This window comes from Lycium ferocissimum, chromosome 2 (genome assembly GCF_029784015.1).
Source record: "Lycium ferocissimum isolate CSIRO_LF1 chromosome 2, AGI_CSIRO_Lferr_CH_V1, whole genome shotgun sequence".
Classification (NCBI taxonomy): Eukaryota; Viridiplantae; Streptophyta; class Magnoliopsida; order Solanales; family Solanaceae; genus Lycium; species Lycium ferocissimum.
In genome coordinates, this window is record NC_081343.1 from 39,310,696 (window position 1) to 39,382,392 (window position 71,697).

General features: G+C 35.6%; 5 protein-coding genes across 7 annotated transcripts; 3 read left to right on the top strand and 2 right to left on the bottom strand.

Moving 5' to 3' along the window:
* Window positions 1–2,510: 2,510 nt before the first annotated feature.
* On the top strand, window positions 2,511–3,499 carry LOC132047575 (uncharacterized). The gene is made up of 4 exons (XM_059438603.1): window positions 2,511–2,673; window positions 2,800–2,879; window positions 3,106–3,349; window positions 3,438–3,499. Exons 1-4 carry the CDS (start codon window positions 2,511–2,513, stop codon window positions 3,497–3,499), a joined length of 549 nt encoding a protein of 182 aa, XP_059294586.1.
* A 15,206-nt stretch (window positions 3,500–18,705) lies between these two features.
* On the top strand, window positions 18,706–24,666 carry LOC132047576 (uncharacterized). The gene is made up of 12 exons (XM_059438604.1): window positions 18,706–18,963; window positions 20,167–20,731; window positions 21,067–21,245; window positions 21,350–21,761; window positions 21,869–22,063; window positions 22,148–22,326; window positions 22,437–22,848; window positions 22,955–23,149; window positions 23,242–23,414; window positions 23,445–23,928; window positions 24,038–24,222; window positions 24,325–24,666. Exons 1-12 carry the CDS (start codon window positions 18,871–18,873, stop codon window positions 24,574–24,576), a joined length of 3,324 nt encoding a protein of 1,107 aa, XP_059294587.1. The 5' UTR covers window positions 18,706–18,870; the 3' UTR covers window positions 24,577–24,666.
* A 7,022-nt stretch (window positions 24,667–31,688) lies between these two features.
* LOC132036767 (protein root UVB sensitive 4) lies at window positions 31,689–36,792 on the top strand. Of its 2 annotated transcripts, none has more exons than XM_059427149.1 (10): window positions 31,689–32,338; window positions 33,459–33,605; window positions 33,762–33,908; window positions 34,685–34,747; window positions 34,840–34,916; window positions 35,237–35,342; window positions 35,587–35,689; window positions 35,774–35,925; window positions 36,031–36,096; window positions 36,203–36,792. In XM_059427149.1, exons 1-10 carry the CDS (start codon window positions 31,814–31,816, stop codon window positions 36,410–36,412), a joined length of 1,596 nt encoding a protein of 531 aa, XP_059283132.1. In that variant the 5' UTR covers window positions 31,689–31,813; the 3' UTR covers window positions 36,413–36,792. The 2 variants fall into 2 exon arrangements, with proteins under 2 accessions (XP_059283132.1, XP_059283137.1); XM_059427154.1 differs by having other exon boundaries at window positions 35,828–35,925.
* Window positions 36,793–37,212: 420 nt separating this feature from the next.
* On the bottom strand, window positions 37,213–39,159 carry LOC132036782 (uncharacterized). 2 transcript variants are annotated; one of them, XM_059427165.1, is made up of 6 exons: window positions 39,109–39,159; window positions 38,898–38,986; window positions 38,766–38,818; window positions 37,824–38,000; window positions 37,655–37,732; window positions 37,213–37,569 (listed from the first exon to the last, which is right to left on the bottom strand). In XM_059427165.1, the coding sequence occupies exons 1-6, from the start codon at window positions 39,113–39,115 to the stop codon at window positions 37,401–37,403; spliced, it is 573 nt and encodes a 190-aa protein (XP_059283148.1). In that variant the 5' UTR covers window positions 39,116–39,159; the 3' UTR covers window positions 37,213–37,400. The 2 variants fall into 2 exon arrangements, with proteins under 2 accessions (XP_059283148.1, XP_059283158.1); XM_059427175.1 differs by lacking the exon at window positions 39,109–39,159 and adding an exon at window positions 39,061–39,079.
* Window positions 39,160–51,046: 11,887 nt separating this feature from the next.
* On the bottom strand, window positions 51,047–55,087 carry LOC132036794 (cold-regulated 413 plasma membrane protein 2-like). Its single transcript, XM_059427182.1, has 4 exons — window positions 54,839–55,087; window positions 52,983–53,090; window positions 52,779–52,849; window positions 51,047–51,520 (listed from the first exon to the last, which is right to left on the bottom strand). Exons 1-4 carry the CDS (start codon window positions 55,012–55,014, stop codon window positions 51,267–51,269), a joined length of 609 nt encoding a protein of 202 aa, XP_059283165.1. The 5' UTR covers window positions 55,015–55,087; the 3' UTR covers window positions 51,047–51,266.
* Window positions 55,088–71,697: the final 16,610 nt, after the last annotated feature.

A 71,697-nucleotide genomic window follows, 5' to 3' on the forward strand; every position in this document is an offset into this window, starting at 1 on the left:
AAACAATATTACCAAAGCGATAACCTCTTCCGTGTTCTCGACCATTGAAAGCCTTCACTAAAAATCAAAGCAGTAGAGAGGAGGTTCATATGGTCTCGGGTCAAAGATTAAAGGTGATAAGTTGGATTCACTTAAGAACTGTCGAAGGTGTCCTAAATTAAATAAACGAGCTACCTCCTCTCTTAATCAAGTCGGCAATCTTCGGTTCGATGACCGTGGGTGTGATGATACTTACAGATCAGGCTCTTATCCCCTTTTTCAGGGTCAGATTGGATTGGCCTTGGGTGCCTTGTTTTCCGGTTGCGGCTAACGGCCACTGCTATGGTCGCTACATCGACGCAAAAATTATATTCGGACAATCTCGGGACCTCTTTGTTCCCCGAGGATCGCTCGGCAGCATTTCTGTTCATCAGTCCATGATTATTTTGGCCTCGATCGCTCCTCCTATCATTCTTGCTTGGTTCGCTGTTGCGTCTGTTACTCCTTCGATCAGGTGGACAAGGCTGACACCTGTCATATGATAGTCTCGAATCTCGATATGTTGTTCTCCTCGATCGATCATTCCCTTTACTAGGGCGCCATAACACAGAGGGGGCTCTCAAAATCTTATCATCTTCGACCCTGATCTTCGATTGAACCTGTTATGTACATTAGCCCAAGCGATTGCCGGGTATTCTACCAGATTTTGCTTTAGCTTCATAGATGTAATCGAGCTTCTTAAGTTCAGCCCCTGAGTAAAAGCCTGAACGGCCCAATCATCAGTGACCGGAGGTAAATCTATACGCACCATTTGAAATCGAGCCACAAACTCGCGGAGGGTTTCATCATCTCGCTGCTTAACGTTGAACAAATCTGATTTTCGAGTTTCGACCTTAATGGCTCCGGCATGAGCTTTGACAAAAGCATCCGCAAGCATGGCAAATGAGTCAATCAAATGTTCAGGCAAGTTGTGATACCATATCATTGCTCCCTTGGATAGGGTTTCCCAGAACTTCTTAAGCAAAGACGCGGAATTCCTCTCAGTCCTCGGCGAGATCATTGCCTTTAATAGCGCATGTGTATGCAATCACGTGCTCGTTTGGGTCGGTAGTCCCGTTATACTTTGGGATTCGGGCATACGAAACCTTTTTGGGATCGGCTTCGGCGCAACGCTAGGCGGAAAAGGAATTTGGACGAATTTTTTTGAATCCGGTCCCTTCAACACTAGGGGTGCCCTAGGAATTTGGTCGACCCTTGCGTTATAGTTCTCCACCTTCTTGTCGTTCGCCTCTATCTTCTTTTCCCCAGATTCTACTCGTTTTGTCAGCTCTTTGAGCATCCTTATCAGCTCAACATTTTGTCCGAGATGGCTCCCATTATTTCCAGCAATGTGCCTTTCTTGGGTTTCCTCGGTCTGCTCGGATGGAGCAGCGTCGGGTGCTTGATTTTGATTTTGCAGTTGTGCTATAACCTCTGCCGGGCTTGCAAGCGTGCCATAGCCATGTCCACTCGGTTTTCGGACATTGCAGCGTGGCTCCATTATCCCCACAGACGGGCACATTGCCTATTGATGATCCAATCTGGTTAGGATCGACTAGGGGTACGTTGTTATTAGGTACCCCATTGTAGTTTCCCTCGTGGTGGTTTGATTCAGTGTGAAAGTTGACAGAATGAGAGTCTGACATGTCGGGTAAACCTGAAATCAAACTTCAAAGAACAAGTATAAAGTATCGAGTGTTATCAAAATTCGTACTAAATCACCACTATTATCCTAGGCCCCAAGGTGGGCGCCAAACTGTTTACCCTTAAAATGGATAACAATTGAATTTGTACGCAGTGGTAAGGATATGTGGTTTAATTCAACACGACATTAGATTACACGACAAACAAAAAAGTAAAAAGAAACATATAGATCTGACCGCGATGAATGCTGACCGGCCTCGAGCACTGGGAACCGAGGTCGGTCCCCTATGACCGGATAATGAACAGTGAGTAACAATGAGGAACTTAGAAAAGATGAATGAACTTTTATGATTATATTGCTTAGTACACGGTATATCTCTCTCTCTGATGGGAAAAAACTGCCTCAAAATAAATGGGGCCCTCCTCTTTATATAGTAGAGGAGTCCTAACCCTAGTACAATTCTAACAAAGGAACAGAATCTGGTGACAGTTGTTTGACGTGATCGGTGCTGAAATATCCAGCTGGTGGCGGATATTTCGGTCTTCTGGTCATGGTGTCTAACCGCCTTTTGATTTCGCTTTAACGCCTCGTTCCAAGTCGAGCCTCGATATCGGGTCTGGTAAGGTCGGTCTAATCTTGACCGACCATAACTTGAATACAGGGAAACCGAGGATATCCGTATCCTCGGTTTTATCCGTATACAAAATCAGAAGCGATTCGCTTCTCTTGGAAGGCATTTGTGCTGGACAATAAGTTAAGAATTGGTGATGTTTGTGTATTTGAACTCGCTAAGGGCAGTCAGCCCTTTTTAGATGTCACCATATTTCGTGCAGCTGAGAGCAAACAAATGCTTAAAATAGATGGATGGGTTTCTGATTGTAAAAACAAGATGATCAAAACTAAGAAGTCAGTTCCATGTTCTCAATCCAAAATAGTTCACAGCAGGAAACTGAATCTTGAAAAGAAGCAGAAAGGAGATTCCGATGGTTTCATCACTTCAAAAATTAAAGGTGATCAAACGGCTCATTATAATGTATACTGGTGTATTCTGAAAATCATAGCTTTGACTTTTAAAATCCGTTAAAGGTAGTTTCTTGATCATTTTAATGTAGTCATGTTGGCTTGAATGTTTGCAGAAGAACTTGGTGAAGGCACAGGGAAGCATGTGCAACAATTTAAGTCTTCTTGTATGGACCGAGTGGTGGCCAAAGAAATGGTTTTGGCATATCAAAAAGCAAAAGCATTTACATCTGAAAATCCATTCTTCATAAGTTTTATGCAACCATCATATATATGTGTCTCCGGTTAGTGGCCCGATGCAATTGGTAAGATAGCTATTCTTGAATATTTTTAGTCATCTAAAGCTAATCCTTGACTATAAGAATAACTATTAAATGATGAATCTTTTGTTCTGTATCATAATGCATCCTTCAAATTGACAGTCCGTAACGCTACCAGCAGCTAGGAATTTTTTTACCACTAAACATAGTGATGTCGTACTTCAAGTTTCAAGCAAGAGACCACGGGCTGTAAGATGCATTCTTGGAATAGCAAACGCAAAGTTCACTGCCGGTTGGAAGGAGTTTGTGCTGGAAAACAATCTAAAAGTAGGTGATGTTTGTGTCTTTGAACGGGTTAGTAGATCCAAACTTCTGTTCAATTTCATTATATTTCCTTCTCCTGAAGGTGTGTAACATTGTTTCACTGTTTAGTACTTAAAACTCCGGTGTATATTTTGTTTAACAACTCTATTTTAGTTGCTTCTTTTTGAAAGGTGAAGGAAACAATGTAATTATTCTCCCTAAGCAGAAACTTTTAGGATCTCTGATTTTGTAACCTTAACTACTCGTAAAGAGTCGAGCATGCTCGACTTTGTTTGTTTCCTCTCTTCATGTATTTCATTTTTTGGATATTAATATATATGATATACACGTGATTCTCATGTATCACGAAATGGATCTATGATTTCAAGTTCACTTGATGATTTCTTGAAAACCGAATCAATTGCCTCTTTTGTCAGCCTTTCTAGTATAAGAACATCGAGGTATCAAGATGGCTGATCTCTATGAAGTTCAATATAAATTAGCAGGTATCTATGAAGTTCAATATAAATTAGCAAGTGTCGAATGAGACCTCTGGTTAAGGGAGAAGCAACTCCATCCGCTGCACCACATCCTTTGGTATGGAGCGCTTCCCCAACATGAGCCCTACGCGGCGTGAATCCGAATTTAGAAGCCGGGCTCCTCTAAAAAAAATTCACACTAAAAAAAGTTTACAGTTTTGTAGGGATCTAGTAGCTTAGTTGGTTGGCTACCTGAACTTTCATCTTGTTGGTGAGAGATTGAATCCCACGTTGTAATCCCCTTCCCCATTTCCCCTTTTCTTACCCACTATGTATAAAAAATAAAAAAAGACATAAATTCGGACTAAGGTGAGATAATTAAAAGGTGAATTGAGAATTATAAAAGCACAAACCTTAATAATATTTGTAGTCTATGATTTATATTTATATACTTTTATGGTGTGATAAAATAATTTTGAGACTAAATAATACCCATTACCAAACGCATGATAAATTAATATCATGGGTTATTTCGAGAATATAATACGAAAATTATCTAGCATCATTTTTGTCTTTTATCTCGGGATTTATTCAGCAAAATATGGGATAAAAATAAAATTATAAGTATGATATAAATTATAATTCCGAGTAAAGGTAATAGTAACATATGTGTACACCCCATCCCTCCCCCACCCTCGCCATCCCATTTATGGAAATATATCCCTCGATATTGTTATAATAGCTAAAAACATCATCCGTTACAAATTTGGGCGAACAATAATCCTCCCGTCATTAAAGTTTTCAAATATACCCCTGTCTTGACGGAAATCCTAAATCACTAAAATAACCCAATTTCAATTTTTAAACCCGCTCCATCATTTAAACCCGATCCAATTTGGGTGAACAATAACCCTCCCGTCATTTGATTTGAATACTTTTATTATAGGGAAAAGGGTCAAAAATACCCCTCTACTTTGGAAAAAGGGCTAAAAATATCCTCTGAAGTTATTTTGGGTCAAAAATACCCCTCTCGTCCTTAAGGTTTTCAAATATACCCCTGTCTTGATGGAAATTATCCCCCAAAAATAACCCAAAATCATTTGTAAATCTGCTCTATCATTTAAACCCGATCCAACTAAATAATAACTCATAAGATCCGCTTATTCTCCAAATACGTAGGTTTGAAGTTTGAGAAAATTGGGAGAATAAGGGCATCTTATGAGTTAGTATATTTGAACACTTTAAGGATGGGAGGGGTATTTTTTATTCAAAATAAGTTCAGAAAATATTTTTAGCCCTTTTTTCAAAGTAGAGAGATATTTTTGACCCTTTTCCCTTTATTATAACTAAGACAAGACTGCCATCATGATCAGTGTAAGTAATTATTAATTATTCATCCATATAGATAAGGTATGAACGGTTGAAGATAAATGCAACCTTGGTTACTCAATAATAATGCGGTGATGACTATGATTGTTTTGAAGTTTAGATGAAATTTTGTTTTGCTTTATTTGTGTAACCAGATTTATCCCTTAGTAGAATGCACAATTGATAAAAGGCTTAATGCATATGCAACCCCGAACTTGTCCCTTTTTTCATTTTGGCATCTCAACTAAGTGTTATTTCTATTGAACTCCTGAACTCGTCCTCAAGTGTGTCTATCAAACACAATCTGACTTACATAGTATTCCATTTCAATGTAGCAACATGCTAATATATATTCTAATTTAATTATGTCATTTTTTAGCTAAAGTTAGCAGCGATTGAGAGGGGAAAAAAAAAGTAAGCTTTTAATTAAGCTGGCAGTGAAAGAGCAGAACCAGCAGAAACCGACACATCCATGACCTAAAGAATAGCTTACCACACATCTAAAATATTACTTTATCTTCATTACCACAATTTGTTTTTTGCTTCTAATAAAAATCAGATTTAGAGGGTTTGATAGACACACTTGAGGTCAAGTTCAGGAGTTCAATAGGAACAACACTTAGTTGAGGTGCCAAAATAGAAAAAAGGGATAAATTTAGGGGGCTGCATATGCATTAAGCCTTGATAAAACATACCATAAGGCTTTGACTTCAGTCAAGGTCACAGACATTTTGGCATCTTCATCATCTTTCAACTTGAGCAAAACATGCAAAAAGTCCTTGCTGTCTTGGCCAACTCCATTTCCATCCCAGTTAGATCGTTTTTGGGGAAATAAGGGGTTGTAGGTTTTTAATTAAGTTGGGTCGGGTTTAAATGATGAAATGGATTTAAAATTGAAATTGGGTTATTTTGGAAATTTAGGAATTTCCGTCAAGACAGGAATATATTTTGAAAACTTTTAATAACGGGAGGGGTATTTTTCACTCAAATTTATAACAGAATATATTTTTTGCTATTATAACAAAGTAGAGGGTATTTTTGGCCCTTTTCCCTATAATTAATTCTGAGATTGTAAACTCCGAATTAAAGGGTCAAATATAACCCTGTACTATCGAAAAGAGCCAAATATACTCCTCGTTATACTTTGAGTTCAAATATACCCCTTTCATTATACTTTCGATTCAGATATACCCCTCTTCCGTTAAGTTATCCAAAGTGGACATCCATTTACATGTGGCACGAACATTTTAGTGAGGTGGACACCACGTGACATGCCACCTCACACCCCAACCCATTTTACTAATGGCAATTGAGACGTGTACCGAAAGGGATTACTGAGACACAACGGGTAACAACGATCCAAACAAGGGGTCAAAAAAAATTACTTACCAAGATCCTTCAATTGATTAACTCTTGTAACGGATTTAAGCAGTTTAGCATCCAGGGGCGGATCTACGTATATCCCAGGGTGTTCATACGAACCCCCTCAGTCGAAAAATTACACTGTTTATATAAAGCCAAATTTTTATTTTATGTGTATATATTTAATATTGAACCCCTTCAACACAAACGAAAGGCGCAACTCAGTGGCGCTGGGGGTTCAGAGTTGCACGATCCACGCGGGTTCGAACCCCTGCAGCCCCGCTTACAACATTTTCTGAACATTTTATTTCAGCTGTTTCATTAAACAAAACGACGTAGTTTAGTAACGTTATATTTACTTAAAATAAATGGACAAAACGGTGTAGTTGGGACAAGTCTAATTGGATTCAAATCCCTAAATAAGTCAAATACAAAACAAACCAAAGGTTTTCTTTCTCTTCTCATCCGTCACTGTGCAGTGTCCACACCTTTCTTTCTTTTTTTTTTTTTTTTTTTTTTTGCTCGGTTCATTACTGGATTTAGCCATTGGGCCGTCGACGTCGTCTCTCCTTAACGTCGGTCGCCTCTCTCCGATCTCTGGTTCATGGCTTCTTCGCAAGTCTTCTTAGTTCCCTCCTTTCTCCATTTTTTTTATCTTTCTAAAATTCTATATATTTGCTTTATTGCATACCCTCTTCATAGTTCATACCCCACTTGTAAGAATAAAATGCGGGTATGTTGTTGTTGTTGTAATTTTGTATATTTGCTATAAAGTTTAGCTCGATTGCTAAAATTGCCGGTGTGACCGAGAATTGATCATTTGCAAAATTTTCTCTCTTGCTTTGTAGATTATACCCATGAAGTATTTTTTGTATTTGGAGATATGATAGTTGAAAATGTCATTCTACTAATCGGTTAATCATCCGGGAAATATTATAATGACTCGGTTTAGTTTCATGTATAATTAATTAGTGTTTCGGTGGTGTAGAGATTAGATTTCTTGTCGTGTTTAAATTACTTATTTTAGAAAGAACAATTTATTCTAGGAAGAAGGAACTAAATGAGTAAAATTGTCTACGAATCGTTTATTTCTTTTAAGTTCTAACAAAATTCTTACTTTTTACGATTCGGTCTCAACGTTCGGTGAAGTTATATTTTACCAAAGTACCGAAATCAAGTGTAGCTTCTTCTAGTCAACCTAACTGTGAAGCAAATGCCAACCATTAAGTACCGTTACCTTCTTCTCAAGAATTTGATTTGAGTACTTTAAATTATGATCCGGTGAAAGAACCCCAATCTTGGACTATCATCCAAACCATCGTGATGTTATTAGAAGAGCATACCTTATTAATGGTCCTTGTCAACCTCGGTTTTCTAAAGATGAGTATCCTCGAAACGAATATTTACGATCAATGCGTCGTTTTAATTACGAATGGTTTGATGATGTATATCATGATTGGTTGGATATAGTGTTAGTAAAGATGCGATCTATTGTTTGTATTGTTATCTATTTAAAGGCTACAACACCAATCAAGGTGGGGGTGAAATATTTTCAACTGTTGGGCTTAAGAGTTGGCAGAAAAAGAAGAATCTTGGAAAATATATTGGTCTACCGAACAGCCCACATAACCAGTCAAAAAAGAAATGTCAAGATTTATTGCGGGTACAACAGTCTATGCAATTTAGTCAATTTAAGCATGCGTATTTGGTCCTCTTAAGTGTTTCAGTTGATGTAGTAAGACTTCTTATAACTCAAGGATTGGCATTTCGAGGTCATGATGAATCTAAATCATCACTTAGTAGGGGTAATTTTCTTCAAATTCTCTCATGGTTTGCGAAAAAGTGTGATAATATTCGTGATTATGTCTTGGAACATGCTCACTCAAAATGATCAAATGACTTCTCCAATGATTCAAAAAGATATTGTGAGTGCTTGTAAGATAGAAACAATTAAAGCTATTCTTGAGGAATTAAATGGTGACTACGTTTCTTTACTAGTTGATGAGTCTTTTGATATGTCACGCAAGGAGCAAATGGCTATTGTCTTACGATATATTGATAGAAATGGATTTGTGATGGAGCGGCTTTTTGACATTGCTCATGTTCAAGATACTAGTGCTTTATCTCTAAAGAGGGCAATTGTTAATTTACTTGCTCAACATTCCTTAAGTCTATCATATGTGCGTGGACAATGTTACGATGGGGCAAGCAATATGCAAGGTGAGATCAATGGCCTTAAAATGTTGATTAGGCAAGAAAGTAGATCGGCCTTATTCCATTTCATTGTTTTGCTCATCAATCCCTCAACTAACTCTTGTTGCGGTCTCAAAAAATGTATTGAAGTGGGAAAACTTGTAGTGTTGGTTTCAAATATTTTGAATGTATTGGGATCTTCTTTTAAGCGTATGGATGAATTTCGAGATTCTCAAAAAGAAAGAATTCAAGAGGCAATAGATTTGGGTGAGCTTACAACGGGTAGGGGCTTGAATCAAGAACTTGGTCTTTCAAGAGCTTGTGATACGCGTTGGAGATCTCATTTTAAATCTTTCAACAATTTTATTCTTATGTTTGGCTCTATTCTTAATGTTCTTGAATCACTTGTTCTTGATGCACGATTATTGGATGAAAGAGTCAAGGCAATGGGATATCTCAAAGCTTGTCGAAGAGGTTGCGTTCATGTTGCATTTGATGAGTGATGTTTTAGCAATCACAGATGAGCTTAATAAATGCTTACAAAAAAAGAAGCAAGATTTGGCAAATGCCATGTTACTTGTTGAAGTAGCAAAAATAAGGTTGCAATCAGTATAGGATGAAGAACGGGATTCTCTTATTGCTAGGTGTTTTTGTTTTGTATCAAGCATGAAATTTTGGTACCTAACTTTGAGGAGACATATGTTAGCTCTTTAAGATCACGAAGGAGACTTGGTGACAATAAAGTCTCTCATCATTATCGTGTTGACGTATTTTGCAATATTATTGATTGGCAACTTCAAGAACTTAAAGATCGTTTTGGCTAAGCGACGACTGATTTGCTTCATGGAATTTCTTGTTTGAATCCAATTGACTCGTTTTCAATTTTTGATATCAGGAAAATAATGAAAATGGCTAAATTATATCCCGATGAATTTAATGAATTCAATATGGGTTCTCTTGAGAATCAACTTGCAAGTTACATTATTGATGTTCGTGATGTTGATGAAAGGTTCTCCAATCTAAAGGGCTTTGTGGTCTTTCGAAAAAATTAGTTCAGACAAAGAAGCATTCAAATTATCCTCTTGTATTCCGCTTAGTGAAACTTGCTTTGCTTCTACCGGTTGCCACTGCATCCGTTGAAAGAGCTTTTTCAAAGAATGAAGTTTATCAAGAATGACTTGGAGTCAAATGAGTGATGATTTTTTTAGCTATTGTTTGGTGCCTTATCTAGAAAAAGATGTATTTGATAATATTTCTAATGATGCTATTATTAAGACATTTCAAGATATGAAACCTCGTAGAGTACAATTGTAAAACTCCATGGTTCTTGCTTGTGTAGTCTAACTTAGTTTCTTTGTTTTTGCTTCAAAAGCTCCAAGCTTTTACTTTTGTAATATGGCATCTTCAAGTTGCCTTTGTTAATGAAAACTTCTTACTTTATTAGCTTTTGCTTAGTTTATTACCTTTATTGTGGCATTTTATTGTGATATTTTTCTTCATCATGAGCGGAGGTGCCTTCACCCAGCGTCGAGGTTTATGTACGCCTAAAGGTGCCTTTGACAACACTATTCTAGCTTCGAGCATGATTTTTAGTATTGTCTGTGCAAGAGTGATGCTTGATTTATTATATAGGAATTAGTTCCTATGTGTAGTTCTGCTTTGATTTCTAACAATTTGCTACATTGATGACATTGTCTCAAATATAAAAGCTCTTCCGAACCATTTACGGAGGAAGTATGCCTTACTGCGTGATTTAGATAAAAGTCTGCAAGGTATTACTTATATTTCAAATTTTATATATTATTGGACTATTAAGGTTCTCTCATGCAAGTTAGTTGCTTTTTGACTTTTCATTGCTAAGTGCTTCATTAAGTATACTTTATGTATTTAAGTTATTCCTGATTCGACCCGCTCATTTGCCAACACAAGCATGCTTATTTTATTTTTTAAACCCCCTGAATGGAAATCCTGCCTCCGCCACTGTTAGCATCTCTGCATGAGGACACATTATGTGTCGCACATACAAACCCATTTTGAATTCATCGATATGTAAGCAACTAAGTAATGAAATTTGAGAACCACAAAACAGAAAAACAACAAAAGAAGCAATTTAAAAAAAAAAAAAAAAAAGGAAAAGGATCAAAAATGCTCTTAAACTATGCGAAATTGAATAATAATGTCCTATGTTCAAAGTTTGGTCCAAATATACCCTTAAACTATATGAGATTGAACAAAACTGCCCCTGTTAATTAATTGGTTCAAAAATGCCCTTTTCCTAATAAACATTGTTTCATTTCTTTTAAAACACATTTTTCAAGAAGTATTATTTTTAAATAAACCTTTTCTTGTTTATTTTATTTTAAAATTCCTTTAACTAATAAAAAGTGGGAAGCAAATTTTTTCATAATCTCATTTTTTCAATTAAAATGAAATTACCTCATATACTTTTTTAACTAATAAATAGGTAAAATGTATAAGTCATAGTAACCCCATCATTAATTTTCATTTAGATAAAGATAAAAGTCTTTTTCCTAATAAAATAGGGAATAGTTTTAGTTCTTAATCTTTTCCAAATTGAAGTAGGATAAGCATTTGCTGATATAACGGAGGCGTGCAAAGGTTTCCTCAGGCCAGATGAAGATTGGCCCTCGAGTGCAAAGGCAGAAGGGAGATTGACTGCAAGACTCACCCATCGAGCAGGGAAGAAAGTCAGCCTTAGTGATCCGACGGCGCCAAGTGGAAGGGATGTCGCTCAAAGGATAAAAGTTACTCTAGGATAACAGGATGATCTTCCGCAATAGCTCACATTGACTGGAAGCTTTGGCACCTCAATGTCGGCTCTTCGCCACCTGGTGTTGTAGTATGTTTCAAGGGTTGGGCAGGTCGTCCATTAAAGTGGTAAGTGAGCTCGGTTCAGAACGTTGTGAGATAATTCCATCCCCTGTTTAAAGTAAAAATGAAAATGTTACGACCCAAATTACGGATCGTGCGGGCACCTACCATATTACTATCCGATAGGCGAACCCTTACCAACCCAACCCCTTCATAACTTTGTTTTGAAAACAAATGTAGCTAACAATAGCGAATAGAATAAACATTCAAGGGCATTCTTTAATTATATAAAAACACATTCACTTTCCCAAGGATCTAGTCTAAACCGGTACAAGAGCTTCTAAATAACAGAGAGATAACCAATAAAAGACACAGCTTCCACCTTCGGAATCAGATATACAGAAGCTGTAGGAAGACATCCGCCGCTGCACTAATGAAACCTTTAAGCAAAAACCTGAAACACACCTACACCTAAAAGGATGTAGCAAGAGTAGTATCAGTACACCACACATATTGGTAAGCATCATCGGTCGACTAAGATTAGTTCACGCAACACGATATAAAATCAAATAGAATAAACAGATGAGTATAGTCGCAACACCCTTTTTAACTCCTACCCATACTTAAACAGTTCTGACATAAACATACTCGTGTCTCATTACCATGCCAATGCAACACTAGAAAGTAAGGACCAACAGACAACAACAATTACATTTAACACAGACTCTTGGACCAATTAGACCCCAACAATTATAAAGGACAGACTTCAGCCTCTCTATCAACCGACACTCAGTGGGACCACCAATCCTTACCCCTTTTTCCCCTTGCTTTAACATGCTCAGAAATTAGCGATTAGACTCAATCAAACACACAACCCACAATGGACACCGGACTCAACCACTTATCAAGTATCAAGTAAGAACAAGCAATTGATGCGATCAATGATAGCAAATCAATATACTCCCTAACACTTGGCCACACTAACAGGGTAAGTCAACTTATCTTCCTCTATTTATCAACAGCTATGAAGTTAATTGTAAACACCTCATTTTCAAAATCATGAGTCAATCAATTGTAACTTACCAGAATGAACCACAACTATATGTCATTTAATCGGACCAGCTCTGCCTTCGCCACAAATATAAGAACATACAAGTATAATGCAATCAATGTTAGTATCATATCCGTACACACATGATAAATGGTAATGTTTGACCCATTACCCATGACCTGCAGGGGACCCTTGGTGTCCATGTACCACTCGCTCCGGAACTAACCTCGGATCACGAGCCCATAGTTATGTCACATCCTCACCCTCTGTCAAATGTGCCTTTTCATATTTATATTATCTTTCTCATCACAATGTATTTTCATTCCACAATCGATAAGGAATGTGAACAATCAATATTAGGGAACCCAAGTCACTACGTCACAAGTCATATCAAGACTCACGAATCTATTTAACCATATCAAGAATACAAGTCACCTTATCACTAGTCACGCAAGACTCAAGAAATCATCCTCCTAACAATAGGGATACACTGCGAAGATGCATATAGTAAGAACACACGTCATCATACAACAGTCATACCCAGACTCAGACTCGACTCGTCAATAACACGAATAAGGAATCACTCTGAATCAAACAAGAAGTAAAGACTGACGATTCTCGCATGCTCAGTACATAGAATAATGACAACATGAATACTTAATGATGACACCCCTAATTTAGGAATAGGTCTCCCCCATCCATGGTGCAGCACATACCCACCCTCTATAACCACTACTTGCTTCCCCTTTTGGCATAGCAACTACACATCTTATTTCACTTATTTACTTAATGGCTGACACCCATAGAAATCAGCATGAATCTTAACTTAAAGAGAAAAGACATCATTTAACCCCTGAACTTGGCACGAAAACTCACTTTAGCAACTAAACTTAAGTTGTATTTATATACCCCCTTAACAACTTTCATCTTAATTAAATACAACCCCAAATGCTGACGTGACAAAAAAAAAAAAAAAAAAATAAGAGAGTAAACAACACAAAAGGGACCCGCCGATATATAATATATATCGACGGTCCACTTTTTGTGTTGTTTACTCTCTTATTTTTTATTTTATATATATATATATATATATATAATTAAAAAATAAAATAAAAATAATATACATTTAAAAAAAAAAAAAGACGGGCCCCGTAACCCTAACCCTTTCACCCCTTCTCCCTCTTCTACCCCCCCCCCCCTCCCCCCCTAACCGACCCCTCCTCTCCTTCTTCCCCATTGTTTCAACCTCCTTCTTCATCCTCTCCTTCTTCCCCATTGTTTCAACCTCCATCTTCACAACCCCCGCCCCCCTCCCCCGTTGCCACGCCCCACAACCCCTCCCCCACCACCTTCTTCTTCACCCCACAGCCCCGCCCCCACCACCTTCTTCTTCACCCCATAGCCCCGCCCCCACCACCTTCCTCCTTCTTCTTCACAAATCCCTCTTTCTCTCTATATTCTCAACATTCTTTTCTTTTCATTTTCACCATTTTTTGGTTTCTTGATTTTGTTTTTTGTTTTCTTTTAAAAATAAAGTTATGGAATAGTGGTTATGGAAGAAATGGGGTTGCTAATAATAATAATAATAATAATAATAATAATGGCCAACAATAACAACCAAAAAAATCAATTTGGACGAATTTGAGTGTAAGTGGGACTAATTTGAGAAGGAATTGGATGAAATTTGGTGGGGAGATAGTGGTGGTGGTGGTGGGTGTTAAAGATGATGGTGATGATTTTTTTTTTTTTTTTGAAGGGCAGTTCGTCCAATTTGGAAATATGGACGTGGAAATATGGGTTAATAATTGGGTTAACAATTGATTAGGAATATGGGTTAATAATTGATTAGGAATTAATTAACGTGGAAATAAGATTAATAAAAGAAAATCTTTGACAAAGATGGGATTTTTGAGTTGGGTTGATTTAAGGCGGCGGTGGTTATGGTGGTGGCGGCAGCGGCGGTGGTTGCTACAAGTGTGGTGAGGATGAGGAGAAAGAAGAAGAAGAAAGAGAAAAGGGAGAAAGAAGAAGAAAGAGAAAAAATAATAAAAGAAAAATAAAAAATGATGGGTTGGTAAATTTTGACATGGCAATGACGTGGCAACGATGTGGCAATGACGTGGCGCGAGTGTAATACACCTCACATTGTGAGAGTGGTAATATTTTTTTAGGGTGGAAAATAATCGAAACTTAAGTTGTTAAGGGGGGTATATAAATACAACTTAAGTTTAGTTGCTAAAGTGAGTTTTCGTGCCAAGTTCAAGGGTGAAATGATGTCTTTTCTGTAACCTACACAATATCCATCCGAACTCCGTGTCTGAAGACCTAATCATGCCTTCTCCCGTCAATTCTATAACATATATATGATTTACTAATCAAACTCTAACTCAAGCAGCTTTTACGAACGTTGATGGAGTATCTACCATCCCGTCTTGGAGCCGGAAACCATGATAGAGAAATCTTTAAGAAAAATAACCCGAAGGATGTTTGGAGAGCCACCTTTCCCTAGTCACCAAGCGTTTACTTCTGGGAATACCCTAATGACGACTTAGAAGAGGGGTTTGTGGATAAAAGTTGTAAAATCCCGAAATAAGGTTATTAAACGCGGGTTCTGGTCGGCGCACACCGCTGCAGCGGACTAATCCTCCACTACAGTGGGCTCGCTATGGCGGTCGGTTACCCACTGCAGCGAGAACAGCCCACAACTCTTTAACACCTACTAATTTCAACTGCGAGTAAATATTACAATTAAAACTCCCCCAGGGACTACTCTTGTGATGATACCCTGGATTTCATACACGGGCTGCGGAAGGTCCAATAACGACCAGGCGGGTCGTTACAGAAAAAAGAGTCAACAATAACTCCATCGACGATATCTTAAAGATATATTGTGATTTGAAGCAATGTAATAAATTTTCTTGCTTTATGCCATTATGATTGTTGTATCTTAACTTTAAAACCAAATATTATATCAAGAATGCTTATCCTACTTCAACTTGAAAAAGATTAAGAAATAAAAATATTTCCTATTTTATTAGGAAAAAGAATTTATCGTTATCTAAATGAAAATTAATGATGGGGTTACTATGATCTTATATATATGACCGATATTATCAGTTAAAAAGTACATGGGGCAATTTCATTTTAAATGACAAAACGAGATTAAGAAGAAAAAAATTACTTTCCACTTTTTTATTAGTTAAAGGGATTCTAAAAGAAAAGAAACGAGAAAAAGTTTCTTTAAAAATATATATTTAAAAAAAAAATGTGTGTAACGAGAAAAGAAAGAATATATTTATTAGAAAAAGGGCATTTTGACCCGATTAAGTAACAATATGAGCAATTTTGTTCAATTTCGCATAATTTAAGAGTATTTTTAACCAAACTATGAACGGAGGACATTTTGTTCAATTACACATAGTTTAAGGACATTTTTGACCCTTTTCCGTTTAAAAAAAGTGGATGAAGGTATGAACCTTCCACTGCTCCTCCCGAGAAGATAAAGAGCAGTTGCACTCAAATAGCAAGACAGGTCACCCAATGGAGCCATTTCCGGGTAGCTCCAATTAACAAACAAAACTGACAAGGATAAAATAGGTCGGGGTGTGAGGTGGCATGCCACGTGGCATCCACCTCACTAAAATGTCAGTGTCACATGTGAATGGACGCCCACTTTTGACAATTTAACGGATGATGGGTATATTTGAACCGAAAGTATAACGGAAGGGGTATATTTGGACCCAAAGTATAACGAGGGGTATATTTGACCCTTTTTCGATAGTAAAAGGGTATATTTGACCTTTTATCCGTAAAAAAATTATCTCAAATATGAATTAAAATAATCTCATAATTTACTTCGGAATTATGATTTTTTTTATTTCACCAATTCAACACTCTTAATGTAAGAGAAATTCCTAATTCAGTGGGAAAAAAATTAAAACTACTTTAGGCCATAAATTTGAATCTCGTGACAATTCTTTAACTAATTCTCTTAATCTCTTTACTAAATATTTTATAACGTTTTTCGCAGAATAAAAATAAAGTAAGATATGTAAGTCGAAATAGAGAAGAGAATTACTTTCGCTGTTCTAATTTATGTGAGAGTATTTTTAACTAGACACGAAATTTAAGAAAAAAAAAATTTACTTTTTATAATGTTACTATCTCTGTTCATTTTTACTTGTTCACAATGGATTGTACTCCCCTTAAAAATAATAAATAAAGTGCATGTACAGTTTCAATGTAATTTGAAAATGATTTAGGAAATAAGTAATTAATGTTAATATTAAAACAAGAAAAAAAGTATTCTCAATATATTAAAGTGGACTAATAAAAGTGAAAGGAATGAGTAAGTCATAAAAAATTGTGGCCGTAAATTATCTCGTTAAAGATACAATGAGAAATTTAAAGTTAAATTATTACTAAGAAGCTGTTTGGCCATGCTTTTTTATTTTCTAGAATGATTTTCACTTTATTACAAAATCAGTGTTTAGTTATAAAATTTTTAAATGCAGCTTGAAGTTGGATTTCAAAATTGAAAAAATGCTCCAAATCTATTTCCAACTCTATGTTCATAAACTTCATAAAGTGTCTTTTCTCTTCTTTGCAAAAAGTATAAGCAAACACAACTCTATTTTTAACTCAAACTTCATAAATTTTAAACAAATGAAAAATATTTGGAAATCTATGGCCAAACACCTACTAAATATAAAAGAGATAATGGTCAAAAACACATTTGAACTATCACTTTTTTGCGAGTTTCACATCTCAATTATTAGTTGTTCCCATTTTCTACTTTAACTATTACCATCTATGCATTACTCCTTCCTGTTAAAAAAGAGTGTTCACTTAGTCTTTATTTTTTGGGTCATAAAGAGTGGCCTCTTAACAAATCAAGAAAAAATTAACCATATTTTTTCAAATTTTCCCTTATTAAGTTTTAAGTGACCAAAATCCAATACCTATTTAATTAGGGATAGTTTAGTCATATTACATTTTTTGCCTAGAAATTAGTATTTTCTTAAGGGATGTGCAAATAGCTAAGTGGATACTTTTTTTTAATCGGACGGAGTAAAGCACACCTCAAAGCTCTAATTAGGCCAACTATCACCTTGATAGTTGAGATTAGGGGCGTGCATTGACTGGATTGGTTTGGATTTTAAAATACCAAACCAAACCAATTGCATCGGGTTTTTAAATCTATAAACCAAATCAAACCAACAGAAGTTGGGTTTTTCAACCTTGGGTTTTCTCAATTTTTCGGGTTGTTCGGGTTTTTTACGGTAAATCTTCATACCTAACATATAACTTATACTTCAAATATTTCTTTAGTCCTAATAAGATACGACTATCTAATTCAGATATTTTTTTAAGAAAATAACACAAAATGTGAGATGAGAAATGACATTATACTAAAATATTCAATAAAAAAAGTAATAAAATCGAATAAAATAAAATGAACATAATCGAAAAGTACTAAGTCATGCTATAATAAATACAGCTAATTACTAAGGCATATAGAAAATAATCATAATCTAAAAGTACTAAGACATGCTAAAGTAAGTACGGTTAATAAGTATTAATTACTTGACTAAATATTAAAGAAAGGAATAAAATTAAGTTATGAATTTTCACTGTCTAAACAAATATAAAACTAAAAATATATACCCAACATTATTGTCATACATAGTGTTAGAATTGAATTTCTTTTGTTAGCAGTAGTATTGATTTGATTTTTGTTGGGTTTTATTTGAGTTACTAATATTTATCGTTATAAAATTTATTGGACCATTTAAAATTATAAATTCAAGCTTAAAATAATATGTTGAAAGACAAAATACTATGAAAAAGTTAAAGAAATATTTATAAATTACATTATCTTTAAATATTTTTGAAATTTTATATATGTAATATCGTGTTGGTTCGGTTCGGTTTGACTTTTTTTAGTTAAAACTAAATCAAAGCAATGGTGATCGGGTTTTTCTTTTTAAAATCAAACCAAACTATTAGTCGAATTTTTTCTCAATTTAATTCGAATTATCAATTTGGTGAGGTTTGTCGATTTTCATTATACACCCCCACTTGAGATGAATTTTTGACCATTAACTCAACATAAAAAGATAATATTCGTTGTAGAAATAGTTAATATTGAGAGATATTCCTCTTTCCAGGAATGATTAACACCGGAATAGTGTTGCATAAATTGGAATAGTTAGACTATGTTTATTTACCTACCACTTTGCACAGTGCACCCTCACACTGACCTTGTATTGAACATTTATGGAACACTCTTGCTGCTATTACTATATCATCCTGTAGCTCCATTAACAAAGAGCAGACATGGCTACCCTTGGGAATTCTTCAAGTAACAACAACATTGTGCAACCAAAGTTCTACAAGATTATATTTTCCCAACATGAATGCACCAATCTAGTATGTACTTAATTTCTTCCCTTTTTTTCTTTTCATTTTTTAAAAAAACTTCAACCATGTCTTTCTCTGTGTGTGTTGATCCAAAGATAGTGGTGTGCATGTATCCGATTTTTGTGTGACGAAAAGAATTAAGTTCGTCTAGTAACTTTCTATTCTCTCTTTCTTTCTTTTTTTTTTTCTTTTTTTTTTAAAGATAATTAGATTCTACTTTGTCTGCCTTATAAGTGATTATCTTCTCATGTCTTCACTTCACGAAAGCAAAGCAGAAATTTAGTTGTGTGGTATGAAAGGGAAAAAATTTCCACAAAAAATGTTTTCCTAGTAATTTTCTTTCTTATTCTATTATGTTTGATAAGTAAGCGGAAAATATTATTCTATAAGCATTTATATACTCCCTCCATATCATTTTGTTTGTCTAGTTTTAAGTTGGCATGGAGTTTAAGAAAATAAAGAAGACTTTTGAATCTTGTGGCCTTAAACTAAAGATACGTAAAATGTATCAAAATGCTCTTTAATTTTGTGGTCTTAAATATGTCATGCGAAAAGTTGAAATTAAAGAATTGTCAACAAAGAAGAGAGACAATTTTGAAACAAGACTAAAAGGAAAGTAATACAAACAAATTGAAATAGAGAGAGTATAATTAGGCAAACAGTGGGGTGGGGTGGAAGGGGGGGGGGGGTTGGGAGGAGAAATTTGATATGATGTGAATACAAAATGGGAGATAAGGTGTTAAAAATGGGTTAAAGACTATAGTTAAGAAAATAAAATTGTTGACAAATTTAGGCTTATGGTTTTGTTTGAGTCATAGGAATTCATGGACAATTTAAAGTGTCAACTTTTATGAAAGAGTCAGGTATATAGTTACATTAAGGGGTCAAGGCTTCGATAATAGTATGAATGATCGGGTTTATGAACATTTATTGCCTAGATCTTCTGAAATAGGACAATCAAATCGTATCACACCTCTAAAGTAAAACTGAGACATCACAATCTACAGCTTAAGGACATCCAAAAATATCTGCTATCTATTCTAGTTGGCCTAATTAGATTACTGTGAATATTCTTGTTTAGTAGTTAATTCTGAAAGAACAGAGAATACATCATACGAGTATTTTGCAGGATTTTCTCAGGAAAAAGAGTATATTCTACTCTCTTTGATACCGTGATTTATGAAACTGAGTCCAGATTTCATTTGCACGCAGAGTTTTCCAGAAGACTTTGTGAGCAGATACTGCAAGAACATGTTAAACCCTGTGTATCTTGAGGTTCCCAGTGGCCAAGTATGGGAGGTTGAAGTGGAACATTCTCAAGGCCAAATTTGGCTAGCCCAAGGATGGCAGGATTTCTGTGACTTTTATTCAATAAGCTGTGGGCACTTTTTGATGTTCGGATACAATGCTCGTTCCCATTTTGATGTCACTATATTTGATTTGAGTGCATCAGAAATTGAATATCGATATAGTTCACGCACCTTCGATTGCCATGAAACACAACATGCACCAGAAAGAGACCAGTCCGAGGTGGATGATTCTGTAGATATCCTAGAGGATATTCCAAGAAGCCACAAAACAAAAGAAGAAATTCCTGATATGGTTGAGCATTCTGTTGAAAACCTAGGCCATGTTCCATTTGTACAGTCCAGCAAAAGGAAAAGACAAGAAGGGGATGAAGAGGCTGATGTTTCAGTTGATACTCATATCAAAAGAATGGAGGTTGAGAAGTCGCAAGAGGATGTAGCTTCACCTTCTTTCACTAGAGAGGGCCAAAGTGCGGATTTTATATGCTCTTTATCTTATTGGTTATGAACTGAATTGAATATCAGTCATCTTTTTATATAATAATTTAATACTATGAGTTTACTGACAATGTAAATATAATTACGCAATCAAGTGGACTTATTAGGTCATAAATCTTTATGATAAGTATTACTTGTAATTAGTAGCTTTGTAGAAATGGTAACTACCCTACTATCATAGGTTAAACTATGTGAATAGTGTAAAAAGAAACTTTACATTGTTGGTTTATATAACTTAAATCCATTTGTCGTTAACACAATAAATCCATTTGTTATTAACACAATGATCTTAATTTTCTGTTTGAAGAAAGCAATGAAGACTGCAGGAAGCACAAGCGAAAATCCAAGAGTGTTTATGATCAAAACAAGACAGTAATGGACAAAGAGAGCTCTATTGCATATCAAAAAGCAAAAGCTTTTAAATCTAAGAATCCGTTCATTATATATTTTATGCAGCCATCGTATGTCAATCCTCCAGTCAATTTGGTAAGCTACAGGCTATAATCTTTATGGACTTCGCTGTGCTAATCTTTTTTATTCCATTTTGCACTATATCAAAAATAAATTTACTTAGCCATCTCCTTTGACAGACCATATCGTCAACATTTGCTAGGAAATATCTCCTTAAGAATGATGGCAATTTAGTGCTTCGTGTTCCAGGCAGTGGATCTTGGTCAGTCAAATGTACTATTGGAACAGGGAATGCTAAAGTTCATTCTGGTTGGAAGGAATTCGTGCTAGAAAATAAGTTAAAAGTTGGTGATGTTTGTGTGTTTGAAGTGATAAAGGGCGCTCAGCTCGTTGTAGATGTCAAAATATTTCGTGCAGCTGGGAGCATACTAATGCGCAATATAGTTGGAGAAGTGCCAGGGGGTTCTGAGAGAAAAAGCAAGGTTATCAAAACTGATAATTCTGTTCAATGTTCTCAACCCAAGGTAGTTCTCACCGAAAAATTAAAGCAGCGGACAGGAGATTCATATGCTTTCAACTCAAAAATTAAAGGTGATAAAGTTGAACTCTATATGATAGTCTGGACTATATAGCTTTTGTTGTACCAGTAAATTTCCTGATCGTTTCACTAAGGTTATATTGGCTTGAATTTTCAGAAGAACATGGTGAAGGCACTGAGATTGAGCATTCTGCTGAGATTGTGGGTCATTATTCGTCAGGACAGGGCAGCAAAAGAAAAATATTAGAAGGGGATGAAGAGGATGATGTTTCAATTGACATTCACACAAGAAGTACCAAGGTGGAAAAGTCTCAAGAAGATGTAGCGTCGGCTTTTTTCACAAGAAAAAACAAAAGTAAGGTGTTCTATGAGCAGAATTGATCATCTACTTACAAGACAGCTTAGTAGTAATACATTGATTTTGGTTTTTTGTTTGAAGAAAGCGGAGGAAGTTGCAGGATGCACAAGCAACAATCCACGATTGTTTATGCTAAGAACAAGACAGTAATGGACAAAGAAAGCGCTATAGCATATCAAAGAGCAAAAGCTTTTAAATCTAAGAGTCCATCCGTTATATCTTTTATGCAACCATCGTATATCTCCATACCGTATAGGCTGGTAAGCTACAAGCAATGAACTCTGTAGACTTTCCATTACTCTAATATTTATTCAATCCATATGGATGCATGCCGTGATACTCGTTTTACCGTGTCCATCTCTTTTGGCAGAACATATCGTCAACATTTGCCAGGAAGCATTTCCTCGAGAATGATGGCAATTTAGTGCTTCGTATTCCAGGCAGTGGATCTTGGTCTGTCAAATGTACTATCGGACCAGGAGATGCTAAAGTTCATTCTGGTTGGAAGGCATTCGTGCTAGAAAATAAGTTAAAAGTTGGTGATGTTTGTGTATTTGAAGTGGTAAAGGGCACTCAGCTCTTTGTAGATGTCACAATATTTCGTGCTGATGGAAGCACACCAATGCATAGGATATCTGGAGAAAAGACAGGGGTTTCTGATAGTAAAGAGAAGATTACCAAAACTGATAACTCTCTTCCATGTTCTCAACCCAAAGTAGTTCACACCAAGAAATTAAAGCAGCGGAGAGGAGGTTCATATGGTCTCAGGTCAAAAATTAAAGGTGATTAGTCGGATTCACTAAAATATTCAGAAACTTACATTTTAGAGTCCATTGTACTAGTTTCTTGATCATGTCGATGAAGTCATAGTGGCTTGTATTTCTTCAGAAGAACATGGCGAAGGCACTGAGATTGAGCATTCTGTTGAGATTTTGAACCATTGTCCATTAGGACATGGCAGCAAAAGAAGACCAGAAGCGGAAGCAGAGGATGATGTTTCAATTGACATTCACACCAAAAGTATCATGGTGGAAAAGTCACAAGAGGATGTAGCTTCACCTTCTTTCACGAGGAAAACCAAAAGTAAGAAAGTGTTTGGCTTACTAAAAGAATTGATCATGTGCGTACGTGACAATTTAGTAGTAATACGTTTGATTTTGAATTTCCATTTGAAGAAAGCGGAGAAAGTTGCAGGACGCACAAGCAACAATCCAAGATGGTTTATGCAAAGAACATGACAGTATTGGACAAAGAAAGGACTATAGCATATCAAAGAGCAAAAGCTTTTAAATCTAACAATCCATTTGTTATATATTTTATGCAACCATCATATGTCTCGAAACCATACACTCTGGTAAGCTAGTTTATATACTTTCCAATACTTCGATCTTTATTAAATCCATATGGATGCATGATGTTATACTCAGTTTACTGTCTCCATCTCTTTGGGCTGTTCATATGTTTCTCGTTTGCTTGGAAATATTTTCGGGAGAAATGTGGCAATTTAGTGCTTCGTGTTCCCAGCAGGGGATCTTGGTCTGTTAAATATGACCTGAGAACATCAAAATCGACAATTCGCTTCTGTTGGAAGGCATTCGTGCTGGACAATAAGTTAAAAATTGGTGATGTTTGTGTATTTGAACTGATTAAGGGCAGTCAGCCCTTTTTAGATGTCACTATATTTCGTGCAGCTGAGAGCATGCATAAAATAGATGGACGGGTTTCTGATTGTAAAAACAAGATAATCAAAACTGAGAATTCAGTTCCATGTCCTCAACCCAAAATAGTTCACAGCAGGAAACTGAATCTTGAAAAGAAGCAGAAAGGAGATTCTGATGGTTTCATCATTGCAAAAATTAAAGGTGATTCAATGGCTCATTATAAAGTATTCTGGTATATTTAACTTTTAGAATCCGTTAAAAGTATTTTCTTGATCATTCAGAGCAGTCGTTTTGGCTTGATTTTTTGCAGAAGAACTCAGTGAAGGTGCAGGGAAGCATGCACAACAATCTAAGTCTTCTGGTATGGGCAGAGTGGTAGCCAAAGCAATGGTTGTGGCATTTCAAAAAGCAAAAGCATTTACATCTGAAAATCCATTCTTCATAAGTTTTATGCAACCATCATATGTGTCTCAGGCCTGCAGCCAGATGAAATTGGTAAGATAGTAATTTTTGGATATATCATGAAGTTAGAATCTTTAGTTACCTAATTCTATGAATCTTTTGTTCTGTATCATAACACATCCTTCAAATTGACAGTCCATAACGCTGCCAGTAACTAAGAAATTTTTTACCACTAAACATAGTGATGTGGTACTTCAAGTTTCAAGCAAGAGAACATGGGCTGTAAAATGCATTCTTGGAACAGCAAACGCGAAGTTCACTGCCGGTTGGAAGGAGTTTGTGCTGGACAACAACTTAAAAGTAGGTGATGTTTGTGTCTTTGAACGGGTTAGTAGATCGAAACTTCTGTTCAATGTCATCATTTTTCCTTCTGAGGAAGGTATATAAGATTGTTTCACTTGTTTAAACTCCGATGTATATTTTGTTTAACTAATCCGTGTTGGTTGTCTTCTTTTTGAAAGGGAAGGAGACAATGTATTTATTTCCCCTAAGCACAACCTTAGGATCTTTGATTTTGTAACCTTAACTACTTGTTACAGTCTTCATGTATTTCTTTTTGGAAATTAATATATAAGAATATACATGTGATTCTCGTCTGAGTCACGTGTGTCATAGAATGGATCTATGATTTCAAGTTCACTCATTGATTCCGAGAAAACCAAATCAATTGGCACTTTTCCCAGCCTTTCTTTGTACAAGAACATTGAGGCATCAGGATGGTTGACCTATATGAGGTTCAATATGGAATAGAAAGTGTAGTATGAGACATATGTAAATTCGGACAAAGGTGGAATAATTAAAAGGTGGATTGAGAATTATAAAAGCAGAAACCTCATATAATACTGTAATATTTGTAGACTGTGATTTATATTTATATATACTTTTTAATATAAGGAAGAACATGATTTGGGTCCAATAGAGAAAAAAGGAAATGCTATTTACTTTCAATTTGGGACGATACGAACACTACAAACAGTTTGGACTATTACGTTAGAAGCTCAGCTACTTACGTTGACAAGCATGATTCTACTCGGCACTTTTAACTTCTTTTTCCTAAAGCAAGTTCATAAGAGGAACTTGCTATTTATTATTATTGAATCGTGTGACCTTGCTATTTATTATTATTGAATCGTGTGACTATCTCATCTAAAAGCTTAACTATATTCTCAACACGCTCCCTCGGTGTGGGACTGATTTTCTTTTCATTGCCAATCACGTGGAAATTCTTTTTGATAATGGGTGACGTGAGATTCGATCACAGGACCTTTGTCTGCTCTGATACCATATTGAAGTGTGTGATCATCTCATCCAAAAACTTGCCTATTAGAGAGAACACACTTTTAATATTTAACTATATTCTCAAGTCCCCTCACGTGCGTGCCTGGTTTTTTTTTTTTTTTTTTTCATGGCCAATCAAGTGAAAATTCTTTTTGATAATTGGGTGGCTGTGAGATTCGATTTGAAGACCTTTGCCTGCTTTGATACTATATTGAAGTGTGTGATCATCTTATCTAAAAGTCTTAAGCTGTTAGAGAGAGCACACTTTTACTATTTGACTTTATTCTAAAAAATTGTATTTTGTATTAATTTAGAACGACTATTCAGAAAAAACAAGGCACCAAATTATAATAACTAAAAGTAATGGAAGAAAAAACATACATTAAGTTAATTAATTTCGTGGAAAGGAAACTAGGGAAAAAAAAATACTAAAGAACGATAACAGAACTTTTTGGAAGAAAAATGGGAGGTCGCTAATTTTGGGGGCTGGTAAAATTACCAATCAACGATTAAATATTGGAATAAGATGAAGTGAATGTTGATAGTATAAAGTCAGGATCTGACTTTTAACAAATAGTTAAGGAAGGGAAATGATTTTCATCCAAAAAGTTACTGGCTCTTATATATTATATCTGTTTTTTTTTTTAAAGAAAAAATCAATATCCTTAATTACAAGAATATTTGTCTAACTTGCAACACAAAGTGGAAAAAAGAAAAGATACAATATTGGGTGTGTTCGGTAAGAAGGAAATTGTTTTTTATGAAAAATATTTTTTTAAAAAAATTATTCTTGGAAAATAAGTGAGTTTCTTACTTATTTTCCTCAAAAAATATTTTCTAGTGTTCGGGTGATGAGTGAAAAATATTTTTTTAGGAAAATAATTTCCTATGCTCCTCCACCCCACCCCCCCCCCCCCGCCCCAAACAAATCACCGAGCTTTCCTACGCTCTTCCACCCCACCCCCCACTCCAAATCAATAATTCATATACTGATATTCCTATTTTTCCTCAAACAAATAAAAGTGATATGACCACAAAAAGATCGTAAACTACAATTAAACTCAAGTAATCATCCAATCAATAAATTCAAGCTAACATTAGAAGCAAAGAATCCAAATTTCATTTAAGATTGAACCTTTAACTCACTCAGTTGTTGTTCTAAGGGAAACACATATTTTGTCAAACAAACAAAATTACAAAATATCGGCAAAACATCAGAGATGATTTTGTCATTTTTAATAAATGCATGCATGTATTATTATGTATTGTATGCGGGAATAAATATCCGAAGGTACTTAGGAACGGTGAGTCCAGAGACTTCGGGTCTCGAAACATTGGGAGTAAGCAGGCTCGGATCTATACAGCTGCCTCCCACTCCCAACAACTCCCATCACATCAACCGTCATCGAGCAGAGTGCCACTGTGCGCAGAGTTCAAGCTCCGTCACTCAACTGACGTCACCTAGGGTAGTAACATACCAAGGGTTTGGCTATATAAACGAAGCTTAGGAGAGAAGAAAGGGATCTCACTTTTGTACCCAAGTTCTCACTTCTTGTATTATTATTTGGCTAAGAAATATACTCACTTTCGGAGATCTGATCATTGTTATGATTTTCTTACTTTCCATTTTACATTATTAACTTAGATAAATATTATTACTTGTCTCCCTTATAAGAAAAACGACCAAACCCCGAGCTCATTCGAGAGAGTCTCCGGATTGAATACGACCTACTTGTCTTTAAACCCGTAAAAACAAATCTGTAACTTCGTTTTTTGGTAGCTAACGATTTTACCGGAAAACATGTATAATGAAATGAGAAGCAGTAACAAACATTATTATAAAATTATAGTAATGTTGGATGTATGTGAAAATCAAATCTCCTTATGAAGCGAACAAACGGCCTCTCAAATTATTATTTGATTCACTTCTATCCTTATTACGAATCAGTATCACTTTTCCGAATTTCAGCCATTCACATATGTAAAGGATGCAAATTTTTTCTATCAAATTCAACTACTACTTTAGCTTCTTATCATGTTGCTACAAAACATTAATTTTTCTAAAAATGTCCAACAATCTCTAATTTTGGTCAAATAGAGCAAAAGGGAAAGTGAGTACAAAGTAACATAGGATAAACCATGCCACATGAAGGTTGAACCAATTTCCCTCCCCCATCCTCGCCAAAACCTCTCAATTTTAATGGTAATATTTCGTTCGCCGGCCACACAACATCTTCAGAAAATGTCGACAAAATAATTGTAGTCTTTCTTAACCAATAGTGTTTAGATTAGCTTGTGCGTGCCTTGATAATTTTACTAAATAATTGCCATATTCTACTTGTTATATATATTATAATATATAAGTATTATTTAATTAATAATATTTAAATCAGTAGGATGAGAAGGAATTCGAATATGAAAGTTTGTTTTCTTCTGTTGGTGAACTGTTGTGTTGTTTCATTTCTTTTAGTCCAAACGTTGGCACCCATTGGGTGGTGTCTTATGTTTTTGCATATAAAAAGACACTTTGGTAGAATCTTCAAACTGTTGTGCTGTTTCATTTCTTTTAGTCCAAACGTTGGCACCCAGTGGTGTCTTATGTTTTTGCATATGAAAAGACACTTTGGTAGTGTATATATATATATATATATATATATATATATATATATATATATATATATATATATATATATATATATATATATATACTTCTCAATCTTTTGCATCTTATCAACTTGAAAACCTAATTACCATTCTACTCTCTTCAACATATATTCCATTCACTCACTTCCTATTGGGTTGAGTTCTTGTGGTAAAAGAAATCAAAGAGCGCAACTTTGATTTGCAGAGTTGGCATTGTATCCTGGGATGGACTTCTCGTTAACCACTTGCACAGTGTGGGGGAAATTACTATCCTAAAGATAGTTTCCTGGAAGCACCTTGCCTATTTGTTTCGTGTTTTTCTATCGAATACTCGTTTCGTGATTTCATATAATTTTGTTTACGGATCTCCCTCCTTTATTTATTATTTCACTTGCACAATTTCACTCCATTGTAGTATTTTGAATATTCTATAACACTACTAGCACATGTCGGATGATATTATTCGCCAAAATTTAGATAAAATGTAAGAAATATAATGCATACTGATAATAAAATATAAATATAAATATGGTCATTCTTGGCTCCACTTTACGTGAAGACATCAAATTGAACCGAGTACTGTTCCCTTCCAAGGTTTTAAGATTCTCCGTGGACCTTATCGGAGAGGAATTGATGCCCATCGAGACATGGTAATTGAGACGATGAGTACCACAAAGATATTGTGATAGTGAAAAATATTCAGATTCGGTGGACATATTAAATCTTTTGAAGTATATAATTAAGTGTAAATAAATAATAAGATAAGAATACTTGTTAATTAATTATAATTAAAATGATAATATTTATATAAAGAACACATGTTAGCATCCGTGTGAATAAATATTTTTCCTCTATGTACCAAAAAATAAATATAATTTTCCTGTGATAGTGGCATCCCACTAAGAGTTGGCTGAGTGATTTCCAACGTGAAAGACCTACGGTTGATTGTCCTCATCAACGGCCTTCTCAATTAAAACTCGACGCACCAAGCTTACCTAGTATGATTTACATCTCCAATAACGAATGCGGATTTTCATGGGAGTTCCCAAAAAAAGTGTTCAAATGATATTCCACTTCAACCTCCGTAGACCTAGTAGCATAGTAGTATTCCCTTTTTTTTTTTCTTTTTTTTCAACAGTAGAATTCCCTTTATTTCAATTAAGGAAATTGGAACCACTTTATGATAGTCAATCCACTTAATCTTTTGTATGATCTCGGGTACACATCAATATATAGTCAGATCTCTCTATAATGGCACCCGTATATAACAACATCTCTCTATAACAACCTACTTTTTTCGGAAGCAATTTTTTATATTATATTTTACTTTTCTATAACAACATTTCACCTATAACAACAATAACCAACTTTATAACAGTACGCTCTTTGTAAAATTACCCCCCATATAACAACTATTTTCTTTTTATGGTAATATAATAATTAACCATCTTTATAAAAATGAAATATCGATGATTACCATAGTAAGTGTAGAGATTTTGATCAAATATTTGATCATTTGATACACCATTACAATAAAAAAAAAATATTATATGAGTATATATATTTTCATCATTAAACGATTTTCCTTCATTATACAAAGTGTGATTTAGCTTAGAATTTGGCAATTAAAAATGAAAATTAGATTTTATGCATCTTTTTTGCCTATAATAGCGAAATATTATTTAAATGTCAATGTTTGTTATAGGTGTATAACTAGGATGGAAATTAGGGTAGGGCAGGGCGGGGCAGGGCAGGGCAGGGAAACATATAAACGAGGCGGGGCGGGGGCGGGCGGGGGCAAAATTTAATTTTTGAAAATTTTTAATAGGACGGGCGGGGTAGGGCAAGAAATGGGTTATAAGTGGGTTGGGTAAAAAATGACTATTTTATTCTTGTTCCTTGGTTTGAATCCACATTTTGAAGCGTCGTTCTTTACTACTAAAAGTATAAGCATGATTGCTTGGAAGTTTGTAAGATTTCTCATTTCTGTTAATAAATTCTTATTTGTTAAAATGTGACTTCTAGCATAAATTAAAATCAATATTTTTTTATTATAAAACTAAACTTACGAAGTAAACCCATTAATAGAACTATTCTATTTGTTTAAGCTTGTACAAAAACTTTCATATTTATCGCAAAAGTGATCGCCTAATTAACTGATCTTACGATTAACAATATTCATTTAGAAGAAATTACTAAAAGACATCTTCAAAAAGCCGAAATACTACTACTTGCCAGTATACTTACATCACAAGTTTGTCTTTAGTAATTAAGACAAATCATTTTTTTTAACTCAGACATTCCTTCAAGCTTATTTAATTATACTAAAGATGGTTTTGTGTATTCTCATGCTAAACATAGTAAAATATGTAAATTCTAGTTCTATTTTGAAATTTGAACGATCAAAAGAAAAAATCCAATTTTAGGAACTAATCATTCATCTAATTGTTTTTAAGAAAATATGTCATGCTTCGAAGTGAAAAATAAAGAGGAAAAATGAAAGATAATATAAACGGGGCGGGGCGGGGCTTAGCGGGGCAGAGCAGGGCAGGGCAATTTCCTTGAAAAAAGCTAAACAGGGCGGGTCGAAATCTTAGCTGGTCAAGCCCTAACCTGCCCTAACCCGCCCTAACCCGCCCTATTGCCATCCCTAGTATAACAGTCATTTTCTGTAACAGCTGAAAAATTTCGGACCCAACGATATTATTATAGAGAGGTTTGACTGTACATATTTAAATGTTGTTATTCTTTGTGACTGAATTTATTACGTCAAGGTGTTCATAGTACGAGGATCAAAACATTTATTTTTAATTATGAACTCGGGTATACTTTCTTCAGATATTTTAAAATAAAATTTATCTATTTGACAAATATATAAAAAGTACTACAAGTTATACAATATATAACTAACGATTTTAAATATTTAAACAAAGTTTTGAAAAAATTATAGTTAAAAAAATTATTTGATTCCTTTAATCGTAACATAAAAATTATTTGGTTTTGAATGTTCACATTTCACCTATTAGTCTGGTAAATTATTGGTACATTGAAAAAGTTTAAATTTTGATAATAAAAAAAAGCAAATTTTGATATTCCATCTAAGGGGCCTATAGCTCCCCCTCAAGACATTATTAAATAGGTATAGCTCAATCAATGCGGAATCTTCCCAAAACATGACTCAAACTCCCTTTTCTTCGACGAACTTGCTTCCACCAATTCATATGACTCTAAAACCTCAATGTACGCACTTAGAGTTATCAAATACTCTCCTTAATCTCATAAGGACTTCATGTCCACTTTAGGCTTACGCTAGTCTACTCATAATACAAACAACATGAAATTCCCAAGATGTAACACTTGTGTATTTACTTCATAGTCTTTGTTTTATAACAAAAATATCATACTCAAAGGAAAAAAAAATTACTTTGTCAAATAATACACTCAAATATTAGTCGTAGTCAAAGTACTGCCTGAAGACAATATTATCCCTCTAATTTTACGGAAAAAATGTCAACAGTCAGCTTTATCAAGGGTAGGAATGTCTATCTATTACAAGTAATGAAATATTGGAGTGAACCCTGGCCGTTGTTTATCTGTATGTAACACACACCATTGGAATTTCCCGGCTAGAAAGAGCGGCAATACCGCCATATACAGCCGTTCTCTTTAAAGGTTAGAGAATCATAAATCTTAGCTAAATTTCATGCAATCCAACTTGTATCCATCCAGTAGTACTCATTCTTGTTTCTCATGGAATCCTCTGAAAGAACAAAGGCTAAATAAGCTAACTCATTATCCTTCTTGTTTTTCATGGATTCCTGACAAACCCCACATACCCAATAAGCTCAAAACCTCAATTAACTCACCAAGTCTATCTAATTCACTGAAAACTTCATTAAACTTTGAAGAAGAGAAAAAGTTGAATAAGCAAGAAGAAACCAGTATACCTTTTTATCTTCCAGTCTTGGTTTGCAACTCAGATAATCGTTTTAGGTATATTTGGGATGGCAAAGACTTAAAGTTGGTCTTTCTTGATGGGAATGCATTTTCTCTATCCGATTTTTGCTGTAATTTTGAAGATACAGTTCAAAAGTTGGTCAAAATTTGTAATTTAGGTTTAAGAAATTTCTTTCTACCGAGGGAAGTTAGTCATAATTACCTTGAATATGTGAAGTGGAAGTTTGTTCATCGTGTTTCCAGTTCTGCTCTCCAAGTTCTGGCAACCCAGGTACACTTTTTCATATTTCAGCTAATTATACTTGTAAATTATTGTTATACAGTGAAAATTTCAAACTTTGGTTTTGTATGTACATATTTCAGCTAGTATTATACCTGTAAATTGTTGTCATAAAGTTAAAAAATCAAACTTTAGTTTTATGTTCATTAGCTAGTATTTGTTATAAAGTTAAATGTTCAGACTTTGGTTTTGAATGTTCATATTTCACCTATAAGTCTGGTAAATTATTGGTACATTTGAAAAAGTTTAAATTTTGATATTAAAAAAAAAAAAAAAAAAGTAAATTTTGATATTTGAATAAGTTCAAATTCTGATATTGAATCTTCATATTTCAGCCATTGAACTTGTATATTGTTGGTATGCTGCAGAAACTCTAAATTTTGATATTGAATGTTCAAATTTCCTATTTTACTCTTAAAGTATTGGTATACCTAAAATAGCTAGTTTTTGATATTGAATTTTTGTATATAAGCTATTTGAAGATGAGTTTAAAATTTGGTATTGGATCTTCATATTTCAGATATTGAACTTGTAAATTGCTGTATACAGTGAGAAGTTTATTTTTGTGTTGAATCTTTGTATTTCAGCTACCAAACTTGTCAATTATTCCGGTAATAAAGTTTGAATTTTGATGTTGAATCTTCATATTTCGACTATTAAACTGGCAAAACTGTTGGTTAATGGTAAAAAGTTTAGATTTTCATTTTGCACATTCATATCTCAGCTATTGAACTTGTAAAACTTGTTTTATTAGTATATGGTGAAAAGTTTAAATTTTAGTACTGAGTTCGGGTTCTTCGAATAAATTTTAGTACTGAGTTCGGGTTCTTCGAATAAATTTTAGTACTGAGTTCGGGTTCTTCGACGGGAGCTCATGATAAGGTACAGTGACTCTAGTGTAATAGTCATTATGATCTTTATGTGGGAATTAGTCTTTTAGTAGTTCACTGGTGGAATTAGCCAGTATGATCTTTATGTCACTTGTTATATGTGTTGTACCTCCACAATATATAGGTTTAAGTGAGTTAGCATCCAAGGTGTGGATCACTCCAATACCTGTCTTGACATTGGCTTGTGTAATCGGTTGTATTTTGTGAATGACGATATGCAGGCTATGTTGCGGGCAATTGGAATTGGGAACTCTCGTTCACTTCCATCAGCTGCTGCACTAAATTGGGTCCTGAAGGATGGTCTTGGACGGTTGAGCAGGTGCATCTACACTGCTAGCCTAGCATCTTCTTTTGATACCAATCTTAAGGTATAGCTTTTCTAACATGAAACAACGGTGAATAATTTGTGCAACTCATCTTATAAAGCTTATTTTACTGAAGAATTAATTTCTATCTTTTGGGAGATGATGCTTATATCTTTTCGCAGAGTGTTTCTTACTTTGTTTTTTGGGGATTGACTGCAGAGAGTAAGGTTCTGGACATCTGTTCTCTTCAGTTTGAGCATTGGAGTTGAATTGTTGACTCCTGTATTCCCACAATACTTTTTGATGCTTGCATCAATTGCCAACATTGCTAAGCAAATAAGCCTTGCGTGTTACCTAGCCACTAGTGTAAGTCTCAGCTACAAAACATATGATGTTATATTTATATGCATGTTATGATACTTGTTAGATGTGAGCTAATTATTGACTGTAAGCGATACGTTTTCCTTTATCTTGCCATTAAGCAGTTTACCATGTTTTAATTCCCTTTATATTTTCTAAAAATCCACTGCAATCTGACATATGAATTGATTTCTTCAATTTTTGTTATGTTGAGGGATATTAAGATCTGAAGTGCCTTTCACATATTCAAAAAAGCAGGCTAAATATATGCACTTAAGAGGCTTTGAATTTCTACTTTGAGGTCTGAAATCAACTATGGCATTTCAAGAGTGATTGTACTTAATTTTGTCACTTGGTTGAATTGCTTTCGGAAAGTGAAATTAGCTTAAGTTGAGTACTCTAGCCATCTAATTGCTTCCGCTAATGACCAATTCACTTCATAAATCGTAGAGATCTGAGAGAAACAATAATCTTCTGGATTTAAGCATTTTTAGCATATCTATAGCAGCTAGAAGAGAATTGATGCAATTATAGATCTCGAATTTGTCCTCTAACATGCAAGTGAATTATGGAATTATGAGGGAGGGATTACTGCTTGTTTTTGCCAGCTAATGTGGAAAATGGCTATGTTCAGTAAGTGTAGTTGCTTAAATAGCCAAATCACATGTTCTTTTTTAGCAATCTGAATAAGTAAAAGTGTCTTCTGGATTTATCAGTAACATCGAGAAATTTTGCGATAGATTTTTTTCCTGTTCGCGAATTTACTGTTGACATGTTTACAGACTGCTGTTCATAGAAGCTTTGCAATTGCCGATAACCTTGGTGAGGTTTCTGCAAAAGAACAGGTATTATATATTATTAATTATTGGTATTATATATTATTAATTATTCTTATTAAGTTTCAATGTTCCAATCTGACTATTGATTTATGTTTCAGATTCAAACAGTCTGCTTCGATAATCTTGGTCTTATGCTTGCTGCAGCCTTGAACATACTGTTTGCTAATAATCCAAGGTTCTTTATTTTTTCAACTTGAATTTCTGAAGTGCCGCTGTCATCTTTTATCTATAGTTTTGAAATTATTTAGAGATTCTTTTCCTTTGCTTTCATGACCAATCCATTTGGTCTGCCTTGTTGTGCTTGAAGTAAAGTTTATAAAGCATGGCTCTTATTATTTCATTTTTTGCACTGTGATATGAGAAGTGAACATGTATTTTATATCTTCTAGTTCTACCATTTCCTTCTCCTATAATAAGTTCCTAAGAGCAAAGAATCAGTTGGCACTTCTGCTAATCCTTGCAATGTAGATTCCTAACTTTTGGATGACGTAAAAGTTTGCAGGCAGGTCTACCATTTGTGATGTACCCAATCTTCTCGGTGCTTGATCTTTTTGGTATTTATCAAGGACTAAAGCATGTGCATCTGCAGACATTAACTAAGGTTGGCCTTCGTTCTCGATGCTGAAAGCCATTAGTAATCAAGTTTATTATACTGCCTTTTGTATAAATGTATAGATTTGAATGAGGATCAACAACTCAAAATGACAAGAGTTGTTATATGTATTTGCTTAAAGGAGAAGATATATGTGATATTATGCCTTGGCCTACTTAACAGTCATTATTGTGTGAATGTTAATCATCTTAATGTGTTGATTCGGATACCACTCCTTATACATTGATTCCAGGATAGGCTTGACATCATTATAAGCACATGGATTCAACAAGGATTTGTCCCATCACCTGAAGATGTGAGTAAACAGGAGGGTATTGGCTTATTTTGGAGCAGAGGTAATTTCTAACTTGCATTTTGCCGTAACAATGAGTTAGTGCTACTTCATTATTAGAGAAACATTCTTAATTAGCTTTAATCAGGCAGAGAGCCGTGGTCTATCAGAATTGGTTGCTTAAATCCTAGTCCTTGCACAGCAAAGCTATCTGTGATGACGATGCAATCTTTGAGTAGTGAAGACTTCTATTTCTTGAGCCCAGAGAGTTTGACAAGTGAATTGAAAAGGAATCAGGAGGTATGTATAGCCAAAAAGTATAAGGAGTTGTAATAAGGGGTAGGCAAGCTGTTCCTCTTGTGAATGTGTTTCTTAAGCATTTCTCTTCTTGCTTTGCTTTTACAGTATGGTATCCTACTTTATCTGCGGGAAGGGGCAGGCACTACAGATGTGATCAGGGGCATATTGCATGTAAGACATTACAGCTCTTACTCATCGTAGTAATGTGGAAATAATAAAAAAATTCCACTTGTTTCTTGCTGAGCTCTTTATAATAAGCAATTCTGGTGATTGACAGGCAAGTTATGTCCGTAAAGGTATAGAAGCTTGTGGTAGCTCTAGTGCAGTTCTCAAGCAATGGTTTAACCTGGTTGAAGATGGCAAGAGATTAACAGAACAAAATTTTAGCCTCTTATATGAGCAAGTGTTGTCTTTGGGATGGGCATGTAAGAATATTCTGTTGAGCACGCAGGAGCAAGCTCATCGCTATAGTTTTATAACTGACTGAGCATTTAGATATCTTCTTCCGGCTATGGTTGGTTTGCAAAGATGAAAGCGAATAAAGGGTCAAAAGAAAGACAAGGAGATTTTGTCCTCATGTCCTTGTGTTTGTACATAGAGAATCGAAACATTTGGCATCTCTCAAATGAAAAGAGGTGCCTTGTACAAGTCCGTGAGTACTGGCTAGGTAAAGAGAGCAACTGTTGTACAAATTTTTAGTGGCTTTCTCCATGTTGTAGATTAACTGATGAAGGTTAAGACTGTTAACCAAGTTTTCCTCATTCATCCATTTTGACTGAAGGGTTTTGTAATCATCTCATCTAATAACTTGATACATTTCATTTATGAATGTACATGCTCCATTTGAGCAAGTCAGATTCTTTTTAACTTTTTAACTGGTGGAAATCTGTACATGGTAATTAGCACAAGACTAGAATTCAATACCTTTACTTAATTTTGATACTACTTTTAGTTAGGGGTGATAACATAATTCAGCAGAATATTAGCTTAAAAACACTTCTCAGCTCTCTGGCCTCTGGATATTCCAACATATGGCACTGTAGTTTTAACCAAAACTTCAGAGGAAAGTCATTTTGAACTCATTGCACCATTCTATAGCCTAGAATATCTTAGTAAAGATTTAATTATGGGCCGTCCTTTCTCAAACCTTAGCAAGCTTACATAACAGATGTACAAGAATATCATAATCCTTTTTAAGCAAATCATAATCTTGTTAACAACTTAATGACTCAAACTTGTTGACATAAGACTGTTGCAGTTTGACAGTTGAACAGTTCACACTCACAGTTGTCAACAAAATTGCAATATACCATCAAAAAGTTGTTACATCGTTTAAAATCCTCTTTTTGGCTTGACCCATCCGGTGTCCAAAACAGACTCGCTGTTTAACATCTTTACCAAAGCATATTTCTCATTAAAGCAAGCAATACAACATTAGCATCATCCTGAGATAAAATCTTCAAAATCATAGGCCATCATTTGTTACGTAGCAAGCCAGATGTAGATAGAAGCCGTAATGCTTGACTAGAATTGTTTAAAACGGCTGATGATCTTGACACCTGCATCTTGCGTTTCTTTAAGAATTCCAGCGAGTTATCTAAGCACGGAGGAGGCGGTAGATCCTTCAAAATAACTGGTCCAGACCTGTCGAAGCCAACAAAAGTACAGTGAGTAAATAAGAGCGAATTATCAAAATTATATTAATTAAACCAGAGAGCATGATGCTCACCCCGAGCTTTTGGATCTTTTCTTTTTAGAGGTGGGTTTCTTCTCATGTTCTTCCTCTGAGTCTGATGAGAAAACTTTCCTGCACACAATTTAAATACTTTTTTTCAAGAACTGAGAAGTATGAAAAGTATAAGCTAAGAATACGGTAAGAAATGCAACAACAAACTTACTTCTCACGAGCTGCAAGGATTCTCACAATCTCATCAGGTAGCATTCCTCTATTGTCTTTTGAGTCCTGGGCATTCTCAGGTTCTTTTGTGTCTTCAATGCTTTCATCATTTTGTGTAGGCCGTGGAGTTAACTTTTGAGCCCATTGTCTACGACGTTCCTTCCCTTCTCGAACAACTCTACAACAGAGCAGTCATTTCATGACAAATGATGCAAAGACCGCAAGTTGCTCATATTTTGCAATTAAAGGCTATAATCCCCAGGCAAAGACTATGAAATTAGACATGTGGAATCTCCCACAAATAACCTCCATATCAAGAAAATTATAGGCAGATTTTACTAGTTTTCAGGACTTAAATAATGGGTCATCTCTAGTGTTATATATAACAGGTTCAGTTGTTTAGAGGACCATAAGCGAATCTAAGATGCCATCGACACTATAGGTATGCATGGCACATAGAATTTTCATATTTCCTTGAAGCTAATACTAACTTACATTTATCCTACAAAACCATCATAACAAACCAGTTTGAAAAGACAACATTTCTAGATGAAAACAGATATATCTGAATATGAAGCCTAAAACTTAAACTCTCTCCTTTACTCGTGTTACGATAATTTTGTACAGAAATGCAACTTTCTCTAGTTCAAACCTTAAGATGTATGGAGTAAATAGCTTTCTTATAATCAAGCTAAATTCAGCTCTTATAACCAGATAAATTGAGCAGCCATGCCAGAATCCTATCTCAAAATTTGAAGTAATAAGAAGAAAGTCCCAGATAATAACTATACTATTAGTTAAGTGACCATCTGAGAAATTAACTCCATACCTACCTACACATTCTTTCCTAGCATTACAGAAACCTTAAATTTTTAACTTCTAAGTACCTTCCCTTAAACAAAAAAAAATCTTCGCAAAAATCAAATTAATGAACAGAGCATACCTAGCCTTATTTTCTCTTTCAACTTTTCTAAGGTCCTCATGATTTTGAATTCCCTGCAATGGAAAACAAACCAATTAGCTCAAACATCTGCTATCACAAAAAAGACGGTAATTTGATAAGAGATAAAGAAACCTGTAAGGTGGTTAGTTCTTCAGGGGCATCAGAATCGCTATCTTCTCCTCTTCCCGACATATTTGATTCAACAAAGTAGTATCTCACTTCTGCAAAGGTTTTTAAGGTTAGGGTTTTGGGCCAGAACTAACGGACTTTACTTGTGAAATATTTTTTGACTTACCCCAATGTTACCCCAAATATTAAAAACATCCCACAACTTTGCAGTGACCTCCCATCTAGTTTGTCGAAATTAGATGTACCTCCCTCGTGGATTTAAAATCATTTTTTTGCGCGGATTGCCCTTCTTTTGGGGTGGTCTTTAAATTTTTCTTTTTCATATTTGTGGTTTTTAAATTATGTCCTCATATTCTGATCTTTAATTTTGCCCTTCGCATTGCAACTCCGAGCGTTCGCGAAATCATGAGGTTCAATTCAAACCCCGCCACATAAATTAAAAAAAAAAAAAATTACAAGGCAAGGTTTGAGTCGCGTGTATGCCGGACCCGATACATACTTGTTAAGGAATTACCAAATTTATGCCGGACCCGCAGATACCATGCCTTATGGGGCGGACTTGGCATAAGTATGTCGGGTCCCGATAATTCGCAATAACAAGTTTATGCGGTGGGGCATACTTTTAATGGGCAAACTTTTTTTGGGACAGATAAATTTGTGAAAGAATTACCAAAGTTATGCGGGACCCGCATACTTATGCCAAGTTTACATAAGGCATAAGTATGTCGGTTAGGCGGATAAATTTAGTAATTCCTTAATAAGTTTATGCGTGGGGGCATACTTTTAATGGGTAAACTTTTATCTTGGGACCGGATAAACTTGTGAAGGAATTACCAAAGTTATGTTGGACCGGCATACTTATGCCAAGTCTGCCACATAAGGCATAAGTATGTCGGGTCAGCATAACTTTGGTAATTCCTTCACAAGTGTATCTTGGGTGGGGGCATAGCGAAATTTAAACTACGCCTTGCGAATTTTTTTTTAAAATTTTTGTGTGGAGGTTTGAACACGGAATCCATGGGGTTTTATGGAAAGCAAAATTTAAAGATTTTAAATATAAGGGGCAAAATTTAAAGACCACCCCAAAAGAAGGGCAATTCTTAAAATTAACTTTATTTTAATTTTAAGGATGGTGGTGTCTGGCCCACTTTGGGCGTATCTTCACTATTTCACAGTATCTACCGGCTATCACCTCCCAACCAGCACAATTACTAGATAATTCTACTTACCAAAAATTAGGCAAATGAGTTTTGGCACATCTTTTGTAAGATTTGAATCACAAGACACATTGTGATGAGGAATTCATATCAGTTTTTAATTCTCCTTATAAAAATCTTTTGGTCATCAAATTTATATGAGTTTTTAGAAAACGCGCAATCTCGATCGGTGGTAAGACTTAAAATCTAGACAAACTCAAAAGGCAAAACTTGTAAGCCAAATGAGTAACATCACAAAAATAAAGTGAAAAAAGTAAGCTATAACGTAAGTTGATGTATAAAAATAATTTAAGCAGGCGTTTGGCCATGAAAATCAAATATTTTTCACTTTATTTGGAATTTTGAAGTTGGAGTTGACTAACGGCCCACACCCAATATCGGGCCAAAAATCAAATATTTTTCACTTTATCGGGCCAAAAATACGCCAGCCTTTAACGTTTTGGCTCAAATTGCCCTTATGACTAACGGCCCACACCCAATTAAAATAATTCAAAATTATTTAATATGTGGCATCACATGATTGGCCTAATTTTGGTCCCATAATAATTTTTTTTTAAAAAGTTCTCTCTCTCTCTACACTCACCGGCCCACCCAACCGCCTTTGATCCATTCTCTTCTCTCTTCCATTTTAGTCTTCTTCCTCCCATCAACCCCTCCCTCCTCCAATATTTTCTCTAATTACTTATTTGTTTGCTAATTTTCTAAAAGTAAACCATTTAATTATGCAAAATTATTTTGATTATGACCAAAATAATTAAATTAGTTTGAGTTTGAATCTGATCCTAAGTTTTTATTGAGCTTATTTGTATTGAAATTTAGTTGAATACCGCCAAAAAAAATTGTTTAATCTCCTGAAACCTCCATAAAATTTGAACATTCATTGATGAACATTGACCTCAATTTGAAAATTTAATTTCGAGATTTTTTGGTGATTTGAACTTGTTATATGTTGGAATTTGGTTCTTAAGCTCAAGCGTGATTGAGTATACTTGGAAAAAAATTCATTAAAGAAGTGAACTAAAGTCGTCACTGAAGGAGCTTTTCGAAGCTTGCTTTAAATTTCTAAATCTGAAAATTTGGGTGTTTAAATCAATTGGGTGATACTATTTTTAAAGTTGGTCGCATAAATAACCATCGAATTAGGGCTTAGAACCTGAAGAAAGAAGCAGAAAACTCTATGGATGTCATTAATAAAGCTTGAAGCTTCAAGTTAGAAGATGACATGGTGGTGGTAGAGATTTTCGCACACAGATCGGGTCAAAATACGGGTCATGGATGAATTTTTTTTTAAAAAAATTGGGAAGGGTTTAAATTTGGGTCAATCAGATCCGACCACGTAATAAATAAATATTTAATTATTTATTTTAATGTGACTGTTAAAAAATAAGGGCAAAATAGAGCCAATATGTTAACGGCAGGGACATATTTGACCTAATAGATGGACGGAGGGAAATATTATACCAAATCCAATAGTTCAGGGGCATTTTAGGCCCTTTTCCGTTTAAAAAAATAGCGTTTGGCCATGAAAATTCCAAATACAACTTGTGTGAAGTTGTATTTGGAATTTAAAAAACACCCAAAAACTTATTTTCACTTTTTCCACTTTCAGTTTTGGACTGTTACTTTTGTCTTTCATTTTTCAAATTTTACCCTAAAAAAATTTATTTTTATAAAAAGGAACCCCATTTATTTTAACCAATACCCAGGGTAAATATACCCAACTACCATATCTGTCGACTTCCCCTCATAAAATCTCTCAACCTTTCAGTAGTGAACTCATCATCTACTCCTCTTTATGCTTTCTCAAATCTTCAACTGATGGCACCATAATTCTTCATTCGGAAAACGGTGCATCTTCAAGCAGAACAAATAGTAGCAATGACCTTCTTTGACGGTAATTGCTAAAATTTATTAGCATTTGCTTTACTTTATTGTACTGTGATTTTTCAGTACAACCTTAAATTGAAATTGTATTCGTTCAATTTTCACAGGTTTCTTGTAAATGTCCATTGAAAAATATGCGCATATCTAGTATTGACATTGAGTCAAACAACGACATTGAGGATTACATCTTATGCTTTGCAATTTCTAATTAGTGTGAACAGGTCACTCGATAACATAGGTTATTATCTCGCATATCGCAACATACATCTAGGCCTTGCGTGGCATGGGCCGTTGATTTTCTTAGGGGACATGGCATGCATATGTATGAATATACGCATTTCTATCCTGAGACATTTTGTCGTCTTATCAACATGATAAAGCAAAACAATTTATCACAACCGACCATCGAACCACACGTGTTACAGTTGAGTAGTATGTGGCCATTTTCCTGACTGTTGTTGCACGTAATGATAGTCAGCACTCAGAAAGTGAATGTTTTCAATATTCACTCGAGACAATCAACCCGCATGTTAGAAAAGTCACTAAAGCAATTAGTCGACTAGCGCCAACACTTATAAATCCAATAAATATGTCTGGCATACATCGAAAGATTCAACATAGTAGCCATTTTTTGCCTTACTTTAAGGTAAAACCTTAAGCCCTGTAAGATTGGAATTGGTGCACCAGATGAACTTTCAATTTGGGTTCCTCCTTGTTAGTTATCAATACGATTATCCACATTTCATATTCGGAGGAAAAGTTGTCTCTGTAATTATTTCCTCACTGCTTCTTTTATTCTATTTGATGATTCTATATTTGACTTTGGTAGGATTGTGTTGGTGCGATTGATGGGATATATGTACAAGGAGAGGTCCCGAAATATAAACAACAGGCCTATCGTAACCGCAAAGGATTTACTTCACAAAATGTCTTATCTGGATGTGATTTTGATATGTGGTTCACCTTTATCGCAGCTGGTTGGGAAGATACTGCACATGACAGTAGAGTGCTTGAGAATGCAATTGTTAGCCCAGAAGCAAAATTTCTTTTTCAACCACAAGGTATATAACCTGAAATACATTAGTGATAAGAACTGATATGTTTTGATGACATGACAAACCCTAAGGAACCAGATACAATTAGGTTCACCTGTCTGAACTTGGTTAACCTTATGATATCTCATATGTTGTTTTTCTAACATGCTCCTTGAAGGATCAGATGCCTACAGGATTTGCTCATATATGAGAGACCAGATATGTTAATTCAGAAGGACCAGATGGGATCAGGTCTCCAGCCTGCTCAGCCAACAATGCAGTTGTAGAGCTACTGACAGTGTATCCAATACTTATAACTTGTTCGAAGAACAGATGAGGAACTAGGTTCCTCCAGATAAAGGTCCTGATCACTGAAGCTGAAAGTCCAAATCCACAGCTGTAAAGCGTGCTGCTGAAAAGTACAATGCAATTGTACATAAGTACCTCAGCAAAGCCGATTGATTAACGGTCCAGATTTTATGAGTGGTCATATCTACTCTCTCTCTCTGTCTCTCTCTCCGTGCTTATAAAGACATCTCTCCGTGCATATAAAGACATCATCTTCCAAGAGAAGACTCATTCTTGCACAATCCAAAAATTGCTCCATACAAAGTGCAAGTCTCCACCTTTCAATGTGTTCCTTAAGATAAGAGCCTCAGCAACCTAAAGGACCAAGTTCAGAACTGAAGATGTTTTAGGTCCTTAGGTTGTTGAGTCTTTATTCTTTTGTGCTTAAATTGTAAACCTACTCTTCCATAAAAACAGTTGTTTGTAGGTGTTCTAAATTCTCAAGGTTGTTTCTACAAGCTCTTAAGTGGTACACTAGGCTAGAGTTAGCTTAGTTGTATTAGTGTGTGTCTAGAGTTAGTCACTGTGGTGAATTCTCAAATGGTGCCTTTGAGTGGTACACTAGGCTGGAGTGAGTCTAGGTGTATTAGTGTGCTTGGCTAGGGGTAGCCAAGTGTGAGGGTTGCATAAGCATTATTGTAAGGGTGAGGGGTTATAGGAGTTAACTTCTAGCTTGCAATAGAGTTGTAACCTAAGTTTGCTCGGTTAGTGGAGTTGAAATCTTACTAGGGTAGGTTGTGGTTTTTAATCCCTTGAGCAAGGAATTTTCCACGTAAAAATCTTGTGTTGATTCTTATACTACACTGCATAAGGGAACTGGTACACAACCAGGTCCCTCATATACTGTTTGGTGGACGCACAACCTGTAACAATTAGTATCAGAGTTGTTTCTTTCTAAAAGGTTAACAACTAGAGAGGATCTTCATCATGGCTAGTTCACCAAGCTTAGAGAAAGGAGAATCTATCACAAGACCACCAAGATCCAACAGAGAATATTATAGATGGTGGAAGGAGAGAAGGCATAACTTTTCATGACTGAGAATCTAAGCTGTGGGGCATCGTTTGTGAAGGACCTTATGTTCTTATGAAAAGTTGCGGGGATGGATCCGGGACTGGTCAAAGATTGAGAAGAAGCAAGAGTTGACCGACCCAGTTTCCGGAAAAGGAAGAAGGCTGGAGTGAGAAGAGGCAATCAAAAATTATTTTAATAATATTTACTTGGATAGTGACTGCTCAAGGCATATAACTAAAAGAGTGGATGATTTCCTCTCACTCAAGGCCTACCAAGGAGGGAATATGTCTTTTGGAAATGGCAAGAAAGGTCACATTCTTGGACGTGGCAAAAAATTGGTAAGACATCCTCCGATGAACTGAAAATGTGGCACAGAGGACCCTCGTCCCTACAAAAACAGAAGAAGCAGCAGAATCTCCAGAAGGCATAGAGGAACTTGGTCCCTTTATCACTCTACTTGCTGAAAGATGATTCTGCAATAGAGAGGACCAGGTAGCAGACATCTTCACCAAGGCACTAAGTAGGGAGGAATCTATAGTAGATAGGTTTGATCGAGCTCAACTTGTTGCCTTTCCTCAAACATCTTCAGGCGTGGCTATGTTAAGAGGAAAGGTACAATGTTAAAAGGTGTTTTTCGGTGGCATCTAACTCACTCTTGTACCATTACAAGTACACACATGTGGCAGGGTCAGGATAACACAAACATAAGTGACATTGCATATCTCAGAGCTCTTGCCTCTACTTCAAAATTTTCAAGGGACCTGGTCCCTATGACTCAGATTAGTAGTCTCTTTAGTGCTTAATATGTCTCGAACTACCTAGAATGCCACGTCATTGAGACTCTTCCGCTTCCTATTCCAAATTAAGCCCTTTAAATGCCTGACCATCCTGGATCTCTTCGTACTTCAAAAGAAAACCTTTCCTTCCTCAGATCTTGTAAAATTTATTCCCCATTTCTTAAATCTGAATCGTCTTTCCTCTCTCGCCAGAACCTAAACCCCACCATATCACTACCAGATCCCAAAGATAGTCTGACTCTGGTAAGCCCCACTTCCATCGATCATTCTAGAACAAATAAAGGACTCTATGAGCCCTGTGTAGACCTTCTCCTCAATGACTCTAAAGAGGGGGAGAGAAACAAATCTAATATCATGGAAAGAGGAACTAAAATTGTTAAGGGGTTTGAAGAGTCCTTGAAGGAAAAAGAAAGCAGTGAAGAAACTCAAAAGGATCTGATGACCAAACCTGATGAAGAGGAAGGAACCTATTAGTGGAGAAATGGATGCAATCCGCAAGGCACACAATCCATTGGGAGAAAGGTATATGCCATGAGTAACCCTTGTGGTAGTACATAAGAGACATCATACACATCTGCTCCCTACAAATTATAATGATCCTAACATGACAGACAAGGATGGAAAACACCTTGCCAGGTACTGTGATAGATACCAAGATGTGCCACCTTATGGAGCCTAATGTTTACTGGTATAGCCACGCTAAAATTTGAGGTACTAGCCATCCAACTCATTACCATGTACTGGTTGATGAGAACGGACCCGGCGCAACTACAAACTGGCTATGCTACATATGCAAGGTGCACACGTTCAATCTTCATGAATCCACCAGCCTATTATGCACATTTAGTTACTCGTTGTGAATGATATTACATTGAGGATGATGTGGTAATCATGGAGGAATGAAAATGCTCAAGAAGGCAAAGGGACCAGGTCTCAGTGGTGCTGCAAAGGAAGCCGACTCTTAGCTATTAGCTAAAGACTGAAAATCTTTGTCTACACCCACTCCTCCTTAGTTCTTGAGCCCCTCCTAGTCCCTCTGAATATCTAACCCTTTGTATTCCATCGCTTAATGACTATGGCACTCATGGCAGTTTAAGCATCATATTTTGTACTGACTAAGACTACTATATTTTTTTACATACTTAATCTAATTTGGGAAATTATTCTGATTTGTGCAATGATCTTAAAACTTGTTGTTACTATTCTTGATTATGTTGTGTTGCCCTAGTGGCCTTGAGTTAATGCTACTGAACTTCTTTTTGGCTTATGTTACTTTTATTACTCTTTTCAGTAATGCCAAAAGGGGGAAGAAAACAAAGGGGTGGGAAAGGGAGGAAGAATGATAAGGGAGAGCGGTATATAAATAGTGTTTCTAAGTTTGTCATCATCAAAAAAGGGGAAAATGATTATATGTTTTGATGATTGTCAAACCTGGTGAAACCAGAGAGAGCGAGAAACCCGGTCCTCAATATAGCCTCTCCATATATTCACAGTCTTAAGAATATAATCTATTTATGTGAGAGAGACATGTGCGAAAGATAAGGGGGATGGTGAAAAAGGGTGATTTGGGCAAGTGAATCGGAGAGGAATAAGTGGGAATCTAGTTCTCAGGGGGAACTTTGTCTATGAGTCTATCATCATCAAAAAGGAGGAAATTGATATATCATGACATGTTTTGATGATTTGACAAACCTTACTCAAAAAACCAGAATACTACTATGTATCTCGAGGTCTGAGTCTCGGGGGGGACAAATGAGGTATCTGGGTAAGGGATCTGGTCCTTAGAGGGAATACAAAGGATGTCTCTTTTTCATCATCAAAAATGGGAAAATTGATAAGAACTGATATGTTTTTATGACATGACAAACCCTAAGGAATCAGATACAATTAGGTTCACCTGTCTGAACTTGGTTAACCTTATAATATCTCATATGCTGTTTTTCTAACATGATCTTTGAAGGATCAGATGCCTGCAGGATTTGCTCATATATGAGAGACCAGATATGTTGATTCAGAAGGACCAGATGGGATCAGGTCTCTAGCTTACTCAGCCAACAATGCAGCTGTAGAGCTACTAATAATGTATCCAGTACTTACAACTTGTTCAAAGAACAGATGAGGAACCAGGTTCCTCCAGATAAAGGTCCTGGTCACTGAAGCTGAAAGTCCAAATCCACAGTTGTAAAGCGTGTTGTTGAAAAGTACAATGCAGCTGTATAGCAGTACCTCAGCAAGGCCTATAGATTAACCGTCCAGATTTCATGAGTGGTCATCTCGACTCTCTCTCTCTCTCTCTCTCTCTTCGCGCTTATAAAGACATCATCTTCTAAGAGAAGAATCATTCTTGCACAATCCGAAAATTGCTCCATACAAAGTGCAAGTCTCCACCTTTCAAGGTGTTCCTCAAGAATAGAGCCACAACAACCCGAAGGACCAGGTCCAGAACTGAAGATGTTTTAGGTCCTTAGGTTGTTGAGTCTTTGTTCTTTTGTGCTTAAACTGTAAACCTACTCTTCTATAAAAAGAAGTTGTTTGTAGGTGTTCTAAATTCTCAAGGTTGCTTCCACAAGCTCTTGAGTGGTACACTAGGCTAGAGTTAGCTTAGTTGTATTAGTGTGTGGCTAGAGTTAGTCACTATGGTGAATTCTCAAAGGGTGCCTTTGAATGGTGCACTAGGCTGGAGTGAATCTAGGTGTATTAGTGTGCTTGGCTAGAGGTAGTCAAGAGTGAGGGTTGTATAAGCGTTATTGTAAGGATGAGGGGTTATGGGAGTTAACTTCTAGATTACAATAGAGTTGTAACCTGAGTTTACTTGGTTAGTGGAGTTGAAATCCTACTGGGGTAGGTCATGGTTTTTAATCCCTTGAGCAAAGAGTTTTCCACGTAAAAATCTTGTGTTGATTCTTGTACTGCACTGCACAACGGGACTGGTACACAACCAGGTCCCTCATATACTATTTGGTGGACGCACAGCCTGTAACAATTAGATTTTATTTATTGTTAGATAGTTTGAGTAGTTACATTTATTTTATTTTGATAGATAAATTTTACGTGGTTGACGTTGGTCTTTGGAACACGAAAGGATTTTAGCTCCATACAAAGGAATTCGGTATCATTTGAAGGACTATAGAAGGGGTGAAAGAGAGCCTCAAAACGGAAAAGAGTTATTTAACTGCAGACACTCATCCCTACGCAATGTGATCGAAAGAACATTTAGAGCGTGAAAAAATAGATTCATAATACTCCGACAGTGCATGAACAATTATGATGTAGACAACGCAAGTTAGGATTGTAATTGCTTGTGCTGCATTGCATAATTTTTTACGGGAACAGCAAAGCAGCGATGGAATATTTACAGAGTATGAACATGATGATATAGATGTTGATGGCACCAATGAACAACTAACGGGGATTAACAATGCTTCTTCATCTTCTCGTCAGCTGATCGGGAAATGCATGCTTGACTCAAACAGATTGTTCATACAATGTGGGAGGATTATATTAAAGAATAACAAATTAATAGTGTTAATGAGTTTTAGTACTAATTGATCTGACGGGACAGAGAGGGATTATGGTATGTGAATTTGAGATTTCAGACTGCTAAAAGTTGTTTAACTGATTGATGGTCTATGGATAATATTTTCACTAATGTATCAATGGTTTTGATGTAATTATGTTTATTAATTCCCGTTAATATTTCCTTAGTCATGAGCTGCTCGCTCTTTTATTCATCAGTTGGTGCTTTGTAATGTTTAATTATGAACATTTTAGCTATCTTGGTTGTGTTTGTGAAGAGAATATCAGTATTTACATTTATGTAGATATTTGAGAACTGTTGTTTTATATCTTGGGTAGTTTTGCTAGTTCTTAAAAATTGGGGGGTATAAATCATATTTCATGTTTATTGAAAAAAGTACATTCAAGAAACAAAATATATTTGCAAAAACTATAACCAAACACAACTCCATCTTCAACTCCAATTCCAAAAATTCCAAATTAAGTGAAAAAATATTTGGTTTCTATGGCCAAACGCTTACTTAGGTGTATTTGAACTTTTCAATGGCCAAACGCTGATTTTCAAATAAAGTGAAAAAAGTTTCAACACACAAAAAAAAAAAAAAAAAAAAAGAGGAAGAAAAAAATGTATGAAGTGGGACTTGATACCTAGACCTAAGCCTGTCAACCGGTTGACCCGGAATCGGAATCAGTTCCGGTTAGCAAACCGACCGATTATCGGTTTTCAAACTGATAAAGTTGATGTTTACCAGTTAACCGATACCAGTTAGCCGGTCGGCTTGGCTCTAACCAGCTCGAAACCGGTACCCTTCTACCAAACCAGTAACCGGTTAAAACTTTTTTTTTTTTTTTGGCTTAATTACGTATTTTACAAATAAATTAACACTATAGTTTATTAGTTTGTATATATATATATATAAGTATTAAGAAACTCAAGCTTGTATATTTTTAACTTAAGTATATTTATATATGTTATGTTACTATAAGTATATATGTATCACTTAAGTTATATTTGTATATTTATATATGTTATCTTATGTTTATATATATATTAACTTATGTATATAAGACTAGGCTAGACCTCAAGATAAATAACTCAACCTTCAACCAAGTCATAAGACCATTTAGCTTTCTATAGCGTGGGTTCAAGCAGATAGCATTATACTAATTTTAAAAAATTTACATATAAAAAATCTAGTTTTACGGAGAGACCATATGTTCACATGCCCCAATTTTAGCAGCTAAAATTGCCCCTGGTCCCAAGTATCGTGGATCTTAACGTTGAACTCGTAAGAATCTGATCGCTCAAATACGGTCTTCAACATAATAATGAATGGAAAATTTTCGTAACCGACAATATAAAGATATTGGAATTGAACAAGAGGAACTGGCTCAGGCTAAGGGTGTCAATCACGTAAATAACTGATTAAAACACTAATTATAACTTGTCTAAACAGTTAGAGATGGTTTGGTTGGACGAATTAAGAAAATGACCCCAACATAGCATATCATATTTGGTTAGAAACATTAAGAAATATAATCTCAACATGACTAATGTAGCGTTCGATTGACCAAACAAGAAAAATAATCGGAAAAGGCTCAAATATATCATTGAACTATCGAAAATGGCTCATTTATGTCACTCATCAATAGTTTGGCTCATTTATGTCATCGCCGTTACCAAAATGGCTCATCTATGCCATCGCCGTTACAAAAATGGCTCATTCATGCCATTTTTCATTAACACCGATTTTACAATACCAGATATGACATGTGACCTCCAATTAGAGGTTCGAGATCCACATTGTTTAATTAAACCAGCCCAATTTTAAATCCATAATTAATAAAAAAAAAAAAATCCAACCCAAATTAATGAAAAATGGCATTAATGAGCCATTTTGGTAACAACGATAAGATAAATGTAGCCCAAACTATCGACGAAAGAAAGATAGTATAAGCCATTTCCAATAGTTCGATGGCATATTTGAGCCTTTTCCGAAAAATAATTTTCACTTAGCAGTATTAACCACCGGCTATGCTAAAATCTATTTATAATTTTATACCAAAAAAAATAAAACATGAAATAAGGATACGTCTAAGTGTAATTTGTACTAAAGATTTCTCGGAATATCAAACGATTAATACGAACATTTACTAAACCATGTTTAGACCAACGTGATTCATTATAACTTTGTTCAATTATGTTAATCTGTTATGTTAATTTTCATTTAGATCGATGTGGGTTCTTGGTAATTCCTTTAACATTTATTTTGCATTAGTCTGAGGCTAGAATCATGTTCTCTATGGTATTGTCACCGAGTTCATATTTTGCAAGCCTAAAATGTGTGAAGAAAACTTCACAAAATCCATTGATCATAAGTAGTGATAGGTCAAAAGTACATAAGCACTTAACCAGAAATGTTTAAACCTCGTCCAGAACAAAACCAAATCCATATAACAATCCTTTATTCATTGTTTCAACAGTAAAGAAAGAGGTCTGCACGCAGCATTGAACATTGAAATTCGTCGACCAAAACACAGATAATTGTTGCAGCCATAGTTCATCAAACGACTCGGAGTACCAGAGCCCAGATTGGATAGACCAACAGAAGGATAATACCAACTGTGTTGGATATACCATTGCTTTGTGTGAAGGAATTTCTGAATCCACCAGAGGCTCTGATGTGTTCTTGGAGGAGATAGCAGCCAATCAGAAGACACACCACAGTGCCGACCCAACTGTTTCTGAAAGTCTCGGCAAAAAGGTTGGGTGCAACCACTAGGAGTAGGATTAATGAACCAGGAATCTCCAACCAGTCTGTACTTCATGGACAACATTATAAAGAAGGGTTAGCATACATATATACACGCCCCATAGAGCAAGAATTAGTAGCATAACTTAAGTAGATAGGTAATAGCATAATTAAATTAGATATTTACACATAGGCGCATTTAGGATTTAAAATTAGTGGGTTTAGAATGAGTGTAATCTCATTATTATATGTGTATGTTTTTAATCTCTTTCTCATATGTATACACATAGTTCGGACTGAAAGCAATGGGTTCAGTTGAATTCATAGAATCTGCTCTAGTTTCGCCTCATGTGTGTGCCAGCATGTGTATATCTGTTAGAAGAGTAGTGTGCGAGCCACAGCATGTGTGCAGATCAACTAATCCATTGCGTACTTGCTTTTCTCACCAGCACATATCTCTGACCTACCAAGACTTACGCAAATGGAAAGAACCTAGTATTTTTTAGTCTGCTACATCTGAACCCTGGTCTCCTAGGATCTTTTCCCCTTCACTGACCACCAAAACCTTGAATGCATTATTAAAGTAGATATTGACCAGCTAGATTCACAAAGGAGCTTGAACTAGTTAAGTCGTTCCACCATCTATAATTAAGTCTGAGGGTGTAAATTGATTTGTTGGAGGCTCGGAGCTAATACTAAAAGTATTTCAGGAGAAACTACATTTAGTTCATCATTGAGAGGTCCAGAGAATGAAGATATTTTCACTATATACAAATCATGTTTTACGCCTCAGAAGACATAGAAAGAATCTACCACGTACCAAAAGAATGCTAAATCTCAAAGACAATCCTATTGACTGTTCCCAGATGAATATGCTGCAATTCTCCAAAATCTTCTAGAATATCTCTAAAATTGCATGCTCAATTGATGAAACATGCAGATAGTTACAGAAAGGAGAGTGTTGGTAGTATGAATGAACCAGTTGATAATTACTGGCTTTGGTGGCTGGGCTAGTATCTCATCTCCGTGTGATCTCAGAGTTTCAAAAAGTGTACTCGCACAAATTTTTTGAGTCGAATATCTATGCAGTTTGAAAAATTTAAGGACATATCTCTTCCATGAGCCATGACATGTTATGCTAATAAATTTGGGGTGCATATTACATGGAAAGCGTTTCCAACTGTTTTTTGAATATTAAGAAAAGTTAAGAGGAGAAGGTAACAGAATCTTAGATTACAAGCAAAAGAACTTAATTGCAGTAAACATGAAAACAATAACCAATAAGTTGCTTTCATCATATAAATCAAAAGCAAATGCCCATACCTGGAAAATGTCGTGGGAAGAAAAGCCTGAGTACTACCGCAACGAAAGCAATCCATTTTCCAACCTCTCCTCTGGAGATAAAAGAATAATTGATTAATGAAGGAAAGAACATCTTTGAATCAGGTAGAATTTAAGTCATAAGAGGAAATCCTGGATGACAAAGAAGCGAGGAAAATTAAATAATAGAAAACAAGAGAAGTTTACCTGAAAAAGTGGAATAGCACTGAAGGGAAACTGAAGAAGATATATGGAACTAGAAGTCCAGTCAGCATATTGGTCTTCCAGTTTGTCCGGTCCAGTATCAGCAAATAACTACAGATAATATTTGCTTGACTGGTTATTACAAATCCACCAGGGAAAAGGTGTAAACTCTAGATTCTAATCGAACCTGTTTGACTATCAAATATATCAAAGCATTTAAAGTCACTTGCAACAAGCAAACTGACCACATTCCACAAAGATGAATCATATTTCACCAGCTCCCTTTCAAACATCAGAATATACTTTATTCAATTGATAGAGTCATTTCGTGGAAAGCTTAAAAGTTAAAACAATTACAAATTGGACACATTTACTCAACTCTTTCTTAAATTCACAAGTGAAGCATTTAAACCTGTTTGCAATTAGTTTCTCAATGCTTCCCTTATTATTAAGAGACAGTTTCGTGAACAAGGCAGTGCAGAAGAAATCATGGGGATAACTAAAAATCAACAAGAATGTCGAATTTCTAAAGGATTAGGACGACCCCAACGTCCAATAATCCCCAATATCAGATTTATTGTCATCACCAAAGCAGCTCAACAGCAAAATTCCCATGAATAAATTTCAGCTGTGCAAACTTCTGAGTCCAACAGCAACATTGGCTAAGAGATCAAAATACTTCAAGTTACTTGACTAACAAACTGAATAGGGACATCTAAGATGATTAAATTGCCGCCAATCCCACTCCAAAACAGCAAAATCAAAGGCGTTTAACATACTGTTATGTGCAGGCATTATCCCATGCAATTGCCAAATTCAAACATTTGGCATATGAAGTTAGGCTTTGCAGTCTCCAGTTGGAGTCCCACATCAGTGGGTTTAAGGGTTTTTGGTCTCCGGCCTTGGCAATCCTCAATTAGCTTTTGGGATTGAGTAAGGCTCAAGATCCATTCTTTATCATCTCTAACGTCAAACGTTTTGGGATAAAAGTTTTCAAACTTCAGACAAACAATTCTCAATTTCAGTCTCGCGAGTCTGAAGTTGATTCTGAGGTGGTTAAACTTTATAAACTTCAGCTATTCTGTAATAAGGGTCCTAAATACGGCTAGTTGTGCACTTGTCCCTCTCCACTTAAATATCAGGCTTTGGCTTCGTTGAACCCGCGACTCTAACTCATATATCATATGTTGTGCTCTTACCATTGTCTTACGAAGTTCAACAAATTAAAAATCATTCGACTAACAACCAAATTGGTAAAAGAATCTTTCTTGTATTATTCAGAAAATGAATTAAACCAAAAAAAAAAAGTGAGAGAGAACAATTATCTTTTGATAAAGGCAGTATAATTTTCCCCTCGTTATCACTCTTTGAAATTGAAAACCTCAAAATCAAGAGAGACAATATCAAGCTATTCCAGGTCAAAAGTCCAGTGGAAAAATAATAACTTAATAGACATAAACAGAACTAAATCTAATAAAAAAGCATTTCCCAGTTTCTACAATGTAATAGACATAAACAGAATTAAAATAAAACCCTTCCCCACAAAGTTTCAACTTTTCGTTAATCTGAAGTTATAAAATAATACTCCCTCTATTTTAACTTTTCGTTAATCTGAAGTTATAAAATAATTTCTATTTTAATCAATCTATTTTCTAAAATGAATGACTTTTTTTTTAATTTAAAAAAAAATTCAAAAAGTGATTTATAACTACATAAATATTTAAAATTTATTTTGAATCATTAATTTTAAAAAATTTTATTTTTTTTAAATATCGTGTTTAGTCAAATAGGTTCACATATAACAGTTAAAGCAAAAAAGAAAAAGACAGAGACATAGAAAAGGGAGTTTGTGACATTACATGGCAGCAAATGAGGCAAACCATTTGAGGAAAGCAGTACCAAAACCAAGACCACCAAGCTTGGTGGCATGGTCAAGTAACTTCTTAGCAGCTAACTTCAGCTCATTAAGATCTTCATTAATCAATTTGTTAGTGTCTTCATCAGTCTTCATAGCCAAATAATCCATCCTCCCCATTTTTCTTACACCACCTACTAGATCTCAATCTATTGGAGAAACAGTACTTTGTGATTCAAAACCACACAAATTGATTTTTGTCTTAGTACAGATCAGATGGAGATGGGTGTTTAATTGGTGTAATTATTGGACACGTAAAACAGTGGGACCTTACAAGTGCACTCAAAATCTGCCACTTCGCTACTTTGACCGAAGTTAACGCTGGAACTTGCCAGCACGTTCTCGTCGACCATCACCTTACTTTATTTAATTAATCTCCTTATTTGTTGATTATTATTAGCATTAGTATTAGTATACTCCCTTCATCCCAATTTATGCAATATAACTAGTAACTTGATTAGGTACTAAGTTCAAAAAAAAAAAAAACACTTTTAAAATAAGTCATAAATATTTATATGACTGTAAATCATTTAATTAAAGGTTTTAAGTTAAATTATTTATAAATATAAAAATATTTTTTTGAATAGATAAAAAAAGTGTATCACATAAATTAAGATAGAAAGAGTAATATTTATTAAATAAAATAATTTATTACTCTATTACCCCTAAAAATGATTTGATTGTATAATCCTCTAACACAACCAATATAAAAAAGTTAAACTCGTGAAAAGGCTTAAGGTGAGTAATCAATCGCTATAAGGAACATAAGCAAATTCCTTCATAAGTCCGTTCTTTTTTAAATTTTTGGTACACCTCACATCACAGGTCAGTGTTGAAGGAATATTATAAGTGAGGATTTTGATGTCACGGATGGGTATAAAACGAACCAAAGTTAAATGGACATAACAATTTAGAACAACCATACAGTACTCCCTCGTCTCAATTCACATCACAGGTCAGTGTTAAAGGAATATTATGTCATGATTTCAAGTCATGCGATAAATTGGTATTTGGACATGTGATTTCATTTCATGAGATAAAATTTCAAATCATCCAAAGAAGCATGATTTGGGATTTCAAATCATGATTTCAAAATTTTTAAATATAAAACTTGACCCATAAATTTATATCATGTAAAAAGACCCATAAGTTAGTAGATATTTTTAACGAATATTCTCACCAACCATTTATCAACCTTATCAACTTCTACCAACCGTTATTTATATTCGTTATTTATATTCGTATCATGTGGGAGGATTATATTAAAGAGCAATTACATTACTATTCATATTAAATTTTCCATTTTATTGAACTAAAGTTTGATTAATTGATATTGCATTTTTTAGACAGGTCTTCTAGTAGCATATTAATTTTGTTATGAACTATGATTTGCTCATTTGGTAAGATTGTATAAGAATTGGGAGAGTTTTGATAGTTTTCACAATTTATGGATAAGAAAAATATAACTTAAGAAATTCAAATTATATGTCCAAATATAATTTCATCTCATAATTTCAAATCATGTCCAAACGGCTCTTGAGCGTCTTAGTGAGTCTTCTGTCAGGTACGGAGTATTGTTTTATGTCTAGTCCAGATCAGACTATTAGATGGAGATGGTGTTTAATTGGTAATAATTGGATATGTAAAATAGTGCGGACTTACGAGGTGCACTTAAATTCCGCCACTTCTTCACGTACTTTGACTGAAGTTAAGGTAACTTGCTACCACGTTTCTTGCTTTGGTTTTATTTTAGGCTGAACCCATTGAGAGGCCCATGAGGTGGTCAGGATCTTTCATTTAAACACTTTCAAGTACGCCTTATTCTATTAGACGCATGAACTTGAATTAAAATTTGTTATTAGACACCTTTTATTGATGTGGCAATGTGCGTGTACTTCACATTTTTGTGGAGCGTGAAAGTGAATAATTTTGTCCTTTTTATATTTTTTTGCTTTCTCCTTCAACTTCTTCCTCCCTCCTACCACTTTCTTCACCATATTCACCACATCTCTCAAAGCCACCAAATGGATTCCCAGTCATGGCCGTAAAAACCACAAGAATTCTTAAAATTCTTGTAATTTCAACCCAATTTCTTCCTCATGTGGGTCTCCCACAAGAACCACCAAATCTCTAACCCTCTAATTGAGATTCAATTGGGTTAAGGATTCCAAAAAATGAGACAAACTTCACAATCTCTAGTTCCAATTCTTTGTCACCGGAGTCGACGGACGTTGCGGCGTACTCTCGCGGGGTTTGTCGTTCGCGCTAGCCATTATGGATCGGAGAGTACAAACTTCGATTATAAGGAGTTTTGCTTCATAATTACCTCTCCGGAGTTATTGATACCATCGGCAGCATCTTAGAACAACAGATTGAAATGTTGACATGGCTATGTTCGTGAAATGAGCCATGGGATATTGAGTCTTTGGTTAAAAAAATTCACCGGAGTAGAGTTGACGGTGGGACATGTAGGTGCAGTGATCTAAAAAGAGGTACAATGGCCACCACTATATTCAAGAAAATAAAATTCAGTTAAAGAAAACACATAATTTCACCTTTTCATGAATCAAAATCAATTGAAGGAGCCATCAAAATCACTGTTCGTCAGTTTGGATTGAAGAAATTGAGATGAAAATATGATCTACATTAAAGCTCATTTAAAGATGGGAACTTATAATTAATGGAAATATTTCTCTTGCTTAGATTTCATAAAATGGAGTAAATTGGAAGCTGTGGAGGTAGTGGTTATGGTGACGGGAATGGAGATCGAAGAAAATGGGAGGTGGATGGGTGCGGGGCTTAGGAAATAGGATTTTTCTTTTCATTCTTTTTGTTTTTTAATCAACTAAATAGTTTAAAATATTTTTTTCTACTCATATTTTATTTTGAATATATATGCCATATGTATTCATTCAATTCGCCATCTTGCCACGTCATCGGCAAGTGTGTTACACTCACTTTACATATTTGGCTGATTATACAAAAAGTGTCAAACTGGAACAAATTTCAGGTAGTGTAGGTGCTCAATAGAAGCACTCTTAAGTTGAGGTGTCTAAGTGAAAAATATCATGACCAAGTCAGAGGCTCCCGATGGGTTCAAAATTTATTTTAAGCACCGGATTTCACTACACTTCTCTACGTCAACTTTCATCACTGACTCAAAATTTAAGTTAGACTACGGTAATGAATTCTTATCCTGTTTGTCCGAATTTTTAAAAAGTAAAAAAAAAAAAAAATCTGAAAAGGCGTTCATTCTTTATCGCGACCTTTCCTTTATAGTAACGTTAGAAATTCTTATTGAAAAGATATAAAATGGCAAGTCAATTAGCATTAGAGGGTGGTTAACATAAAATGACATTGAATGTGTTGCAAATTTGGGTTTATCTCTTTATTTTTCATCATTCCTAGTAAAAAACTTTTGCCATAGGTATTTCTTCTATTAAAATTGACCTAAATATTTCTAATTTTAAAATAATTAATATTAAAATATATTTTTGCAATACTTTTATACAAACTAATCTAGTGACATAAATAAAATATAAATGTAAAGATCATACTATGCCTTCTTTTTTTGGGCACTTTATTAAGAAAATTATAGTGAAGAAAAGAAACAATCAAATGTAAATACATTAAATTGAATGAAAAAGCAGCATAATGGTAACTCGGAGTCTTTGATCATAAAAATTTCAAAAACAGAAAATTGCAGAAAACATAAACTCGTGCTTTAACAGCATAATCACTATTGTCCTTAAGAGGAATAATTTCTTGAAAAAATTGTTGAGCTTGAAATAGAGAGATTAGCCTATAGCCTCCATTAGGAAAAATGATTTCTTGCCCCCTGGTGTGTTCAAAGGCAACTGAAGTTGATTCAATTGGTAGTTAAACTCCAATGTATGAGCCCCAGAATGAAATTTAAAGTCATCAGTTTTATCCATGGATCTGCTAATATCATGTCCCAATTTTTCAACGGAAGAACATGGAATACGCATTGTATAGGGCGTCTTAAATAAGAATTGAATGTTGTGACGTGCTTTTAGGATAAACTTCACATCCCCGGCCTGCGTCTGAATAGACAAACGCAGACTGGTTTCAGGCGTTTCTCAATCTAGTTTATCTGCCACGGATTTAGCACTAAAGTTGCTGCTCGTTCTACCGATTAGAATAATTACCTTATTGGTCGTTGATTTGGATCCTTTAGTTTTGGTAATTTTCCGAAATAGAAACTTTTCTATTTACAAAACGACGCTGGTGAATCAAGTCAATGAAATAATTTTAGGGCCATATATTTTAGCTCGAATAACTAGCTCTATCCAAAGAAAAATTCTAAACATTATAGAAATGGAAGAAAGGACTATGGAATAGGAAAAAGTGATATGCATTAATGGTCTAGACAAATATATTACAATAAAAAATTTGAATTTTAAAGAATGATATTTTGTCTTATCATACCCACTCACGCTGTAGAGATGGCAATCAACTACTCCCTCTTCAGTTGGAATCTCCACTTGAATGATAGATGAGGTATCACGACCCAAGGGGTCAAATTCAACCTCTTTACCTTGAGCCTCCAACAAGGCCATCAATGCATTCATCACATCTCTATGATTGTTGCATCTAACTTCTCCATTCTGTCATTCATATCTATTCTGTATTCATCACATCTCTATGATTGTTGCATCTAACTGACTCTCCATTTGCTCACTCATTTGGCACATTTTCACAGATAAGTTAGCAAATTTCTTCATTAGAAATTTTGATTCAGTGTAACACTCCATAAATCCGGGTTAGGTGTGAATGTGTATAATGAGTGCTGATGTGACATATTAGCTATATGAATTCTTTCGGGATGAATTTGGGTGAAAGATAGTCGTTTTGAAGTCAAACCAAATAGTGAAGTTCGTAAGAGTTCTTAAAATCATCTAAGTCTGTGGTAGTTCTGACTTATGCCTAGTTTTCGAGTAGTTACACTAGGAATCTGAGAAAACTCAAAACATGAAAGTTATAGATATTTGAAATACCTTTCCATCCACAGAAGGTTAAGATCTAACGAAGCTTTGTGCTAGGAGATATGCCCATTTTACTGAACATTGTTGACAAAGTTGAAAAAACGTGAAATTTTGACTAAGTATGAAAATAGACCTAGGAGCTCACTGAACTAAGCTCAAAGAGAGATAGGGTCATGCTATGTAACTCTATTAGTGAGATGCAGGGTCCAAAATGCCTCATCCCATAAATTCAACACTTAACTCGAAATTTCATTTATTACACATTCCAACTTCGTGGAAAACCATTGAAGGACGACTTTTGAGAGCTAACAGCCCTAAGGATTTCCCAACACATCTAAGGTAAGTTCTTGATCAATTTCTATAATTTTACTTAATATAATGAAGAATAACACTAAAACCTCACCTATTCCATAGATTGTGAAAATTCGATTCAAGAACGGTGGAAGAGGAAAGTTGTTGGGAATTCGTTGAGGCAAGTTTCTGAATTTAAGTATAGTTATGGGGATTGTTTTTTATTTATATATCGTCTATGTACCATTAGAATCCATGGGTGAATCGCATGAAAGCAAGAACGTGAAATTGGCTTAAAAATCCCTAATTTTCAAAAAGGGTGGGAATTCAAAAGAAAAGTGTAAAATACTAATCTTTCTCATTTAAATCAATTGTAGCGCGATTTTTGAACCTTGTAAAATCCGCTTGGCAGCGATATAGTGGGAATGGAGGTATGTCTCTTTCGAACATATTTTTCAACCTTTAAAAGGGTTTTTTTTTTTTTTGCAAGGTTTTTGTGCGTGAGGGCTAAGCCCGTATCAAACCTTATGTGTATTATATTATATGCACGCATCCGCGATTTCCCTATCAAGGGATGATTGAAATTGAATTATAAAGCTTTGAACTTTGAACATGCTTTACCCCCTTATAAAGGATGACTCAACTTGATTTTGAAATATATGATCTTTGAACTGTTTTGCCCCTACTATGGGATGATCGGATTGATTTCTAAAGTGATAATTATTAAACCTGATTTCCCCCTATTATGGGATGATTGAACTTGATTTCTAAAGCTTGGGTCTTTAATGTGTTTACCCTATAAACGGGTTTTGGTGAGTTGAAAGTTGATAAATGATTGAACATGGTTTCTAAATTGATTAATGACTTGATCTACCCTATTAACCGGATGATGAACATAATTCATAATGAACAATTCGGCTTCCAAGCCATGACTTGTGATTCGCTAATATGCTATGATTTTTATTGTTTGTGTTTGTCCTAGCTATTCGAGGGGAAATGTAGTCACTATGGATCCTAGTGGGGTTGCCTAGCCATTCGAGAGAAAAAGTGTCTAGCAAGGGTCAATAGCCCCGATGTGGTTCATGTCTAGCCATTAAGGACGAAGAATGGTCATCGAGGATTTGTAGCCCTGGTGTGGTTTTTGCCTAGCTATTTGGGAGGAAGGGTAACCATCGTGGGTTGATAGTCCCGATGTGGTGCTTCTATGCAGTTTAGGGAACCTTAAATGGTCGTCCTTTTGTTTTATTGATATATGTTGTGCTTTGGTTTTCTGTGAGTGTCTTATTGATGATCTTGAGTTCATGATTTGGGGTTCGTAAGTGAAAGACTTAATATGGTAAATGAGTTGAACTTGATGTATTTCCTCGTTATTGGTTTCTCACTGATGATTTTTACTAAGTTTGATGATTTAGTTTACCTTTATATTTCAAACTATTTTTGGAAAGAACTTAAGGTAACGAGAACGACTTAAGGATTCAAAATGATTATTTCTTCATCATTGACTTGTACTGGAAGTTAATGAGATGCTATCATTTGTTTTGAACTGGTTCTCAATACGATTTTTATTTACACTTATTACTTATATCTTTTCCTATTAACTGTTGTCTCGGAGACACTCACTTAGTAGCCAGTACTGTGCATACCATTGTTATTTTTATGGTATGTTAGGTAACGAAAAAGATCAGGTTCGTGGTACGTGTGTGAAGTAGGAAAACTTGTTGCTTTCCAAACTTATTGGTGAGCCCACACCCTTGTTCATGGAACACCCAATCTATCTAGTTTTATCATTTTAGTTTCCGGGCTGCGTCCCGATGTTTTAGACTTTGTTTATGTTTTCTTAGGAGCTCCATAGTTAGAAGTTGTGTTGTGGGTAGATGCTGAAAGTCTCATAAGACTTATTGAGATGTTTGCCACTTCTTATAATTGATTATTCATATTAGACTTCTGCTGATTTTTATAAGTATAAGCATGCATTCAGTTACCATATATTATTTTTTGTAAATGAATATTAAAATACTATTAAAAGAGAATAGATGATTATTAATTTTATAAGGTGCTTCCGGTGTTATTCATAGCATCGGATGCCTGTTACGCTGTGGTGGATTTTGGGCATGCCATTCAGCCTCAATATCGTCTAGTCTATCTAGGGCTGTACATATTAACGATTAAACCAATAACCCGAATCAATTATTGGGTTAATGGTTCGGGTTAATGGATTACTAGTTCGGGTATCAGGTGGTGCCCTGTGGTATTGTCTTATTGGGTCGGGTCACGATTTGGCCAATTTTGTTAATGGGTGAACCGATAACTATTTGTTTAATTACAATTCTACCCTTTCATATAAAAAGTCTCTTGACTACACTTAGGGTTCACTTGATTTCAACTTCTTAAACTCAGTCTCTCAAGCAGCTAGTTCAACTTCAAAAACCCTTCTCCTCCAACTCGCAAGAAGCAAGACCAACGTAAACTATCGTTTACTTCTTCTACAATCTCCATTGCATTCAATTCTCACTCTTGTTTCTGTGTTTTTGTATTTCTCTGGTGGTGCTAGACAAGTTATTGCTAACTAATGTTATGTAAATGCCTGAAGAATGTTTCTTATTTTCCTTATGCATTAGTGTTTGCAGTAACAGGTTTGATAAAATCACACCTTTAGTTGGTCCAATTTTATTTATGTCCTTCACATTTCAATTGTATTACTTAGTTTGGCATAGTCTTAGGAGCTGAAGCTACTTTCAGTTTTGAAGATGGGTTCTTTGTTCTTGAAAAAATTGTGTGAAATCTTAACGGTTAAACTGATAACTGAACCGATAACAAATAACAACCGATTAACCGATAATCCATTAATCGATATCTTAACGGTTTAACATGTCTACAAATCGATAATTGATAAGCTGAACCGATAACATTCAAACCCGAACTGAACCGACTAATATGCAGCCCTAAGCCTATCATTCAGCCTCTCCACACTGATTAGCTCAATCATGTCGACGAGGAGGAAAAAGAGACAAGAGATTGGGAGAGAAGGAAAAGAGAAAAAAGTTTCATTAAATTGGCAATCAATTATTATTTTTTCTAGCTTTCCTTTTCATGATATACACATGGAAGGCTTGCTTTCCCTTTCTTCTTTTTCTTCTTCTTCTTCTTCTTCTTCCTTTTCTTCTTCTTCTTCTTCTTCTTCTTCTTCTTCTTCTTCTTCTTCTTCTTCTTCTTCTTCTTTGCTTTTTGTTATCATTTTTTTCGTAAAGTAACATATAACACTGGCAAGAAGATGTTAAGTCAGGTCTATCGATCAATAATCTTATCAAAAGAATTCAAAATTTTAATTAATCAATAATCTGGCTAACATGTCAATTTCATTGGGAAGTAAGCCCTAACAAGTAATTTTAGCTAATTTACGGACAATGCTGGAAGGGTTGAATCGAATTCAAGCGGCTTGAAATGAATTGGGTTTCAACTCTCCATATTCCATGTAGTAAAATAAATTACATCATATGGATCTAAACACACCTTAAAATATTTTAGCAAAACAAAGGAAAAAAGCAACTAAGAATCACATAACAAATTGATAGAGCCGATGAATCCACCAAAACAGTTTGAAGAGACCTGGTCCCTGAACTATTTTCACATATAAATACACAAAGTAACTAAGGTAAGATATTTACGTGAAAAACTCCTTGCTCAAGGGATTAAAAACCACGACCTACCTCAGTAGGATTTTCAACTTCACTAAACTGAGCAATGTTTCATATTACAAGCTTTTGCAACTTAGGAATTAGACCACTAATCCCTCCCCTTATAATAACTCTATTGCAAGTACCTTCTTGACTAACTGTAGTCAAGCACCAAACTGATTCAACTAACTCTAGTTGAACCTTAACACCACTATGACTAACTCTATCTAAGTGTTTACAACAAAAGCTTAATAAAAACAAAATACCTACAAAACCCTTCTTGAAGAAGTGTAGGTTTACAATGTAGAGATCATAAGGATAAAGACTAGACAACTTTAGGACTTAAATCATCTTTAGTTGTTGAGATCTAGTCCTTGAAGTTGTCTCAGCTTTGTTCTTCAAAGCACCAAGAGAACAGTGGCGGTTGCACTTGTAGAGATTTGGATATTAAGGTTTTCAAGTGACAGGTTGAACAATGCCAACATGTTGTTTAAATAGAAACTCAATTGAGAGCATGTGAGGATCATGTGAGATACATGTGACCTCAATAGAGACGTTACACTGGTCTTTAGCTTTTAACATGCATACATATCTTTGCCGTCGTGGTGCACGCTCGACGAACAAAGGCACACAACTTTATAGCTGTCATATGATGTACAATCTTCAGGGGACTTGATCAAGGACCTGTTCCTTGGCATGTTTATCGAATCATCAAAACTATGAAATGTCATAACTCATAAATTTCCCCCTTTTTAATGATGACAAACTCGTAATTGATGTTCTCCCTGAGAACCAGGTTTCCTCTTCATCGTAAACTCTAGCAGCATAAGAATATGCAATTTTTCATTTGTACTTCCCCCTGAGAATATGGCCCTCAGCATCATGAACCCATATCAATCTCATTTGGGGGACCAAGGTTCCCTTAGTGGATGTGACCACAGCATTATAGACGAGTCACTTTCATTTGCATCAAACATCATAGACATTTACATCAAACATCATAGACGTTTCACTTTCATTTACGTCAAACATATTAAGGTTTTCAACCCGCAGCCTCTCTACTTCAGCCAAGATCTTCTCATTTGCCTCAATGAGACTATATATAGTAGAGGTACATCCTGCTCCCCCTTTCTTTTGCACAATATCATACTCCTCTAGGGTGCTCAAGGAAAACATTTATTTTTTAATTCCTTTGGTGACCTTTCCAATGATTACCTTGAAGTGATCAAAGACTTTAGCCAGAAGGAAGCCATAGGGGAGACCATGCTTGCCATCCTGTGTGTCCACAACTTTCATCATGTGCTCGATCATGATAGAGGGTAAGCTAACCAAATGTCCTCCACCTAGTATCTCCGTTAGGAACAGGTCCTTTTTAGATGCTATGCACCTCTTTTCAGTCCTAGGCAGTACCACTTTGTTGACTAGCTTGAATAGAAGTTGATATTGTGGCTTCATCTGTTTCTTGTATAGAGTTTCAGTGGTCACCCGCTCTCCTATTCGAACTATGATACTCTTGAAGTCATCTGAGGCCTTGATATCCTTGTCATTTTCCAGGTTTTTTTAATTTCTTCAGTTGGGACATTCAGAATTTCGCCAAACTGAGCTTCATCCAATGTAAAGTCAACTTTTCCAACCTTGCATACGAAGGTATGGTCATCAGTATACTGCATATTCACGAAGAATTCTGCTACTTCTTTCTCATAGGCTAATGCATGCCCTTCAAAAAGATGATCCCCACTTTGAGCTCTCAAGATCTCCATTAAATCATCGATCCTTGGTGCTCAATCGCTCCAGATCAAATACTCTGCCAAGCAACACTTTTTGACCTCTCAGATTCTCTTGTCTCAAATTTTCTTCATCCCTTCTAGATTTTCCCTTTTTGTGAACTAGGTCCCTCAGTCAAGGTTATTTTTCTTTTCTTAGAGGAGCCTGCTTCCCCATTGGTTGAGCTCTTTCTTTTCTTAGAAGAAGGTGTCACATCCTTCACCTTTCTTATTTTTTCAGCGATTTCTCAGTTTCTACCTCACGCACATTTTTCCTTTTATCAATCACATATTTCCTTTTTCCTTTTGAATATTTTCTTCTTCTTCTTCTTCTTCTTCTTCTTCTTCTTCTTCTTCTTCTTCTTCTTCAGACACAGTCACAACTTCCTCTTCATCTATCAAATATCTTAAGTTGGCTGTCTTTGCCAACTTTCTTTTCTTTCCAGTACTCTTCTCTTTGTTACCTTGAATAACATAGTTGAGTTGTGTTATGGCCCTTTGTCTAGTGGTAGGTGGTCATTTTCCTCGAGTGGATGTGGGTTTACCTTTACCTTTATTTCCTTTTGACTTAGCACTTCCAGTTCTACGCTTAAAGAAAGTCTCCAATGCTATATTCTCATCAGAGTTATCTCTTCTCTTTCAGGATTTTCTTTTTCAGATGGTTTTGGGAAACCAGGTTCCCTTTCTGAGGGGCATTCCTAAGGAATAACAATGGTGGATAGAGGTACAAGATCCCAACAATCACCTTCGGAACCAGGTCCTTTGTTCATTACCTTTGTTCCGCTGGAATTTCCCTGCTCCCTTTCAGACTCCTCAATTTCTTTCTCAAACTCTTCTTCAACAGAAATTTTTTCAGATTCTCTATCAGCAACATCATTCACAACCTTTCTGACAATGTCATTAAGGTATTCACCAACATTTTCCAAACCAACACTTACATGATCACTTTCCATTGGCAATTCCTGTCCAAAATCATCATTGATTCCTACATTTTCAACATTTTCTTCTCTTAATTTCTCTATGTTTTCAACCAATACAGAACCCCTCTGTCTTTCTTCACACTGAGCAATTACAACATCCACAGTCTCTTCATTAACAGGAGCACTCAAATTCTCTTCACACCCAGCATTTAGAGGTTCTCTATTAACATATTTCTCTACAACTTTCTCACTATCCAGAGAATCTGAGTTACCTGAGTTTAGAGATGTTTCCTTTGAAACCCCTGCTTACTTTTTGAGTAGGTCCTCTTCCACTATCGAGTGGTCTTCAGTGATATCCTTGCTTGTCACCTCTAGTCTGTCATCCTTCTCAACGATTTCCTCAGAGAGATCAAGGTATTGTGAGGTTGTCATACTCCCTTATAAGTCGGGCTTTTCTAAAGATTTTGAGGTTATGAAAGAGGAGGCATTTTTCTCATGAGTTAAACATTGATCAGTAGTATAGGGACCAGGAATATCTCTTATAAGGGAAGAAGAGATATGGTTTTGGTCGGACGAGTTTTGAGAGCTTGTGGGAGAAGGGATTGACTTTGAGTCTAACAAAATAGACGGTTTGATAGAAGCGAGTATAGGATTGGTTTTAATGGAGATGGGAGATGAAGATTTTAGGTTAGACATGGTTAATTCTATGCTATGAGAGGAGAAATGGAGCAGAACGAGACGAGGGCTTGAAGATTTGAATTAGTGAGAGAAGAGAGAAAGAGAGTGACTTTTTGGCTTAAAGAGGAGAAGAGAAAGTAGGTTCTTATTGGTTTTTAAAAAAAAAAATCATTTCAAGCGGGTCGGTTCTGAGAAGACGAAACAATTTGGCTCATTTTAAAAGAGGCTAGAACTAATAGTGACATGGCACTCAGGAAAAATTAAAAAGTATGTAAGTACTTGAAAAGACTACTAGCGTGAGTCATAGGGACCTGGTCCCTTCACACTTTTGACAACAGCTTAGGCAAAAATTCTGATGAGTTTTATGTCTTCAATGTTAGGTTATCCTGAGATTGCCATGTGAGCAGACCTGTAATGGTATAGGAGTGATTTAGATATCTCTAAAAAAAACTTCACGCATTGTACCTTTTCTTTTATTATAGCCAGTCACAGAGGAACCGTTAGATGATCTTGAACAAAACCGAATCCAACTGATTTCTTTCGATATGCACCCAAGTCAAAACCTTGATGAAGCAAAGACGCAACCGGTATATGGTGGGAACCCTCATGTAGAATGTCATTCTTTGCACATTGTCCCTCACAAGGTGATACTCCACATCATCAAGACTATTGCCTCTCTTTTGTTCAAATTTTGTATATTACATACCATTTCAAGGTTTGGTGACATCTCTGATTGCATATTCAACTCATGTCATTTACTTATTTGTATCCAAAGGGTCATCCATATTCACTCAATATATCTCATTCCATGAGTACTCTTCAAATTTATAAGGAATCTAGTTCAAAAGACTTCAGTATATCCAATAGACTGATGTTATCTCCTGAGGAAGAGTAGGGACCAGGTCCTTTCTTCCTTTAAGATACTGTTGTCCCCTCTTAGCTATTATCAAATAAAACCTCTTTGAACTTAGTTGAATTTACCATCCATCTCAATACTTAGTACAGGGATTAGTGGTTTCTGGCTGTTTGCATGCAACAGAGATTCACTTGACACCTCAGTATCTTAACATCCTTCATCCTGACCCTTTGAGCAAATCCTTGATTGCACTTGCGTTGACTGATCAAAGTACCTTTCGATGACTACTAATGGCAAAACCTAGGATAAGATTTTCCTTATTTGTCATTCCTTCTTCCGAATTACTGTCCATAAGCTAGATACCCTTCTCTTTTCTCCTCCCATGTTAATTTTAAGAGGCGTTTTTTATGCCCAAAGTGCATCAGAAGTAACATCTTCAGACTTAGGTGGAGCTCGGCTGCAAATGCTGAAAGAAGCACGTTCTTTTACATCTTCTGTACATTTTGCTATACCTTCTTCATTTTCTATCCTCAGCTTGAGCCATCATTTCAACTTTCACTCTGTCCTCTTCTGTCATGATGAAAATACCATCTTCCATCAGCCACATCTTGACATATTTTAGGAGTCCTGTCTTTCTTTTCTTAGACACAACTTGTTGTTATTTTCTATTGATCTCATAAGGATTGGGTTCTTCATCATAAGTTAATTTACCAGAAAAGAACTTACACATCTCAATTCTAGTGATATGCCTTTGGAGCCAGTATCCTTCTTATTTACATCATTTAGAGAGATTAAGTATCCATCTGTTGACAAAATGACGTTTATCATATTGAACTCCTTGCGGCTGACACAACTCAGCACACTTGTAGTTCAAATCTTCAACTCGGTATGCACATTCAATTTTATGGGAGATTGTCTTACCAAATTTTGCTCACAAAAAAAGTACATTATCTCTTCATGATAATACTTGACACGCCCCCACTTTTTAAGTCTTTGAGTGAGAGAAGATTCTCCATTTCTTCAATCATTTGCTCAGAGCAGTCACCATGTACCAACCACTGTTGACTGCCCCCCTCTCACTCCATCCTTTATACATGATCATTTGTTGGACTTAGGAAACCAAACCAACTTGGGTCCCAAGTACTGATAGAATGGGTGAACTAGATGTTTATTCGCCTATACTGGTAACACATTCTTCTCCTTATGGGGACCAGGTCCCTGTTTTCTCGTTCTATTCTCGACATCCTCTCTGTTTCTCTGTACAGACTGAGCTTTTATTTTACTCAATTCCTCATAATGAGCAGCATGATCATAATGAGTGCATCACCAGTTTTGAGTCAGAGAGGAACATTCGCCCAGCATATTGTAGAGCTTCTTAACCTTTTTAGCACTAAAACTCTGTTTTCTATCATCACCATTGCGCGTAGCAGCAGTTTTATCCAAGGGCAAGGTCCAAATGAGTGACTTCTCAAGTTCAGTTTTGACTTGTTTTAGCTCCTTTTGAAGTAGTCTATTCTTATTTATTTCATCAGTGAGGCTCATCCTAGCCTTTTCAAGTTTGCTTTCAATCTCAAGATGAGTTTTATTGCCCTCCCCCTCTTGTTTTCTCCACGGCATGTTTATTCATTTTTTCATTTGGTTGTTTAACCGAGCATTATCTCTAGATAATTCCTCAACTTGTTCCCTTAGATCCACTATAGTGACTATCATATCATCTCTTGCTTGCTCTAAAACATCAAATTCCTTATTTAGAGTGTTTTTCTCATATACAAGGCTATGAGATGCATCAGTCAATACATTTGCAAGAGATATTACCTTTTTTTTTAGAGTAGTTTTTTAGATTTCTTTGAACATCAAGAAGATTTACCTCATTGTCATCCTCATCTTCAGATTTTGCCACAAGTGCAAGGAAGGAATTATATTGTGAAGCTTTCCCGTCAATGTCCATCGAGGATGCCTCTCCAGCATCATTTTCATCTTCAGATCTGTCTAAGGTATCTTCCTGAGCAGCCGGAGCCTCTTCTACCATGATTTCAGCAATAATTTTTGAATTGAGCTTGTTGACCGGGACCTGGTTCTTTTCCTTTCCTTCTTGAGCATTTCTGTTGCAGCATCCTGTCTTCGACAGTTCCTCAGTAATGAGAGTTAATTCAGACTCCTCATTTCCTGGGTTATTCTTATCTGGTAACATTCCTCTTCTTCCTTCTTCGCTTCTTGTTTTCTTCATCTTTATTTTTTAGCTCATAGGTCTTGTGATCGTATATAAGCTCATCAAGAGTTAGATTTGCCAAATCTTCAGATTCAACGATAGTACACACTTTCTTTTCCCATCATATTGGCAATGCCCACAGTAGTTTGCGGTTAAGGGACTCTTCCTCGTATCCTTTACCCAGAGAACGAAGCTCATCAATGATTAAGGAGAATCTAGCATACATATCAAAAATTGAATCACCATCCTTCATTTTGAAGAAATCATATTCAGTATTAAGCATCTTAATCCTAGACTGCTTTGCTATATTTATTCCTTCATAAGTATTTTGGACAGCCTTCCAGATGTCAGTTTTGCAATGGGCAATCAAATTGTATTCTTCTGATCCCAGACTGCTAATTAGTATGTTTTTGGCTTTGATATCCTTTTGAACCACCTCCCTGTCAGCATCATTTTGTTCGTTTTTTATCTTTGGATCTGTTGCAACACTGGTCACACAAATATCTATAGGGGAGTGAGAACCATCACAGATGATGTCCCACAGCTCTGAGTCATGTCCCATGATGAAATCTTGCATTCTTGCCTTCCACCATTCATAATGTTGTCCATTTAATCTTGGTGGCCTATTGATATATTCTCCTTCCTCAAGACTTGGTAGATCAGACATAACGAGAGATACTTTCTAGGTGTTACCCTTTTAGAAAGCACCTGCTCTGATACTAATTGATAGAATCGATGAATCCGCCAAAACAGTCTAAGGGACCTTGTCCCTGAACTATTTTCACAGATAAATACACAAAGTAACTAAGGCAAGATATTTACGTGGAAAACTCCTTGCTCAAGGGATTAAAAACCATGACCTACCTCATTAGGATTTCCAACTTCACTAAACTGAGCAATGTTTCAGACTATAAGCTTTTGCAACCTAGGAATTAGACCACTAATCCCTCCCCTTACAATAACTCTATTTCCAGCACCTTCTTGACTAACTCTAGTCAAGCACCAAACTGATTCAACTAACTCTAGCTGAACCTTAACACCACTATGACTAATTCTAACCAAGTGTTTACAACAAAAGCTTGATAAAAACAAAATACGTACAAAACCCTCCTTGAAGAAGTGTAGGTTTATAATGTATAGATCATAAGGACAAATACTAGACAACTCTAAGACTTAAAGCATCTTCCGTTGTTGAGATCTGGTCTTTGAACTTGTCTTAGCTTTGATCTTGAAAGCACCAAGAGAACAGTGGCGGCTGCACTTGTAAAGATCTGGATATTAAGGTTTTCAAGTGATAGGTTAAACAATGCCAACATGTTGTTTAAATAGGAACTCAACTGAGAGCATCTGAGGATCATGTGAGATGCATGTGACCTCAATAGAGACGTCACACTGGTCTTTAACTT

Bases quoted from the DNA above. Each gene is read 5' to 3' on its own strand.
- LOC132036767 (XM_059427149.1), top strand. From the start codon at position 31,814: ATGCAATCCAACTTGTATCCATCCAGTAGTACTCATTCTTGTTTCTCA. The intron at 33,606-33,761 runs GTATAGCTTTTC...GATTGACTGCAG, and splicing joins CTTTTGATACCAATCTTAAG to AGAGTAAGGTTCTGGACATC. The intron at 36,097-36,202 runs GTAAGACATTAC...GGTGATTGACAG, and splicing joins TGATCAGGGGCATATTGCAT to GCAAGTTATGTCCGTAAAGG.
- LOC132036782 (XM_059427165.1), bottom strand. The intron at 38,819-38,897 runs GTTTCTTTATCT...TTTCCATTGCAG, and splicing joins AAGAACTAACCACCTTACAG to GGAATTCAAAATCATGAGGA. The intron at 38,001-38,765 runs GTATGCTCTGTT...GCTCTGTTGTAG, and splicing joins GAAAGAGAAAATAAGGCTAG to AGTTGTTCGAGAAGGGAAGG.
- LOC132036794 (XM_059427182.1), bottom strand. From the start codon at position 55,014: ATGGGGAGGATGGATTATTTGGCTATGAAGACTGATGAAGACACTAAC. The intron at 53,091-54,838 runs GTAATGTCACAA...TATTATCTGTAG, and splicing joins TTTGCCTCATTTGCTGCCAT to TTATTTGCTGATACTGGACC. The intron at 51,521-52,778 runs GTATGGGCATTT...CATGAAGTACAG, and splicing joins CTTCCCACGACATTTTCCAG to ACTGGTTGGAGATTCCTGGT.
- LOC132047575 (XM_059438603.1), top strand. From the start codon at position 2,511: ATGCTTAAAATAGATGGATGGGTTTCTGATTGTAAAAACAAGATGATC. The intron at 2,674-2,799 runs GTGATCAAACGG...GAATGTTTGCAG, and splicing joins CATCACTTCAAAAATTAAAG to AAGAACTTGGTGAAGGCACA. The intron at 2,880-3,105 runs GTTTTGGCATAT...TCAAATTGACAG, and splicing joins GAGTGGTGGCCAAAGAAATG to TCCGTAACGCTACCAGCAGC.
- LOC132047576 (XM_059438604.1), top strand. From the start codon at position 18,871: ATGGCTACCCTTGGGAATTCTTCAAGTAACAACAACATTGTGCAACCA. The intron at 18,964-20,166 runs GTATGTACTTAA...ATTTGCACGCAG, and splicing joins AACATGAATGCACCAATCTA to AGTTTTCCAGAAGACTTTGT. The intron at 24,223-24,324 runs GTAAGATAGTAA...TCAAATTGACAG, and splicing joins CCTGCAGCCAGATGAAATTG to TCCATAACGCTGCCAGTAAC.